The 71,469-nt window shown below is 49.5% G+C and overlaps 3 protein-coding genes across 3 annotated transcripts in view; 1 reads left to right on the top strand and 2 right to left on the bottom strand.

Moving 5' to 3' along the window:
• Positions 1–7,999, bottom strand: part of LOC119400196 (chaoptin) — a 15,142-nt gene extending 7,143 nt beyond the window's left edge. Inside the window, exons 1-3 of the mRNA XM_037667198.2 lie at positions 7,218–7,999; positions 2,534–5,548; positions 1,586–1,739 (exon numbers count right to left, since the gene is read on the bottom strand). Of these exons, the coding sequence (XP_037523126.1) occupies positions 1,586–1,739; positions 2,534–5,548; positions 7,218–7,261 (3,213 nt within the window). The 5' untranslated portion in view covers positions 7,262–7,999. The remainder of the gene's footprint in view (positions 1–1,585; positions 1,740–2,533; positions 5,549–7,217) is intronic.
• A 5,631-nt stretch (positions 8,000–13,630) lies between these two features.
• Positions 13,631–63,418, bottom strand: LOC119399121 (uncharacterized). The gene is made up of 5 exons (XM_037665936.2): positions 63,247–63,418; positions 59,850–59,984; positions 58,157–58,276; positions 57,023–57,039; positions 13,631–13,858 (listed from the first exon to the last, which is right to left on the bottom strand). The coding sequence occupies exons 1-5, from the start codon at positions 63,416–63,418 to the stop codon at positions 13,679–13,681; spliced, it is 624 nt and encodes a 207-aa protein (XP_037521864.2). The 3' UTR covers positions 13,631–13,678.
• LOC119400199 (uncharacterized) lies at positions 31,970–33,330 on the top strand. The gene is made up of 2 exons (XM_037667202.2): positions 31,970–32,724; positions 33,074–33,330. Exon 1 carries the CDS (start codon positions 32,112–32,114, stop codon positions 32,664–32,666), a length of 555 nt encoding a protein of 184 aa, XP_037523130.1. The 5' UTR covers positions 31,970–32,111; the 3' UTR covers positions 32,667–32,724; positions 33,074–33,330.
• Positions 63,419–71,469: the final 8,051 nt, after the last annotated feature.

Genomic DNA, 71,469 nt, shown 5'->3' with positions numbered 1-71,469 from the left:
TCTTATGCATTTTCAGCGCAGCTTAAGAAACTAGGGTCCTTAAAATTACGTGTGTATGCATTTTCTATTAAATGAACACGCCACCTAATAATTACCTAGTGATGTTGCACCTCAGATATGCATGATATTTACTTTTTGATCGACAACGTTCACAAGTATGAACAGCCGTACCAGTTCAAGACGGCTGGCCCTTGGGCAAGTGGTTCAACTTTGGCCGAGTGGCTGAATCGAGGGACGTGCCGACAAACAGAAAGACAGAAAGACAGACCAAAATTTCTGCGTTTAAGTTCCCCAAGAAAGACTATCGTCTTTAAAAGACTATCGTTTTTAGAAAACTCCGCCGGCGCTCTTGGGCGGAGCCTCGCTCCTCTGCGCTCCCTCCGTCGACTCGCTGCCTAGCTTTCCGCGCGCTCGTGGCGTTGAGTTGAGGGAGAAAGCTGCGGAACGTGATCTCTATAATTTGGTAACACCACTTAGACTTGACTGATTCGAAAAATTTTTGCGGCATATGACTCGTGAAGAGTCATACGTCAATAATGAGACAATTCCAATACCGGTATAACTAAGAAGGGTGTTGCAGGGCCCCTTTAAGCGCCCCAACATGCGACAACACACAGCAGCGACCTGCTTCCACACTCATATACAGGCTGCAAAAAAAGCGATAAATGAATATTACTTGATGGTTAACGACGTATAAGCTGCACAAGCATTTTGGTCGGGTAACCAAAATATCTATCTATCTATCTATCTATCTATCTATCTATCTATCTATCTATCTATCTATCTATCTATCTATCTATCTATCTATCTATCTATCTATCTATCTATCTATCTATCTATCTATCTATCTATCTATCTATCTATCTATCTATCTATCTATCTATCTATCTATCTATCTATCTATCTATCTATCTATCTATCTATCTATCTATCTATCTATCTATCATGTTTGTTTAACGACACTATGTCTATCCTTCACGAAGGGCGGAACTGACTTTACATTGCTATCGTACCAGTTTTGGCACGAGAGCAATGCAAAGGTAGGCGGCGAGTCAGAATGCCATATGAAGAGCTACACAAAACAACGGTCGCAGTTTAACAGCTCTATATAAGCTGTTTAGGTTAGTTTAGGTTAGGTCCCACGTAAATCGGTTCCAGAAACTCTTCCAGCTTCCGCTCTGTACGTTTGCATGGTAGCCTTGGTCGCCGCTGCAAAGCGCGACCAAGGTAGCTCGCACAGCGACGAGCGACGAAAGTGACGTATGCTGCTCGTCCTATTTCCGCCTGAATCCACGGCTTGCGGCGGAGCAAGTGAAAGCGATCCGGCACGGAGCATTAAGTTGCTCTGAAACGACCAGTCGAACGCGCGAACCCGCTCCAGATCGACCAACGAAAAACGCCATTCGACTCTATGCGGACCAGCACACCGATGACGACAAAGCTTTGCTTGGAGTGTCACTAGACTAATTTTGCAATGAAACGAACACACAAAAACTCATGGCGAGTTTGTTCATATGAGGCAGAGCCTCGTTGCATGCAGCGGCCATTCGGAACCTTGTGTAACAAGCAGGATGCATCATCTCACCTTCTTGCTGAAGGCCCACTGGATTTGGTAGGAGAGGGTCGCCTCGTCCACGTGCACAGCGAGCACTTGTAGAGCCTTTGCCTGAAACAGCATCTCTTGGAGGCGAAAAGCCCTCGCGCTGGAGTACGTGTTTGTCCTGACACTGCGTAGGCACCTGTAGCGTTTAGATCGAGGTTGATGAAAAATCTGAGGAAAAATTGGCTGAGATTTAACTCTTGTAAACCTAGTTCTAACGAGCGAAATGTATGTTTAGCTTGGCTTTGCAAAGGCTATAATGAACGCACTCTTTTATTAAAACTTCGCCTGGTCACGTGGTACCGCAGCGGCGAGGCTCCGAACGAGCGCAGATGCGACGCCTCTCCGCAGCGGATCACGTGGCATGACGTCACGGCTACAACACTTGCGTTCCAGCGGTTCAAGGTCATTGCGACGCGATGATTGACCTTGGGAGGCATAACGTAGTCTTCGCCCTAAAACTTCGCAGATATCTGCAAAACACCCAAATATGTGATAGATGTAGTGTATAAGTTGGTTAGATAAAGCAAACTATCGGAGTGCTTGTTCCCACTCCATTTTAAAGGGTTATGGTAGTAACGATCAACGTCGTTCAGTTTGCACCGCGAGCGACGTACAGCCGTCAGTACGGTTAACTCGAACGCTCCGCCTCGTGGCCTCGACAGGCCTCGACTGACGCCAGCGCCGCCAAATGTTTGACACGTAATGTTTGCAGCAACTAGCGATAGATGGAGCGCGGGTCGATGTCAGTGGTAAATTGCTTTCTCTTCTGCTTTACCGGCGGTTCGAATACACTCACTTGGCAGGTCTGTTTCCCCCATGTTTTGATCGTGGCTGCGTTCTAACGCGCGCCCATGAAATTCGTTTACACGAGCACACGGGAGACGCCAGCAGAGAAGGATATGGGGGTGAAAGTCCTGCGGCAGACCTTACCTGAGAGGTTCCAGCGTGCGAGCATCCAGAAAGGCCAGCTTCAGGTCCGTGATGTCCAGGTGATGGAGAGCGCTGAGCAGCTTGAAGCTCCCACTTCCGAGCTCTCTGACGGGATTTTTGGAAACGTCCAGCCTACGCAAGTCACTCACGTGCACCCATAGCCCGGGGTCTATGTACCGCACGCGGTTCGAAGACAGATTGAGCTTCCTGAGCCTGCCCAGATTAGCGAACGCAGCCGCCGATACGTTTACGATTGCGTTTGAGCCGAGCGACAGTTCAATGATGTTCGGCGCGTTCACGTCCGGCACGGAGGTGAGGTTGCAGTCGTCTAGGGCCAGTGCTGTTACGGGCAGGTCCAGAGACCCGGGTTCCACACGAAGTAGTGGATTTCGAGACACGTCCAAGACCACTAGGCGGCTGAGGTTCGCGAAGACCTGGCCCGGTAGGATCAGTATCTCGTTGGACGAAAGGTTCAGGTGCTCGAGGTTCGAAAGGTGATCGAACTCGGTCGCTGCGATCAGCTTAATCCGGTTGTGCGACAGGTCCAAGTGCGTCAGGGTGGCTCGAGCAGGCGCGGACGCCTTGGTGAAGGGCCTCGGTAGCGAGTTGTGCGACAGGGAGACCTGGATGAGGGGCGTCTCTTCGAAGGCGTCGTCCGGGAGCGCCGCGATGCGGTTGTCGTCGAGGGCCAAGACCTGAAGGCGAGCCATCCTCGAGAAGGCCTCTTCGGGGAGAGAGGATAGCCGGTTGTGACTCAGCAGTAGCACGTGGATCTGGGAGGACGCCTGAAAGGACCTGGGCGAGAGTTGAGCGATGCGGTTGTGGCTCAGGTCGAGAACCCTGACACGTGGTAGCTCCGACGCCACTTCGACCGACACGGTTGACAGGAAGTTGTGGGACAGGTTGAGAGACGTCAGGCTGTGTCGCGTCGTCCAGAAGAAGTGGCGCGCTACGCTCTCGATGATGTTGTGGCTGAGGTCCAGGGAAGTGACGTTGAGGATGACGTCTGCAGCTCCGTCGCGCAGCTTGAGGTGGCTTATTTGGTTGTGCGAAAGGTTTAGTCGGAGCGGATTGTGCGTTTCACGGTTGACGATAAACTGCACGTTAAACTCGGACAGCTTGTTGAAACTAAGGTCGATGTCCCTGAGTTGAGGGAGGTCGGTTAACGCGCCCGAGTCGATCACCGAAATCTTGTTGCGACACAAGTGCAACTTCGTGAGGTTAGGCAAGTTATTAAACGTCTTTGTTTCCAGGCGAGCGACTTCGTTCGCGGACAAGTCGATGGCTTGCAGGCGCGTTAAATCACTGAACGTGCGTGGCTCTATCTCCTTGATGCGGTTTTGGTTAATCTTAATTGTAGTCAACTTTTGTTGAACGGTGCCGTTCAGGGAATCCTTTGAAATATAACGCCAATCATTGTGCATCAAATTGAGCGCGATAAGCTCACTCATTTGGTTCAGTGCTGTCAGTTCCAAATTAGGTAGCCCAGCGTAAGTTGCGTCGAGGCTGTTAATTCTTTGGCACGATTGAAGGAAGCTGTTTACCGTGTCTGGTTCAAGCCGTGTTCCGGATACATCGATGGCTTTTAGGTTCAGGCATCCCTTGGGGAACCAATTAGAGTTTATCTTTGTTATAGGATTGTACAAGAGGCGCAGGTTTGCCAAATTCGAAAGCGTGGCGAAGGCGTTTTGCTCGATGTGCGATATCCTGTTCCCGCTGAGATCTAACGACAGAAGCCCGTCTAGACCGTGCTTGAAGTCTTGCGTTTCCACGGACGTTAAGACGTTGTCAGCCATGTTCAACGACTTCAGCCGCGACAGGAATTTGAGCGCGACGTGAGGGACCGCGTCGAAATCGTTGCTCGAAATGTCCAGCACGCGTAAGCTGACCCTGCACGTAAAGAGATCGTACTCGCCCAACTCTGACACCCGGTTGTCGCGCAGGTTCAGCGTCTGCAGCCTTCGGAGCTTCGCGATAGCGCGGGGAAATTTGCGGACTTTGTTGTGCGCCAGGTCCAAGTGAACAACGACGTCATCTAGTCCCTGAAACAGTGCTTCGGGCAGGGACTCGAGATGGTTTACCGAGAAGGAAACATGCCTTGGCGCCAACGTCCTGAACAGGTTTGGCGGTAGATAGCGGAGGTAGTTGTCGGCCAGTACAAAATGGCGGACCGTGACTCTCTTCTTGCTCTGGAACATTCTCGAGGATAGCTGGGAGACGACGTTTCGCGCGAGGTTCAACGTGTCCAGGTGATCCGTTGGGAGGGTCCAGTTGGGATCCAGGCGCTGAATCGCGTTATCATCCAGAAACAAGTAGGAAAGGTTTCTGAGTTGGTCTAGTGCAACTCCCGGAACCTGTTCCAAGAGGTTCCCTGTCAGGTTGAGCCTCACTAACGACGGCGGGAACGGGCTGCCCTCGATCTTGAGGATGTCGTTGTTGTCCAGGTCTAGTATGGTCAGGTTGCCGAAAGCCAAGAACGTGACGTCACGGACTGAGGTTATGGCGTTGCCGGAAAGATGAAGGCTCCTCAGGCTGACGAGGTTGCGTGCCAGTTGCGTCAGTTCCGCCGCGTCCAGTTCGCCGATGCTGTTGAACCTCAGGTCCAGTCGCTGGAGACGAGTCAGCGTGAGCAGCGCCCCTGCCGGAAATTGCGTCAATCGGTTTCTGCTCAGATCCAGGTTCGTCAAGTTCGGCACGCCTGCAAATGCCCCGCGTTCGATTCGGTTCAGCTGGTTGTCGTTTAGTTGGAGTGAAATGACGTCACTGGGACGCAGAGAGGAAGCGTTCTTGAGTACACTCAGTGACGTGCAACCCTGGATGGCCACGTGAGAGTACCCCCTCGTTTCCGGAAGCGCCGTCAAGGGGACTCCCCGGCAGTACGCTTTCGAGCGGTCGCAGGTACACAGGGCATGGAAGTCGCACGGTTCGGCGCTGCCTCCGAGATCTGCAGACGCGTCACCTTGCTGCCAAGCTGCGGCATTCGCGGGGAGGACGTATACCAGTAGCGGAAAAACTCTGTAACGAAAGGACAGGCCAACAAACGAGTTAGTTAGAACAATATTTTAAGAACAATAATTGTCGGGGTTTAACGTCCCAACACCGCGATATGATTATGAGGGACGCCGTAGTGGAGGGCTCCGGAAATTTCGACCACCTGGGGTTCTTAAACGTGCATCTAAATCGAAGTACATGGGCCTCAAGCGTTTTCGTCACCATCGAAAATGCGGCAGCCGCGGCGGGGATTTGATCCCGTGACCTTCGGGTCAGCAGTCCAGCGCCATAACCACTAGACCACCGTGGCGGGTCAGAACGATGACGTAATCACATGACGTCATCGCTTGGTCATACGTGGGCCGTGAGGCACGTGCCACCGATCACGGAGACAGTGCGAAACCACGCTGGGGGCGCAAAGCTTTCGGGGCCGGGGGGGGGGGTTCAATACCTAGCACCTCCACCACAACGATGTTGCGTAGAATGAAGTGTATTTACACTGCTTTGCACAACATCGATCAAGATGGAGGACAGTACGCACACCTGACAGGCCAGTCCTCCTTGTCGTCTTCTGTAGGCAGAATGTCTGACCCTTAATGTGTTAGCTGCGTAGCAATATAGTCGACTGAGAAAAAGAAGAGATTGCTTTCGCCTTCGAGTAATCCTCATAAGGGTTCGTCATTTTATAAGTATGGGCTGTTCAACAGGGATTTGTAGTTTTGCTCGCAAGCGAAGAAAGGACACAACAGCCGGCACAACAGTGCACGGACGAAGTCCGCATTATTTCACCCGACGTCGTTTGGAGCAGGGGCGTAGCCAGAAATTTTTTTCGGGGGGGGGGGGGGGTTCAACCGTACTTTATGTATGTTTGTGCGTGCGTTTGTATGTGTGCGTGTTTATATACGTGAGCAAAACTGAAAAATCTCGGGGGGGTTTGAACCCCACCCCCCCTTGGCTACGCCCCTGGTTTGGAGTGACCATTAGCAGATTCGCGCGAACAATCTGCTTTAGAGAAGTAAACTTCTCAACGGTTGGCTCTAGTCCATTGCTTTTATGGGTCATCGACTCCACTGCTCTGAATTTGTGAGCTGTGGAAATATGACTAACAATTCTGACGATAAATTTGTTTGAAATAGTCAAATGGGCTACTTACATAATGTGTCCTTTATATAAAGCTTCCTTTATATAAAGGAAGCTCGAGGTAGTACGAACAGAACCCGCGCAGTTTTTTTAGCATAGAGCAAATAAGATGTCGCAGTCTTTGAATTACCGGCTGAACTCTTAAACATTTATTCTGTTTATTACAATGAACTTTTTTTTCGTGCCCTTGGACATGAAATAACAAGAAAGCTCCAAAATATATGTCTACGTGTGCTACTAACCTTATGAGCTTGATCTATAAGACATATTACATGTTTCATTCGATATTAGAACCACTTTACTTTCCGTTCTTATCTATTCAATTCTATACATACATATATATATATACATATACATATATATATATATATATATATATATATATATATATATATATATATATATATATATATATATATATATATATATATATATATGGTGTGTGTGAGTGTGTATGCATGTATACATATAAACGCCACTGGAAACGTAGCTCGACAATGTGGTGGTGCTTTTCACACTACCGCTACAGCCGTCACCAACTAGAAACACTCACCTGAGCAGTAGACGACCTCGCCAGGAAAGCGCGTGGCCGTGCATCCTCACAGCGGTTGAACAAAGGAGCCACGAACACGCGAAATCCTACATGAAATCCTCACAATCTTCACGCGCAGCGGCCCAACACACACATCTCGGGAACCCGAGGCCTCCTTCGCACACACACACCGCACACAGACGACCACGGTGCACTTCCATTCCTCTCGCAGACATACAAGACAGCAACACGTTTCTTAACCAAGGTGGGTGCATTCTGCTCTTTCATCCTGCCGAAGGCTGCCGTGAGGTGCGCAGGACAGCCAAATAAACCACAGTCTTCACCTCCAGCTGCGCAGCTCCCGAATCAAAACCTGAAGTCGTCTTGCACTCTAGAGCTTTCCAGCGATGCTCCACTGTTCTTTGCTTCACGTGGTGTTCTGCGCAGTTCTTAGTACACCGCGGGACCGGCTGATGCCGTGGACTCCGTAGAACACGTCGCATCTCGAATCCGCGAACATGGTTACAATGAAACGCTGTTGCCTGGAGTCGTCATCTGTATCGTCATCCACGCGTTAGGAGTCGTCGCAACGGCACGATGAAAAGTTAAAAAAAAAAAACAACGAAAACGTAACGAAGAAAGGAAGGCGGAGACGGGCCGTTTTATTTCGGGTAACGCCACGGGATCCAGCTCAGTCGGAGAGCTTGCCTGTTTTGCTTTGAAAGTAAACTAGGATGATGTTCGCCAAGGTAGAAGCGGAGGGGGATAGGCGAGAGAGGGAGGTGAGACCACGTGCTTCGCTGCGATGCGCTCCGTCGCTGTCTCGACTCTTGATACTATTCTTGAACGCGCGCGTAATAAAACAGTGGGAAAGACCCCCACAAGTGTCCCATTCTTCGTCTTTTGCCACTTCATTAGAGATATACCGTAGAAGAACTGAAAGCAGGGCCGGTTGGTGACAGACAGTTCTTGAACATAATGAAACACAGCGCAACCATAATAATAATATCTGGTGTTTAACGTCCCAAAACCACGATATGATTATGAGAGACGCCGTAGCGGAGGGCTCCGGAAATTTTGACCACCTGGGGTTCTTTAACGTGCACCTAAATCTAAGTACACGGGCCTCAAGTATTTTCGCCTCCATCGAAAATGCAGCCGCCGCGGCCGGGATTCGATACCGCGACCTTCGGGTCAGCAGTCGAGCGCCATAACCACTAGACCACCGCGCACAGCGCAACCACGACGCGGACCAAGAGAAAAAGATGGACAAGCCACAGTGCTGAGCAACTGAATGTTTATTGAAAACATATGACAGAAAAGATTACTACTACCCTCACACGCATGTGACCCATGGTCCGCGTCGTGGTTGCGCTGTGTTTTATTACGTTTATTAGAAATGCAGCATAACGCTGCAGCGTGTGTGTGTGTGTGTGTGTGTGTGTGTGTGTGTGTGTGTGTGTGTGTGTGTGTGTGTGTGTGTGTGTGTGTGTGTGTGTGTGTGTGTGTGTGTGTGTGTGTGTGTGTGTGTGTGTGTGTGTGTGTTACGTCGGACTCTATATATACGCCAAATGTGACACTGTTAGGCAGTGCAGTTGCAACTCGATTTAACGAGGTGATGACCACGCTCGAATTATTTCGCTAAATCGGGAAGTTCGCGAAATGGGGAAAAGTATATTTCTGTTCTTAGATATCCAAAACTGTAGCGTAATGACACCCAAAAGCTAGATAAGCTGCACATCTTTAAGTCGACAGCGTTACAGCGCACGCTTGAAGAAAAACCTGTTTCTGTCAAAGTTCGAAAGTGATCGCCGCATTTCTGTTTAATTATTTTAGGAAAAACTTCGTTAAACCGGGTTTGTAGCCAAGTTAGTTTCGTTAATTCGGGGAGCTGGCAACATTGAACCCTACTGGTACCTGTCGGTGAATGGAAATTTCTTCTCTAGATCAGGAACTTCGTAAAATCTGTTTTCGTCAGATCGAGCTTTAACTGTATAAAGAATTTCCACGGAAAATGATAACTCGAATTTCTTATCGGGCCGTATTGCATGATAACAAATACCCCGTCGGTATTCTGTAGCACCGGAATACCGACGGGGTAGTTTCTGCTAGTGACGCAAGACCCTGAAGACAAGCTACGGTATGACAACATCTAAAACGGCAGTATGATCAACAGCAGTGCCCTATTTACCGAGAAATTAAGCTAAATGGATGGATGGATGGATGGATGCTATGAGCGTCCCCTTTATAACGGGGCGGTGACATGTCTGCCACCAGGCTCGAAGGATAAAAAAAGAAAAAAAAAGAAAAAAAAAACTTCCTTGTTTCATGTTGTCCTAATGCCTTATCTACATTGATTAAATCTATGTTATTATAACAAAAAATATAAATTCACAGTCCATCTCTCTGCCTCTTAAGGCAGAATAACCTTTTTTCCCCCAATTATTTATTTTTGTACTTTATCTCTACTTTTCTGCCACCAATACTCTAACCGTCTCTTACTTATTTCTATCGCGGGCGTGTTCAGCTTTCCATTGTTGTCCCTAAAACCCAAGGCTTCATGTAGACTCGTGCCCACACGTATACCTGGGTGAATATCGCCACATTCAATCAGTACATGTTCCATCGTTTCCTTAGTTCCCCCGGAGCATGTACATAGTTCTTCTTCGTTACTGAATCTCGCTTTATAACTACGCGTTCTCAGGCAGCCCGACCTTGCTTCAAACAGTAAAGCGCTTCCCCTTGAATTATCATAAAACCTTTCCCTCCTTATTTCGTTTTTTTCCTTTTCGGTAGTTACTCAGAGCCGGCTTCTTTTCCATCGCTGTCATCCAATAAGTCTTCTCCGCCTCTCTGACCTTCCGCTTAATGCTCCTTGTTGCCATATCGCCCGCACTGCCAGCCGTATATTTACTGGTGAGCCTCCTAGTTCTTTTTCTCCACTGCGTGTCAACGCTTTTTCTATACAAATACCTGAAAACGTTCTCTGCCCATCTACTCTTCTTCATTTTCCTCAGCCTCTCTTCGAATCTCATTTTGCTCTGCGCTTCCCTCACTTCAAAGCCTGTCCATCCCATATCACCCTTCACCGCCTCATTTGTCGTCTTCCCGTGAGCGCCCAAGGCGAGGCGGCCCACCGTCCTTTGATTTACATCCATTCCTGATTGCACCTCTGACTTCATGCACACCACTGAGTTCCCAAATGTATCGCACGATGAGCGCCACGAGTGGGACATTTTAGAAGTGATCCCGATGACGTGGGAGAGTCTGAATACAATTAATCACTAGTAATCAAACTACCTGCAATAAAAAAGGAATCTTCCGTGCATCAAGACACGTAATAAAATGCTGCTTGTTCGTTTCTATTTGATTCATGCAAAAACTTATTTTGCGTTGCCATGGAGATCGACTCGCGTGTTCCAAAATTTCCGTTTTCGCCGAACTGCGCTTCGCCCGGCGCCCTGCTTCGCTCACGCGGTCGAGTCTCAGTGGTAGTTTCGGTATCGCGTACTGCCGCGTGTGTTTTGCACGCCCGTGAAAGTCGCTCTTACAGAAAGTTCGACAAAATACCGCATGCATGTGATGTTGCCGGATGCCCGAATGGTGCACGCCGCCAGCGCACCCCGTCGTGCAGTAAAGGCGGGCAACGTTGGGCACGGCAACAGTGACGTGGGAAAGACCGCTTTCAGGCGGGTGATTTGAAGTGCGCTAACGCGATGCGGACCACTAAAGCGTGATTTTATTTCAAAATAAGCACTTCCTTGGCACAGAAGTAGCACCACGAGGTTTCTGGACCGTTATTTCAACAATCAACGTCGACCAGGCACGTAGCCAGGATTTTTTTTTCGGGGGGGGGGGGGGGCCCGAGGCCTAATTGTTCGAAAGAAAGTCTTTCCATGGCAAAAAGAAGAAAAAGTGGCCCGGAAATATAGAAGGTTAGACGAATTTCGGGGGGGGGGGCGCCCCCCCCCCCCTTGCCTACGTGCCTGACGTCGACTTAATATTTGCCTTTAGTGTCCCTTTAAGTCGAAGCAGCCTGGTCGATAAGTTTATTTCTCTCTCTCTCTCTCTCTTCCGAGGATGCAATTCTTGCCCACACATAACGTGTGGTAACAAAGACACCCTGTTCCTGAGCTCATAGAGGCGCAAAAAAAGAGAGAGAAACTTGGGCTGCGCTTTATACTCTAACGCTTGAAGATGAGAGCCCGCAGCACACGGCAATGCATTAAGTTATATACCGCAGCCGCTCGATCAAAAAAAAAAAAAATTTTTTTATCGAGGTGGCCTAGGTTATATAATCTGGGACCAGATTTCCGGCAAGGCATGACGAGCCGCAGCGTGCGCATTAATGTTTTTTTTTAACGCGATAGCGTTAAAGAGCTCGTGTCGCAGAAATTCCGGTGTCGGTGATGGTGACGGCGTCGCTACCGACGCTTGTGAGCGAAAAATCGCCCGTGACCGAAAAATCGAGAAAGATGCAAATAAAATAAACAAAAAAAATCTTCGGTCCCATTGAGGATCGAACCCGGGCCGTTTTTTTTTTTTTTTTTTGACGTTCTCAGTAGATTGCCTTTAGATTCGCAGAACTACTCGTATTTGGGCGAGTTACATGTGGTTAAGCATGTTGAGTGATTTCAGCGCGAAACGAACGAGGACAGAGGTGAAAAAAAGGACACAAACCGCTGTGCGCGTGTCCCTAGCTTCTTTGCCGCGGTCCTCGTTCGTTTCGCGCTGAAAGCACTCAACATGTTTGCCTTCAGATTGCCGATTCCAGGTCGATCACGTGACTGATCATGATGGCGGGTTATAGCTGAGACCTTTGTAACGGGTGGGTCACTTTAAATTAACCACTCATTAATTTAAGGGGCGCGACGCCTGGTGTGATTCGACGCTTCTGCCGCACAATATTATTTTGAAAATTTGGTTGGAGCGCACCGAAAAACACAGAACTAGAAGAAGCATATACTGGACAGCGCTTACACTCCCCACTGGAGCTTTATTAATCAGAAAAAGTATATAAAGCAGGTATGTGAATTTTCAAAATCATCGTAAACCAACTGGCCCAACTTGCCATCTTGCTGCACAATATTACATCTGTTAAAGTGACTTCTCGCCCGACATGACGCCTGTACAGTTGTTTTCAAAAGATGTTTTAAGCATAGGCGTGCGCAGGGTTCCCCATTAGGGGGGGCAAAGGGTAGTAGTAGCGCCCCCCCCCCACCATTCTAAGTCAATGTATGGGGCAGATTTTGCCCCCCCCCCCCTCTTAAGTGATTAGAAGGGTCAATGTACGGGGCAGATTTTGCGCCCCCCTCTTAGGTGATTAGGGGGGGCGGCCGCCCCTCCCCCTGCCCCCCCTGTGCGCACGCCTATGGTTTCAAGCACTGGCTTGATTCAGCTGCCACACACAATGCCCGATCTCCGTTGCGGCTCGGACCGCGTTATTATTTTTCATTGTGCGCGATAGTTGCGATGGACACCGGCGGCGGCGGACATCGCCGCCAAAATCGACTGTTGTGAGCTCATAACGGCTTACGCGCTAAAAAAAAAAATATATATATATATATATATATATATATATATATATATATATATATATATACTGTCCTTCCGCTAAAGCGTTGCTTCTGTTGTGTATGCATACCGTGCAAGTACATGTGGATGGTGTCAGAGTGCGTGGCCCGAAGTAGATCCCGGAACAGAATATGGTTTATTTGCCGTTTGTAACATTTGCTCAAATCGCGAGTGTGAACAAAGTAGCCAGGTGTCGCGTAAGCATAAAATAATGCACAAAAGTGAAGCAATCAAGGAAAACGCACGGCATGACAAACGAGACTGCGAGCAGAACAGCTCGGCACGTCGCCCGTCGCCCGTTTAATATGCGCACGTTTTTTTTTTTTTTTTTTTATAACCCATTAATATAAAATACGGGCAGCGCCATCTTCCCACACGGCTCAATGGAGAATAATACACACCGTAATCGAAGATTATGAACAAATCAAACGTGCTTTGCGAAGAGTGCCTACAAAAAGTTCTCACAACCAGCACCAGAGGGCGCGACACTCATAGAAAGGCACACACTGCGCGCAACACTTCTACTGCGACTAATCCGCCGGAAGTGGTCGGGAACGCGTTCATCCTCACTTGCTCGTTCATGGCTTTGTTCTTTCTGCGTTGTTTTGGGCGAATCTCATATATTGTATAGAACGTACAAGCACGCAAAATAGTTAAGAGGAAAAAGAAAAAGAAGACAGAAAACTGGGATGAATATCAAAAGAACAAGGACGCTAGGCTCTGCCTAGCGAACGTCAGCGAAATTCACGAAAATGTTCTCGTCCAAGGTTGAGTTCGAGCCGGCGCGTTTCTGGTGACGTCACGACTCACTGTGTCCGAAAGGCCCCGGGAAACGTTATGCAAGACCCAGAAAAACAAAAAATAAATAAAAAATAAGCAGGAGCAAAGGTGCACTGAGGACGTCGACGTCACGAGCTGTCCTTGATGGAGAAGTCGTCGCTGACGTCGAACATCTGCGCAATGGCCTCCTGCTCGTTCTCGGCCCGCTGTGCCAGCAGGTAGAGGCAGCAGCCGAAGGACAGGAACACCACGATAAGCACCATCATCAAGGCCGACAGCCACAGGAACAGGGCAAAGTTCGTCCGCACCTTGGGCAGCCTGATCGCTGCGCGTTACAACCAGATAGTATAGTATACTATGGTATATTAGAGTGTAGCAAGTGGGAAAGGAAGTGAGGGTGAGAAGGAGCGATGTGAGGGTGAGGGAGAAAGAAAGGAGGAGGGGAGAGAGTAAAGCATAGCATAGTCTTGTATATTATAGTTTAGCAGGGTGATGGAAAGGGAAGTGTGGGTGAGGATGGACTGATGCTACAGTGAGGAAGAGGGAAATGAGGAGGTGAGAGGGTAAAGCATCGCATAACCATGTACAGCATAGCAAAGCAAGATGTGGGAAAGAGAAGCGAAGGTGAGGAGTGATGTGAGGGTTAGGAGGGTGGGAAAGGAGGAGAGAAGGCAATGTAGAAAGAGATAAAGGAAGAAAGATGAAAGACATGTGTGGAAAAAGATAAAGAAAAATAACCATGAAATAAATAAACAAAAAAAAACGAAGAAAGAACTCAATCTGCATGCGTTCGCCAGGTGGTGAGGTTGGTGCTAGCTTGCCAGCTCTACTGTCTACTCGGATTGCGCAGGCGTGGAAGTGGCCTTAATTTTTCACGTTCAAATTAAACCTCCGTAACTCCTAGCAATCGATGTAGTCACATCACCGTCACCGTCCGAAAAAAAATATCTTAGATCTTTTCGCCTTAGCTAGTTGATTCACGTGATATGGTTTCCTTTGTGTTTGATTATGGCTGCTTTCTATTCACACGGTCTAAACTTTTGACAGGAGGTGTTATGAACAGTCTGTTGACTAAGGACCCCTTTGTGCTTTTGTACTATAATGCGCGTTTGCAAGCTTCTAATGAGCAATGAACTGAATAAACTGAGAACGTAAGATACTGGCTGGGACACACAGGAGTTGGTCGATGTCTATGCTGATGGCCGTTCGAAGACGTTGTGTACTCAAACGCCTCGTTCGCCCGCTAGGCCCGAAGACTGCAATCGTCTCGGCATGATAGCAACTATACGTCAAGTAGAGCGTAGCCACTGCGGGCGACTTAGCGGGAACTTACCGGCGCACTGCAAGTTCTGCAGCTCCGTGCCCTTGGGACACTTGCACAGGTTGTCGTCGCAGATCTCCCCGGTGTAACACTGGGTCTCGTCCATGCAGACGCGGTCCACGACTTCCGTATCTACGCATATTAGGATAACAAAACAAAACAAGAACGTGGGTCAGGTATAACAATGCCGACGTCACTTACGGTGAACGTAGTTGAATTTCGCTGGACCAGTACACACAAATATCAGGCGATCCGGGTTGTAGATCCCACTGTCGCAAGTATTATATGGACACATACGCTGGTCCTTACTTCAGAAACTCCGCACTGCATACTAGCTCTAGCTGCCAACTCGCCCATGGTTTGCCTTGGAAAAGAGTCAATGGAGTCCAGCCCACAGTGCGTGGGATCTGCCGAATTTTTTTAACTCGTAAGCAGCAAAGAATTGAGCGTGGAGGAAAAACAATATACATACTCTAATTTTGAGCGCTGATAAAGGTGTGAAATAAAGCGTCTGACTATATACGTACACTCGCGCTCAATATGACTTGCAACACGGGAACGCGTGGCCTCATGAGTTCAAAGATCGCGCATGGCTTCAACTTGTTCTCATTTCCCCAAATAAATATTTTGTTATTTGGGATCATCGCCAAGTGAGAGAACGCCTGTATCGTAGGAGTGCATATGTAGTGTTTATTGCTTTGTTACAAAATTAGATAGCCAGCACCACAACCACAACTGACGTTGCACCGACATTACGCCTCATAGGGTGTTTTTCCATGGCAGTTTCTAGACCTGGCGTGGCTCTGTGGTAGAATACCCGACTGCCACACAGAATGCTAGGGTTCGATTCCTGCTGAAATCCTGATTTTCATTCTTTGCACTCGTCGGGTCAACGCTGCCGATGTCGGTTTTTCTTAACGTGCCCTCGCATTTAAATTACTAATGTCTGTTCTTGCAGTTCCTGGGTAGATAGAAACTGTCAATTACCTTTGGCGCATAACCGTACACCGCGGCCCGTGGTAAACGGGTATGTGCCACACGTGTCTGGAGGAAAGGATTTGACGACAGGATTTTCACGTTATTCATGTCATGACCAGACAGTCGTATTCGTCAAAGCCTCTTACCCTCCCGTGCCAATTTTGGTCTTTAAGGAAGCGATCACGAGAGCACCCAGACGTAGGCAGGCAGATAGATAGATAGATAGATAGATAGATAGATAGATAGATGGATGGATAGATGGATTGATAGATAGATTGATAGATAGATAGATAGATAGAAGTGCTTTAGGTTTGCTGCGAAATGTTTCGCATTTGAAAACTTGGAGGACGCTTGAGCTTCGCCTTCAAGAGTACAACGCGATAGCGTAATCGGGCCCCGTGCGCATCGCCTTCTCAACTGATAGCCTGGCTTCAGTTCTAGGTGCATGCCTCAACCGTGCCGCAAGGAAACGAACGTCTGTGCGAGTAACACTGGCCGTTTCGAACTGTCCTACAATGCCTACTGCAAGTACAGTTGCGCAGTGCCCGCCATGCCATAGTTCTTCCTTTTGCGAATCAGCGCCCACTGTGAGTCCGTTAGGCAACACGGTAAACCTACGCAGCTGCTCACTTTGTTGATTAACAAGCGAACAAGCGGGCGGCGGACACCGGTTAGGGGCCGAACGTTGCAGCTTCCCTTGTTAACCAACTGACCCGCCACGGTGGTCAAGTGGTTATGGCGCTCGGCTGCTCACACGAGGGTCGCGGGATCGGATCCCGACAGCGGCGGCTGCATTTTCGATGGAGGCGAAAATGTTTGAGGCCCGTGTACTTAGATTTAGGCGCACGTTAAGGAACACCAGGTGGTCGAAATTTCCGGAGCCATACACTACGGCGTCTCTCATAATCATGTCGTGGTTTTGGGACGTTAAACCTCAGATATCATTATTATCTTGTTAACCATCTTTACCGAGTGCTTGGGCCGTGACTGAGAGTGCGCTAGTCCGTGATGATGACCATTTTGTATCTACGACACACGGTAGACCTCGACCATAACAGCTCTGCTGTGATATAGAAACGTTGCCGTCACCTTTCTTCTCGCAGACCCACCCGGTAGAGTAGATTCGCAGTTCGTATCCTTTCTTGCATTGGCATGTGGCGGTGGATGGGTCGCACTCGGAGTATTCCGTGTTGCAGCGGCCGTACGGACAGGGACCCAGGTCGGCTGGGTTGGCGCGAGAAATGATAGGTATAAATAACAATAGACAAGTAATAATAGTTCTTTCTCGGGGTACGCCTTAATTAACGAGTTAATTAACCAGTTTTGTTAATCAGTGACTTCAATGTCACTTTAGCCACGGCAAAGTAGTTCCGCCTCCACGTAAAGTTCGTGTGCGAGCCTGACTCCCTTTTTTACAGCTTAGCTGTCAGTCTACCATGCGCCGTCGTCATCATCGTAGTAGTAGTAGTATAGTATTAGCAGTAGCAGTAGTAGCAGCAGAAGCAGTAGTAGTAGTAGTAGTAGTAGTGGTAGTATTAGTAGTAGTATCAGTAGCAGTAGTGGTGGTAACAGTAGTGGTAACAGTAGTAGTAGTGGTGGTGGTAGCAGTAGTAGTAGCAGCAGCAGTAGCAGCACTAGTAGTAGTAGTAGTAGTAGTAGTAGTAGTAGTAGTAGTAGTAGTAGTAGTAGTAGTAGTAGTAGTGGTAAGACTAGTGGTAACAGTAGTAGTAGTGGTGGTGGTAGCAGTAGCAGCAGCAGTAGCACTAGTAGTAGTAGTAGTAGTAGTAGTAGTAGCTGTAGTAGTAGTAGTAGTAGTAGTAGTAGTAGTAGTGGTAAGACTAGTGGTAACAGTAGTAGTAGTGGTGGTGGTAGCAGTAGCAGCAGCAGTAGCACTAGTAGTAGTAGTAGTAGTAGTAGTAGTAGTAGTAGTAGTAGTAGTAGTAGTAGTAGTAGTAGTAGTAGTGGTAAGACTAGTGGTAACAGTAGTAGTAGTGGTGGTGGTAGCAGTAGCAGCAGCAGTAGCACTAGTAGTAGTAGTAGTAGTAGTAGTAGTAGTAGTAGTAGTAGTAGTAGTCGTCACGTGCGTCACCTCACTGGAGAGTAATATCATAGTAGTAGTAAACAACTTTACTCTTGTGACCGGGGAGAAGTGAATAAAGATTATGATCAAGATGCTAAATGATGATAACGATGATGATGATGCTCTAAATTATCGCTGTGTATTGCGTCATGTGAAACGGCATCACAGAATCGTTAATGCACGGCCTCTAAGATTGGCGTGCCGAGAACGGATCTCTGAAGGCTGCGTTTACCGCATCGAAGCGCATTCCGTTTCTCTCGTCTGTGTCGAGTGTAGTGGAAGCTCCGTCGCGTCAAAATGATATTGCGAAAGAAGAACCGGAAACACGGGGACGTCGTCAAGCTCCGGCCAATCAGCGGTGGCCGAAATGGACAGTTCGAGAATAGCTCCCCAGGGGGAGTTTCCAATTCATTCTCACTTGTTGGATTGCAGGAGCCCTGTAGCAGAGCCGTGCTGTTGGCGCACCGGCAGAACTTGTCGGTGGTTCCAGGGCGCAAGCGCGCACAAGCCACGTGAAGCCAAAGACCGCAGTCCGAGTCGTTGTTGCACGCTGCGACAGTGTGGATAGAAGGATGGGCTTACTGTTCAAGGGATTTTACTGTGACTCGATCCCAATAACGAACAGCGATGAACACAATACAAAATACAATCATCCGCGAATAATCGAATCCTGGGGCAATCGACTAAGCCATTCCCATAGATTGTAAACAGCGGACCCAGAACACTTCTCTGGGGACCACCAGAGCCGACAGAGATCACAGTAGGCTCAGATATTTTTATCGCGACGAACTCTACACGATTAACAGAGGTAAGCAGTTATCCACTGGTCAATAAACCTTGGTAGCCCTATTTGCTGTAGTTTGTACAACAACTTTCCAGGAGTCACTCTATCGAGAGGCTTGCAGAAGTCCGAAAAAAGTACGTCAACCTCTCCTGCCCCCCCCAAAAAAAAGCCTCAGAATCATGTACAACTGTGATAAGTTGAGCGATTGTAGACAATCCTTTACGAAAACCATGTTGATGGCATGTCAGAACTTTTCTATGTGATCAAAAATTGATTATATATCTAGCGACCACATGTTCAAGCCGTTTGCAGCAGGAACCGGTAATAGAAATTGTCCCATAGTTCGAAACCAGTAACCTATCTAATTTTTTTAGAACCCTATAACTTTAATCCAATCAGCGGGAACTTCACCGGAATAAATAGACTGGCGAAATAGGTTAGCTAACGGCTGCGGTACCTCTACAGCGTGTAACGTCTAAGAAATGCATCGGAAATTTCATCTGGCCCTACAGACTTTTTTATCGCTCAAGTTAAGAAGCACGGTCATGACGCCCTCACGCGTTACTGTTAAACCACACTCTGACTCAGAAAAGCGTCCAGTAGGCACATACTTATCGGGATTAGCGAAAAACGACTGAAAATAATAATTAAAGGTACCACAGATGGAACTGGGTTCTGTTATAAGATTATCATCGACTTTTATTTTGTCTATCTCTTCATTTTTCGTTTCACTTAAATTACGCCAGAACTCCTTCGGTTCAGATTTAATGAATTCAGCGAGTTGATTATTAGAAAACGTTTTGCCTGGTTGTATTCAACTTTGTTGAGAGGTTCTCTTGAAGTTCAGCGAACTCGGGTAAATGAGTTTTGTGCTTTTTCCTAGACCTCTTAATACTAAGCTTCAAATGGATTATCTCACGTTTAGTCTACGGGTTTGCACGCTCCCTGGGAATTTTTTGTAGCGGATTGTAAACTTTATGAGTATGTTTTTCGTCGTGTGCACCCGAGCCATATTGACGTTGCTAAGGAAAGTCACACGGCGCCTTACGATTTCGCCTGAGATGACTCAAAGGCGAAATCCATCCTTTTCTTTTTAGTCTGATCATTTGTACAGATCCTACACCCCAACCCCTGTCGAAAGCTCTCTGCACCTAACGTGATTTCGCACTGCCTCCCGGATGTGAGGCATTGTAATCTTTCTACACCACACAATGTTTTGATCTGCCTCCCGAAACGGCCCTCCTTTGACCAAGCGACGATGTCGCGTGGTGACGTCATCATGTGACGTCATAATATGACGTCGTTATATGACTTCATGATGAATGGCCGATTGGACGAGTAGGTGATTCATGATAATGGAAATACGAGCGCGTACCTACACACAGACACCGTGTCTTCTCGCGTCCTTTCGTAGTTACGCGCTCGTATTTCAAGTTTCATGATGAGGCACCAAATCTGACGATTTGTGACGTCGTGATGACGTCATGTTACATTGAGACCACGTGACTTTCGGTAAACCAACGGCACACACGCACACATTCGCTTGAGTATCACGTGACTTTTGACGGACATTTATTAGTGTTTGTTTTTGCATCATTCGTGTTGACGCCGCCGACAAGATCTCTCGATGTACCATCAGGCCTTGCGAAGTATCATAAGGACTCGTGATAGCTCGCAAACAACTTGACTCGCGAGAAATATAAGGTGTTAGCCGTAGTTTTTTTACGCGCATTCGGCTATAGCCTATAAGCATGACCATAATAGCACCAACGCTTCCGTGATACAAATGGGCTCACCTATAGCTCTAGCCTGGCTTGCTAGTGTGTACAAGGCATACATTTTTCGTTTCGAACATTCTGGGAAAGTTATGTTCAGAGCACGTTCCGCGGCACTGCGCCTTGTTAGACTACTGGCGTTTTTCGCTGGTCGATCCGGAGCAGGATTCCTTGTTCCGCGGCGACGAATCCGTTATTCACTGGTCGATCTGCAGCGGGTCCGCGCGTTCGACTGGTCGTTTCAGAGCCACTCGCTCCGGGCCGGATTGCTCTCACTTGCTCCGCCGCCAAGTCGCAGATCCAGGCGGAAATAGGACGAGTGGCACACGTCACTTCCGTCATTCTGCGAACAACATTGTTCGCGCCATGGGTCGCACTTTTAAGCGGCGACCACGGTTGTCCCGGAAACATACAGAGCGGAAGCAGCAGTTCCCGGAACCGGTTCACGTGATGCGTGCAAAAGAACTTCCGGTGTGATTCCCAGCGGATACGCATTCCCATGTCCCCACTGTCAGATTTGGCTTGGTGCAATCCTAGGGCCCGCTCCAGGATTTCGGCGGCCGCTCCAGATATCCCAGAGAAAAGCGCCGTAAGAGTGGGTCATTCGCCATCACGTCTGCAGCGCTGCTTTGTTTGATCCTTAAAGGACCCTTGAAAATCGGCTAATTAGGTCTGCAGGAAAGAATGATAGAGCGATACGCTTTTGTCATTAGGCAATGCCACGTAGTGAACTACGAGAAATCTGATTTGTTAGGAGCAGTATGACTCGAGAGATGAAAAATTCTTGAACGAAGATCTAGAGGTGGGAGGGTGGGGGGGGGAAGGGTGTTCGCGTCGAGAGGGTCGAAGGGGAGGTAGGCATTTCGCTGAATCATGGCATGATTCAGCGTAATACCCCCTCCCCCCCTCGTCCACGTCCCCTCACTTGTTTTTTTTTTCTTTTTTTTTGTTTATTAACTGCTTGCTGTTCTTTTGACTCAACCAATTAGGCACATCGGCCCCTCCTTCTCCCCCATTCGCTATCCTGTTTGCGTACTCTCCCTTTCCTCCTCTTTTGCTTAAGATGAGGGAGAGGATACGAAGCATTTACACACACGCGCTAAAGTAGGCATTTGCTGCCTTGAAGAAGATAAGACCGCTTGTCGAGACGTCGGCTCCATCGACATCCAGTGTTCAGGAGTGTTTCGTCTCTTAAAGTTTCCATCTTCCCCTGAGCTTTTGCCTAATATAACTCGAGAGAGTGTGATCACAAACAGAAGGGTGCGGTTTATTCTGTTTCACGAATTGTCGACTTAGACGGAACGTGGGCAAACCGCGCTGCATCTACTTACGTAAGGGGCTGCATAAACCATTGACTTCCACCGTCCCTGTCGGGCACAAACACTTGTAGTTCTCGCAGAAGAGGTCACGTGGGCAAGCACCCCCAACGCAGCCTGCAAATAATAAAGACGCTGATACAGTACACCGAGGTATACTGTAGAGAAGTCGGTAACATCACGACCGTATTGTACGTAGAAAAACGGGCGCCATTTGTGTTTATGATATGGACGGAACGTACCTAGCTTTCTAGTGCACTGCGCGGCACGAGACGACTCCGCACAGAATGAATGAATGAATACCAGAGGGCGTGAACGCCTTCATTGCGATTCCGACTCGAGCGGCGGCTCCTGGCGCTTTCGGACGTCACGTGGCACCAAATTGAACGGTCTGCATTTCGCGCAGTCCGCGCTGGGCCTACTGGCCTGCACCAGGAGCTGTTTCGCGGCTTGTCGACATTTTTGAGCATAGTTAGAAAGAGCTGCCGATCGGTAGTCGAGGCTCCTGAGAACATGTGAGCCAAACATTATAGTGGAACACGCGGCCTGCAATTTACAATCAATTTTCAAAGTCAGCAAGAAATCGCTGGCTCTTCTTTCGACAATTGATGCCATAATCCAAGATGACCGCGTCATAAACTCACGGGCATTGGCTTATGGAGCATTGCGAGCTGCTTAGTTATCGCGCCCGCCGCGACGTGCCCGCGCTGTAGAATTATACACATTACAGGGAAACCAAGCTCAAGTTTGGGCGCGACGCTCGCGCGGCTGAGCTATGCGTCACTGGGGGCAGACGCTGCCCGCGAAGGCGGTTTGTCGCCGGATTTGCCAGCGGCGGCGGCAAGGACACGTGCGCGCATGCGCTCCTCATTTGGCCCAGAGCACTGCTAGTCAGCAATAGTTACATTGTGACGCAACACAGATGCAATCCGAGAGCTTTGCGCGTGCGTGGAAGCGGGGGCGGCAGTGTTGTGGCCGTGGATGCCCCTAGTTGCGATAAGAGCAGTGGCGCCTCTCGACGCTAGGTGCCGACTCTGACGAGCACAGTCGGCACCTAGCGGCGAGCGGACGAAACCTCGTGGTGTGGATGGCTCCTTGCGTCGTCTGCTAGCCACACCGAGTTCGCATGTGTAGGTGCGTCATGCACGTCCTCGGAGGACAGCTTCTTCCGTTGTGCTGGCACAGTATCGAATGCTTGTACGTATGCATACACGATATACATAAGCATTTCGCCTTCCGAGACTGTATGTACTCTAATAAGTGAGTGGATGCACGTGTCGGTATGGTGCTATAGGTCTAACCATCGTACCGTCCATTCGCCAAAATCATTTCAACGTGGTTGCCACTTTGTCGTTCAAGCATATCACATAGTACATTTGGCGCCGTCCTAAACGAAAGAAGTACTAAATGTCGAGGTGTGAATGTAGAATTTTAGCGACACCATCTCGTGATTTGTCGGCGATTTGGAAATCCTTGTGATACCGCAAAGTATGAACTAGCATCTGCAAAGGCCGGTTAGCGGTATTGAAAACCCCAAGCCACGTATTTCTATAGCGGTACACGTATTCATGCAAACAGAAAAGTCGAGTGCACAAAGTTGTACTTCATCTAATTCCGCAGAAATACAGGCTCTTTTTTTTGTAGCCGCTAGAGCAAGAAGTAAATACTTAATTGGCTCAGCCGCGCAAGACTATTTGTATTGTGGTATAGGCAGTACACAAGTTAAACACGTAGAAATAAAGCAAGAAAAGACATCAAGCAGACTGCAAAACACGACTGTGACCGAAGGCCAGTACCCCATTGATTGTCAAATTGCGCTTCTCTCACACGTAATGGGAACGTTAGTCCGGCTTCGTGCATTAATGTTGCAATGGAGGGCGTATATATATCACCATTAGGCTGCAGTCAACGTGTTTTATTCGCCGACAATCGACTGAAACCGCCTCCGACCACCTATCCACACTAACGCGGCGATGGTGCTGCCACCTATACATAGGCGTGCGCAGGGTTACCCATCAGGGGGGGCAAAGGTTCATCGCAGTCCCCCCCCCCCCCCTACTAAGTCAATGTATGGCGCAGATTTTGCGCCCTCCCTTCTTATGAGACTAGGGGGGGCGCCCCCCCCCCCCCTTTGCGCTAGCCTATGCACCTATATCCCGATCTCTCGGCGAATAGGCAACCCAAGCTGAAGTTTAGAACGCGACGACAGCGCCGCGCAGCGGCTCTGGAGAGAAGCTCTGGTGAAACTGGGGCAGCCGCTCAGCCTGCTTGTCGGCAGCGGGAACACGCGGGCGCGCGCGTTTCTCAGTCGGTGCGGGGAACTGGGGCGCCGTGCCGACAGCTTGGCACGCTGAACCGCGAGGCCTGCTGTGCGAAGCTGCATTCCGCGCTGGCAGGTGCGACCGCGCGGAAGCGGAAACGAGGTCCGAAAATATTGCTGTGTCGTGGGCTGCCACAACAGTGCGGACGACACCAAGGCACGCGATTCACATGTGAAACTATTGGTTCGCGGGCATGTCGCGCGAGAAATAAAGGCGACAAGCGTGGATCACCGCAGTAAGGAGAATCAAGTATGTCCAAGTTGACAGCGCTGTCTCGCCTTCTGTTTTGGCTGTCTCAGTTCATCGCTTTCGTTTGTTTCGACTGCCTGAATCAGTACGTAACGCGGCGCGTGCACGCCACGACTACAGTAATGATTACTCGCTGTCTTCTCGCATTGTGAAAGACCAGTTGCGGTTGTAGGTGGAACGACTGTGTTTTAATTCCCCGTGTTCGTGAGACCTACCCGTCGTTGTGGAACGTTCACACTCGCGTTATACCGCGGTTAGCGTTGCACGGTTGGTTGAATTCATTGACTGAACTCGGCACATTGTCAAAATTGATTTTTAAGGCGTAAAGGAGGACATACACAAGATATATATAGGACACAGGACGGACTTGCCCAACAAAAAGTTCTCCTAAACATTGTCAAAAGTTCGGCGCCTGCAATGTACGCGCGCGTCGGGAAGGCTGCTTGATCACGCCGGAACGGTCGTTTGTGCATTTTCAGCAAACTTTGACATCGTTCTGATGGTTTGCTTTGTTTTTGTCACTTTATTAGGGTGATATATAAAGCCGCTAAATATAACTGGCACTTAAACATGCTTTCCAATTGCAACCTTGAAGTAACTACCTTCTGACTTTGTGCGATTTTCTAGCCGCGTTCGCGCAGCAGGTTTTATACGCCTGTCAAGTCTATATCCTCATGAATAACCAAGCCTTTATCTGGGATGAAGAAAAGAACGACAAGGTTCGCATCCAAAAAAAAGGACGAGGCACCATCAAGGCCGCAAACTCGCCAAGCTCGTCTACACGCAAAACCGAAGCCCTGACTATATTGAATGTTAACGCAAGAAGTGTTCTAAACAAAATAGATGCTCTCGAAGACCTTCTACTGTAATACAGCCCTGACATAGTAGGTGTCACAGAAACATGGCTTTCTTCCGAGATATTCGATAGTGAAGTTGTTCCTCCAAATTATTCCGTTATCCGAAAGGATAGACCTTATTCTCGTGGCGGGGGCGTCGCTCTACTCATAAAGACATGTCATTCATATGTGTCGCTTCCAGCTGTAACAGATGCTGAAGCAATTTTCTGCCGGATTCTTTGCGATAGCACTCCTATATTCGTTGGATGCGTTTATCGAAGCCCGTCATCCGGACACGAATGCATAACTGCAGTTCATGACTTCATGCAGTGTCATGTGCGCAACTCTCGTATCCTGCTTATGGGAGATTTTAATCTCCCAGACATTGACTGGACTACGCTAAACCACACATCATCTACCTCAGATGCCCTTATAAACCTAATGTTGAACTTTAGCCTTCAGCAAATCGTGTTATCTCCAACCCGCTTGCACAACACTGCCGAGAACATATTAGATCTGATACCGATTAGTCAGCATTTCCCGGAAGACCGTGTTCGAACTGATGTAGTTGACGGCATATCAGACCATCACATAGTCATATGCTTGCTGCCGCTTGGTTCTAGTATTGCATGTGAGCAGCGTGGATCAACTGTGATTGATTTCAAAAGAGCTGACGATAACAGCGTATTAACCTATCTCGCGCATGAGTTCGAAAACTTTTTGCAGCTAGCTTTTGACACATCCAGTGATACTAATCGACTTTGGCTAAGTTTCAAATCTACTGTTATGTACTGTGTCACTAACTTCATACCAAAGAAACACAAGAAAGCGCCAAGGAATAATCCTTGGATAACACGTGAGGTTATCCAGGCAAAGCGTAGATTAAAAAGGTTGCGTGTGGCTGCGAAAAATCGTAAGTGTAAAGCATCGATTCAGCAGAAGCTGCAATGCGCAAAATCAGCGTTTAAGCAAAAAACGAAAAGTGCCAGACAATATTACTTTAGTGTTACCCTTCCAAGCTTTATTAAAAGCAATCCAAACAAATTTTGGAGATACCTTCGCAGCAGCAATAATACACAGTCGCACACGGCTCCAGAGGAAAGAACGGAAAAGGCTAACGAATACAACAATTTTTTCCAATCAGTGTTCACGACTGATAATGGTATCATTCCTCCAGTATTATCCCTCGATTCGCCAATCATCGATCACCTCGAAGTCACAGATGAAGGAATACTGAACTTGCTTCTTAACTTAGATCCTAAAAAATCGAGTGGTCCAGACAATATTCCTAACGAGTTTCTTAAAAGGTACGCGGAATGGTGTAGCAAGTTTCTTGGGCTAATCTTTCGAAAATCGCTTACCACATCCCAGCTTCCAGATGACTGGAAGATTGCAAAAATAATACCTATTCATAAATCAGGGGAACAGTCATTGGTGTCAAATTACCGGCCGATATCCCTCACTAGCATTTCATGTAAGCTACTAGAGCATATCATCCTGAAACACATAACTGTTTTTCTCGAGAAAATAAAATTTTTGTCTCCTAACCAACACGGGTTTCGTAATGGCCTGTCCACTGTTACGCAGCTAACGGAGGTTGTTCATGATCTAGCTTTCACCATAAATAATCGCGGCCAAACAGACATGATATTACTTGATTTATCTAAAGCTTTCGATTGCGTATGTCACAGCAAATTACTAATAAAATTGAAAAGTGCCATAGGAGAGGGGTTATTGTTCTCTTGGATAGAAAGCTTTCTTACAAATCGCTCACAGTTCGTGCTGTATGAAGGTCACATATCAAACATAGTCCCCGTAACTTCTGGGGTCCCTCAAGGTTCCGCCTTGGGACCACTATTATTTTTAATTTTCATAAACGAACTCGCGTCAGACATTGACTGTAATATCAAGCTGTTTGCAGACGACTGCATTGTTTATAAGGAAGTAACCAGCTTCACAGACCACATTAACCTCAATGAGTGCCTGACTAAGCTAGCGGATTGGTGCGCTAAGTGGCAAATGTCCATTAATGTGAAAAAATCCGCAGCTATGATGGTAACACGTAAGCAGAATCCATCACAATTCATTTACACCATTCATGGTGCACCACTGACTAATGTTGTGCAGCATAAGTACTTAGGCATTACATTAACATCTGACCTGAGATGGGATACACACATAGCTAACGTCACTGCGGCCGCACTTCGTAAACTTTTCTACCTAAAAAGAAGACTTAGAACTGCACCAGCGCCCGCAAAACTCTTGGCTTACACCATGTTCGTAAGACCAGTATTAGAATACGCCAACGTAGTTTGGTTTCCTTATTCACTAAGTAGTATTAGTAAATTAGAGGCAGTACAACGCAAAGCCATACGGTTCGTACACAACAAGTTCAAACGTACAGATTCTCCCACTAACCTTCTGGCTTCATCTGGCATTGATAAACTAGCTACTAGGGCAAAAGAGGCGCGCCTGAGGTTCTTGTACCAGTTGTTACATGGCCACTACAAGGTAGATGTCTCTAAGTACGTCACATTTTCACAGTCGCGCCCTACCCGTCATAAGCACAAATACAGTCTGAAAGAATATTCCTCAAAGAGCGACGTTTTTGGAAAATCGTTTTTGCCACTAACAATACGCGAATGGAATAAACTGAAGACAAACGCTACTAATGCCGACACACTATCCGAATTCAACGCAGTGTTAGAAACCATGCGTAACCTACAATAGTGTGTCAATGCTTCGCATACTTTGTTATTTTCCTCTTTCCTTTTCTTTCTTTCTTTTTGTTTTTGCACAGTGCATTGTGGCAGGCCAGACAGTACTTGGCCAGGCTTAACTTTTCGCCTCCGTCTGGTAAAATGAAGGGATAAAAGAAAAAAAAAATTTTTTAATACATTCAATCCATCGCTCAAATACCTGGCTTCGTATGCGCAAGTCAGCAGTTTCCTGAGTTTGCTGCTAGAAAACTGCGCATATTGTTGATTCTGTCACCGCCATTTGTCCTGCTCTCTGATATGCATACCGAAAAATTTGGCGCGTTTCAAATTGATGCCTCTCGTTTCAGTCTCTTCTTTTTTCCTTGCGCAAATAAAATGCGGAATGGTTTGCCGGACACACTTGTAGATAGTGATGGTTGTGCCGATATTAAAGATGCGCTACGTACGTATATATTTTTGTAACAGTGTATAGCAAATTTTGGTACGAATGTCGCCTTGTTTTTCAGTGTAGAAAATTCATTGTTCCTTTTATTTCGTTGTTGTTTACCAACAGTGTAAGTGAACCCGTATGTTACTTGGAATGTTATTGTGTGGTCGTTATGAATGAATACAATGTACAATATGCCCTTTGTAATGACTCCATGACTGGGGTCGACAGTATTGAAAATAAATAAAAAAAATAAATAAAAAAGTGAGTGCAAAAGCGAGGCGAGCCGTTCATCTTGCTTCACAGTGGTTAAATCTCATCTAGCTGTCTCGCGTCTTATTCGGCGGGTGATTGTCCAGCGGCACGGAGGACTTAATTGACTCTAACCTTCTCAGGAAACAGTGTCATGGCCGTATAATTTCTTTTTTCGCACGCCGCAAACGTTTGTTCACGAAAGTACACGGCTGCTACTGTAAGTATGCCATATCAAAACAAAAATCTTATGATTCGTAGTCCACGCCGCAGAACATCGATAGCGTATACGGCTTCATTTCGGAGTGCATGTGGACCATTATTCATCGTTAACCTGACAGAATGGGACTTACCTCGAGGTATACGTCCTACACGGTGTAATCGAGACTTGGGAAATGCATTTCGCTTTGAGTCGGGCGTCGTTGTCGTCGATCGTTTGCTCTTCACCATAAACGTGGTTGACGAGCCTTTCTCCTTTTATCAATTTCGCTTTACGGAAGTGCCAGTGAAGCTTGAAGATCCTTTTGAAGCCGCACTGAAAGAGGCACATTGTGAGGCGCCGCAAGTGCACCGCGAGAGCTCTGCACGTGCACGGAAGCGAGCGGCAGCGCGTTGGAGAGACGGGAAAACGCGCTTTGCTTGCACCCAGTTTGTATTTTTATGCCAGAGACGTATTATTATGCCATGACAACGTTTCGAACTGTAGTCGTCAGGGCTTTCAATATTACAGTCTGCGCACGCGTATAAAGGCCCAGCGAGCGAGGGAGTGACCACTCGAGATACCTATATCAACGATCCACGGCCAAGCCAAGGTCAATCTAAATAGGTCGCGAAAGTCGGAACGAAAAGTGGTCGGACACCTATTGCGACAAACATGAACACCCGCGTGACGATTAAAGCGCTACTAGGTGAGGGGGGGCAAACAATGAAAACAAGAAAATAATTAAACGTTTATTTTCATTCGTATTAATTTTATTTCTCACGCATTAAATTAGTAGATTATTTTAATCAAACTTTAGTCTTGGGTATGTGGTTGAGTGGCCAATTTTTTTCGTGTATTTTCAGAAACAGCGGGCACATGCAGGCAGTCTGGTAACACGGGCCAACGGTTTTGCGCATTTTCAGATGCAAATGGCGTCGCTCGTTTTTGCGCAGTATGTTTGTGCCTGTCGTCCGTAGGTGATTTCCTCGCATAGGCGTTGTTGTCTAGTCGTGATACTTGGCAGAAGGTAATATAGCCCATCGCAGCCATCGGGAACCGTTTCAGTGACTGTGTTTTGCCAGCGCACGGCCGGCGTGCTGTCGCCCTTCGGGACGATGAGTCCGCCACGCAACGCGAAGAAACGCTGCGCTGTCTAGGGATGCAAGAGCAACACGTGTGCAAGGTTTGTGTGCACGTGGAATTGTTATGCTACTTCTGATTTCTGTGTTATATATTTTGGGGTAATATGCTGTTCAACTGCAATATTTCGCCAATAAAATACACCTTATTTATCAAATCTGTGTTTTTCGTCTTCCCGTTATCTTGCAGGCTTCCATTATGGAGCCGGCATAGCGATAAGAAAAAGAACGTGCAGCTATAAAAAAAAAGTAAGAAGCGGCGCCCTGTCAAAAAATGTCATAATTTCGCGCCCATCGCATTAAAACGTGACGTCATTTCCGCTTCTGGTTGTGACGTCATCTTTTCTTTTTTTTAAATTCTGTTTGTCCCCTCCTCACATAGACGGCGACTGTTGCAACAACTAGCCACCGGCTTGACACGTGGGCTTCTACGGAAGTTACGCTACCAGTTTACATATACCTTGGCCAAGCCATCAGTTCTCAAGCGGCTACTATGGCGGGAGCATCGGAAGACCTGCCCAGCTCTTCGTTTTCCACTGGCGACTATGGCGCTTGCCTCGAGGTCATCCTTTCCTCGTGCACGCAGGGCCACACGCGTGTCTGCCACCTGCTGAGCTACCTGACAGATTTCAACGCTGCCCTGTGGAACATTGGCCTGCAGCTCAGGGAAGTCGACGCCGGCAAGCAGCCCGGGTACTTGGTCGTCGTGACAGTGCCTGGCACCTGCGACGAGTTTCCGCTTTGCGACGTATGCGCCCACAACGAAGAACTCGCCGTCTCCTATTTACGCCGCCTGCTTCGAGTGCACCGGTGCATCGTCTCCGCAGAGATGAATTGCGGCGTGGCCAATGCGGCCATGGTGATCGAAGCCCTCGCATCTTCGTCGAGTCTCCGACGGCTAACCGTCCGAGGTATCGAGCTTCTGGGCGAATGGGAGGCGCGTGCCCGTGGGCCACCGCCGGCGTCGGTCGGGTGCCTGGCCTCCGGTTACGTCTACCTGAACGACAGTTTGGCCACGCCCGTAATTCCGCTCTTGTTACAAAGAAACAGTGACACTGCATTAACGTCGCTGGACGTCACTGAGCTTTCAATGACCCCGTCAGGTGTCAATATGCTGATCACAACCCTTATGGAGAACGAGTCGCTGACCGAACTGGCCCTCGGGTACGACGTTTTTGCTGGCTATCCCGGAGACGAATCGTATGTGTTCCCGTTTGAGCGCTATCTTAAGATGAAACATGCCACGCTTAAAAAGCTCACTCTGAAAACGTTCATCCCCTTTACCCGTGTCGGTCGCTTGAGGGCTTTGGCCCGAGCAATATCTTCGATGACGACGCTGAAAGAACTGCACGCGGAGTGGCCGTCGAGACAAGAACTGTGTGCGATATTCGCGAGCGCGGTGTTCCAAAGCAGGTCCCTTCGCAGTGTGAGATTGCTACTTCGTGACGTCGACGACGGAACGGTCGTCCTCAGCCCATTCGAAGAAGGCGAGCTGCCCAGACGAATTCCATCGTGGCCTTCCGCGCTGCGGAAAAACCGGGTACTACGCAACTTGGACCTGGACGTGTCCTGGTGTCGCACCAAACACTGCCTCCGCCTTCTCAACGTGCTGGCGCGAAACCGCGGCAGCCTTCGAACCCTGTCTTTGCGACACCTCTTGGACGAGGGTTGCCTGAAGGCCGTTTGCGACACCATCCGCAAGAAGGGCCTCGCTCAGTGGGTCTGCATCAAGGAACACAAGGTCGAGGTCGGAGACGCCCCGATACTTCCTCTCTACCCCGAACTGACATCCGTCACGGTCTGTTCGCAGTTTCTCTTAGGAAATGTGAGCGTTCTCCAAAACGTCTTCGGCGCCCTGGCTACTTGCCACCACGTGACGTCACTCCGATTACTACTTCGTACCTGTAACTCGCCCACTTTCGATTCGTTGGCCACTTATATAGAAGGTGCCTCTGCGCTCAAGGAAATCAAGCTGAGAATCCAGACTGGTTCCACGTATGACTCTGACGACGAAGAATCCGAACCCGAAGTTGACGTTGATGACGTCGACGCGTCCGTGACCCAAGCTTTACAGCTGTTGTACAACGCGCTGTGTTCGAATCTCTACATAACCAAGCTCCATTTGTTCTCGAGGATAACGTTATCCGAAGACTACTGCCGAATGTTCGCCGAGTACGCAACTCTGAGCTACGGACGCCTTTACGAACTGTCCCTTAAGCACGTCAATTCTCCGGGACACTTCGCGCGGCGACTTGTGCCTCCGTTCAGGAGGAACTACAGCCTACTCCTCCTAGAAGTTCCAGGCTGCCTGAAGCCCGACCCCGACATGTACGGCACGCAGGACGTCATCCGTCGCAACTGTGGCATCGTCGAAAGGGCGACCAGGTTCGTGATGGGCGCTCACGACCGCTACGGCGCCTCCGCCCTGGAGTTCGTTTCGGAGCACCCCAAGCTGGTCGAGAACATCCGACGCGAGGCGGCGCTGCCCGGAGATTTCGAAGCCAGGAACAAGATCGCAGGCGTCTTGCGGCTCTTGCGTGGCATCCACATTCACGAGTTCATGAGGATGACCGGCGTCGTTGAGCGAAAGGTCGTGTGCGACTACCGAGAGCAAGACGACGGCACGCAGTTGGACAAACTCAACTTCGCCTGCTGGACGCACATTCGTCAGTACCTCAAGTTGACGGACGTGGTGTTAGACTGGGATCTCGTTTGACCGGCTGTCGCGCTACGCAGAACCACGGTGCCGAATACCACGCCGTGCCCCATTACAGGTATACCCGGTCGTCAGATACCCACTTATTATTACTTACTATAAGAAACATTATTTGACTTAGTTTTGGTTTTCGCTTTTGTGCATACCGGAGGGCCCTGTTGCCGACAGTGACCAGCACAATAGCGCAATTTCGCTATCGGGTGTCATGGATCGGGCTGCGTAAGTGCACTGAACACGGACGGCGGTCAGTGAATGCGAAAATGGGCTTCCGTGAAATTTCACTGATTTTGCGGATGTGGCGTCCAAATGGGAACGCTCTTTTTGTGAACTATTCTGTAGATTTGTTCTGCCTCCACTTTCATTACGCTCAATTAATGTCACGCAATGCCCTCTTTTCTGGTGTGCAGGCCACGACATGACGCGAGGGGCCATCCTCTAAACTTTTACGGAAGAAATTGATTTTGCCCGTCGGTCCATCTTCGCAAGTGGCTTGTCTTTCCGCATGGAAGGAGCGCAAGCTTATCTATCCAACGGTTTTTATCTTCATCGCCATGTTTCACCCCTGCATGCTTCAGCGGCTTCATCGACAAAGCTTCGAATAAGCTGCAACTCATGCCTCAACGAACAGGTCGCAATTTAGAAATTTTAATAAAATATCCGTTTTCACTATCAATGATATAAAGCGTCTTCTTGAATGTATTTATGCACGGCTGTCGCCATGTTCCAGCTGCAAAAGCGGAGCTGTCGTAACACAACGTCGGTTCAACCGCCCACAACCACAGCAATTTCCTGCCGTATCATACAGGAAACCACGCATATCCACCAGGCAACAGAAACTAAGTTGGCCACATTGCTTTGGCGGCATAGTCGTGCGCAGGGTGCCCCATCAGGGGGGGGGGGCAAAGGTTCATCGCAGCGCCCCCCCCCTCCCACCCTACTAAGTCAATGTACGTCCCCCTCTCAGGTGATTAGGGGGGCGGCCCCCCCCCCCCCCTGCTCTCCCTGTGCGCATGCGTATGTTTCGCGAAATAGGTGCTTGGCGATCAAATGTTTGAACAGCGCGACCGAACGCCCACGCAAAAGAACACGAACGCGCGCACAGCGCTGACATTCAACTGGATATGTTTATTTCCATGGGAACGTGACTTATCGTATAGGCTCCCCAAACATCGCTTAGTGGCGCTGCTGCTCTTGACAGGCAGCGCCATCTCTGGCATAAAAATACAAACTGGGTGCAAGCAACGCGCGTTTTCCCTTCTCTCTAACGCGCTGCCGCTCGTTTCCGTGCACGTGCAGAGCTCTCGCGGTACACTTGCGGCGCCTCACAATGTACCGCTTTCAGTGCGGCTTCAAAAGGATCTTCAAGCTTGGCTGGCACTTCCGTAAAGCGAACTTGATAAAAGGAGAAAGGCTCGTCAACCACGTTTACGGTGAAGAGCAGACGATCGACGACAACCACGCCCGACTCAAAGCGAAATGCATTTCCGAAGTAGCGATTACACCGTGTATAGGACGTATACCTCGAGGTAAGTCTCATTCTGCCATGTTAAAGATGAATAGTGGTCCGCATGCACTCCGAAATGAAGCCGTACACGCTATCGATGTTCTCCGTTGTGGACTATGGAACACATGATTGTTGTTTTGACATGGCATGCTTACAGTAGCAGCCGTGTACTTTCGTGAACAAACGTTTGCGGCGTGCGAAAAAAGAAATTATACGGCCATGACACTGTTTCCTGAGAAGGTTAGAGTCAATTAAGTCCTCCGTGCCGCTGGACAATCACCCGCCGAATAAGACACGAGACAGCTAGATGAGCTTTAACCACTGTGAAGCAAGATGAGCTGCTCGCCTCGTTTTTGCACTCTCTTTTCATGAGGATATCGACTTGACAGGCGTATAAAACCTGCTGCGCGAACGCGGCTAGAAAATCGCACCAAGTCAGAAGGTGGTTACCTCAAGGTTGCAATTGCAAAGCATGTATTAAGTGCCAGTTATATTTAGCGGCTTAAATATATATCACCCTAATAAAGTGACAAAAACAAAGCAAACCAGCAGAAGGATGTCAAAGCTTGCTGAAAATGCACAGACGTCCGTTCCCGGCGTGATAAAGCAGCCTTCCCGACGCGTGAATTGCAGGCGCCGAACTTCTGACAATGTGCCGAGTTCAGTTGAATTCAACCAACCGCGCAACACTAACGGTATAACGCGAGTGTGAACGTTCAACAGCGACGGGTAGGTCTCACGAACACGGGGAATCAAAACACAATGTTGTTTCACCTACAACCGTAACTGCATGGACTTTCACAATGCGAGAAGACAGCGAGTAATTATTACTGTAGTCGCTGCGTGCATGCGCCGCGTTACGTACCGATTCAGGTAGTCGAAATGAACGGAAGCGATGAACTCAGACCAGGGGCGTAGCCACGTTAGGGCACACCCGGGCCCGTGCCCCCCCCCCCTCCCCGAAAATTTTTTTTTTTTGCCATAGCATACAGAGCAGAAAATGACACTCGACCACATCTGCCTGCTCGTCCCCACTACAGATCAGGGAGGTGCCCCCCCCCCCCCGAAAAAAATTTCTGCCTACGCCCCTGACTCAGACAGAAAAATAGAAGGCGAAACAGCGCTGTCAGCTATCCACGCTTCCTGCCTTTATTTCTCGTGCGACACGCCAGGGAACCGATGCAGTTTCACACGTGAATCGCGTGCCTTGGTGTTGTCTGCACTGTTGTGGCAGGCCACGATACAGCAATACTTCGCTTGCGCTTCCGCGGGGTCGCTTCTGCCGACGCGGAAATGCAGCTTTGCACAGCAAGCCTCTCGGTTCAGCGTACCGAGCTGCCGGCACTGCGCCCCAGTTCCCCGCACCGACTGAGCAGCGCGCGCGCGCGCGTGTTCTCGCTGCCGACAAACAGGTTGAGTCGGCCGCGCTTGCACCCAGTTGCGCCAGAGCTTCTCTCAAGAGCCGCAGCGCGGCGCTGTCGTCGCGCCGCAAATAGAGTCACTGTATATGCTACCTTTAGGTAGCAGAGTTGCGCATAGGTCCGGCTAGCAACCACAGCTATGCGGTGAAGTCGCACTCCGTTTTTGCAGGCGACATGCCTACTGTGTCGCCGATTAATCTGTCTTTCGTGTCGAAGACCGACGATAAACATTGCCTGTCGATGGCTAGTGTTAAGTCAGCTCGCTGAAGCGGCGGCGTCGAGAAATAAAAAAATTGGCCCAAGAGTCAGCTTCTCCGCAATGCATGGTTGCTAGCGGCGTTGGAAGACAGATGCGCAACTCTGCTACCTAAAGGTAGCATATACAGTAACTCTAGCCGCAAACTAGCAACGTCGAGCGGCGCCACTGCTCTTATCGCAACTGGGGGCATCCACGGCCATAACATGCCGCCCCCGCTTCCGCGCACGCGCAGAGCTCTCGGATTGCATCTGTGGTGCGTCACGATTAAGTATTGCTGACCAGCAGTAGTTTGGGCTGAATGAGGAGCGCATGCGCGCACGTGTTCTTGCCGCCGCCACTGTCAAATCCGGCGACAAACCGCGTTCGCGCGTCAGCGTCCGCCCCCAGAAACGCACAGCTCAGCCGCGCGAGCGTCGCGCCCAAACTTGAGCTTGGGTTCCCTATAGACATGCAGACCTGCTTTGCACGAGTGACAACGTTGAAAAGTGCGCTTGTTTAACCGAAGATGCACGCTCCCTCAAGGCGCTTTCGGCACCTCGATTCCAAAAGATGACGCGTTGCGACTGATAACACGCGCCTCGATAACAAGTTACGACTGAGTCAGGCGCGCGTTATCAATCGCAACGCGTCATGTTTTGGAATCGTGGTGCCCAAAGCGCCCTGAGGGAGCGTGTTTTATATAAAAGCATCATGTGAATTTCAGTTGAAAGTTTGCTCTTTAGTTCGGTATGGTTCAGTCTTCTAAGCGGTGCACAACAACGTGAGGCACGCCAAGCTTTGTCAGACCCCATTGGGAAGGGCTCCCGAATTTCCTCACTTACCCTGAGGATATATGCAGCGGTCGGCAATGATGTAAGCCCCGGGTGAGCAACTGCACTTGTACAGGAAGCACGTGCTGACCCTCTCACCGAGGTAGCTTACGCAGTCTTCGTTCTTGGTGCACTCTGCAGTGAAAAAGCACGATGGACGCGGGCAATTGTCAGTTCATCTGCGGTATATGCCGCATCGTTTGGCTGATCCACAAAAATGACAACAAATAACGCAGCTTCAATTCGATTCAACCAAGTGATGACCACGCTCGAATTATGTCGTTAATGGTGAAATACGGTAGGCTTGCAAACACGTATCACAAGAGGGTTCAGGGCAACACAAACTCGACTAACGACTGAAAAGGCGCACAGTGACGGAAAAGAAAGCAGGCACGAATACTTAGCTGCACATGCCCAGGCAAGAGGCGACGCCTTGTTACTTGAGCTACCGTTTGTGTTGTCCTGAATTCTCTGTTGTGTCCGTGTTTGCAGGCCTATAGTGCCTTTTAATCATGAATCCCGACCAACTAGCTCACGTTCACCGCGGTGGAGCAGTGGTTATGGTGCTCGGTTGCTGACCGGAAGGTTGCGGGTTCGATACCGACTGTGGTGGTCGCATTTCGATGGAGCTAGGCGAAATGCCAGAGGCCCGTGTACTGTGCTATGTCAGTGCACGTTAAAGAACACCAGATGGTCAAAATTTCCGGAGCCCTCCACTATGGCGTCTCTCATAATCATATCGCGGTTTCGGGACGCAAAACCCCAGATATTATTAACTAGCTCAGATTTATGTCATTCTAAGGTTTATTAAGGAGAAAGCCCTAAATGCCTTATCACACGCGAGAATTGACCTTCAGCGGCGTCGGTGTCAACACGGGTGGTGCAGAAAATCGTGATGACGTCACCATATGGTGTCTCATCATGACGTAATCAGATCGACAAAACTTGTAACGTCAATATGACGCTACAGAATGCCAAAACTTGAGGCCATCATGACGTCACATAACGTGCCGTCGCTGAGGCGCCGAACGTCGCTTGATCAGCGCAAAACCAGCTGAGGCACCGAACGCTTGCAATGCCTCCGATCCTGGAGGCAATGGAGAACCGCGTTAGGTGCAGAAAGCTATCGTAGGATGGCAGGGAAGAATCAAGTTTATCGACTGAGAAGAGAAAGAATATGGCTTTCACCTTCGAGTCGTCTGAGGCGAACACGTAAGGGACCATGTGAGGTTTACTGCGATAGCAATTACATGGACACTCTCGACGTGTTTTTGTCGTCGCCGCCGTCGCCTTCATGTTGCGTATAAAGTCCAAATCGACAACGTCGCCCCAAGCGTCGTATGTTCTACTCGCGGGTAAAAGCATGCGAGTGGGGACGACGAAGGCGGCTGAAAGAGATGAAACGAGTCGGCCATTTTCGAGCACGGAGGGCGCACGCGATAACACCACCTTGCGTGCGAGGACTGCCGTCGATTGCTCCTGAAGCAGAGAGGAAACTCCCGCCCGTCTTTCCTCGGGCGAAGGAGCATCGACACCGGATAACGGGGGAGGGGGGGGGGGGGGGCTGCGGCGCTCCAGCAGCAAAGTGGGAACATTGATCATAAGGGTGCGGTCTCGAGTGCTGGCGCGAGCGCTATCTCGACAGACATCGCTCAACGGCTCGTATACCCTTCCACGTGCTGTGCTCTCGCCGCATCGCGTTGAGACAACAGAGTGCACGAAAGCAGCTTCTCTCCCTGGAGTGGCCGTATTCCCTTAGCTAGCTAGCTAGCTAGCTAGCGGAGCTGTAAAACGCTGGTCAAATAGGCGAAGTATCAGCCAGCTAAAGTAGGCGAAGTATCAGCCAGCAGGCAAGATTAAACTGCGCGAAAAAGGCAAGAAACAAGCCTGCACACATAGGCGTGCGCAGGGTTCCCCATCAGGCGCGGCAAAGGTTCATCGCAGCGCCCCCCCCCCCCCCCCACCGTACTAAGTCAATGTACGGGGCATATTTTGCCCCCCCCCCCCCTCCTTAAGTAATTAAGGGGGCGGGCGACCGCCCCCCCCCCCCCCCTTCTGTGCGCACGCCTATGCCTACACAAGAAGCGCAGAAGCATATGGTATGTTGTTGGGTTTGTTGGTTCATACATTCAGCGGACAAGTTTCAACTCGCGCACACACGGAGCGCCGCGTTGTTTGGCTAGTTGGCTCCTAGATCTTCGTCCATTCACTTGTCCTGAGTCATATTTTTGCGTTGTGTAAACAGTAATGCGAAATTGGCTTAACAAGATAAGGTCGGCGGAGGCATCCGTCAAGATAGTATGAGAATAGTGATGATGGTGAATATGAATGCTACCTATGAATGTGGGTGACTCACTCATACTGCAGTAGGCTCTGTGCTGATCGTAAGTGCTTCCCCTGGGGCACCTGCACCGGCCGACCGGGGCGTTGAGGCACCTGGTCTTGGACTTGCGGCAGTCCCAATCGGAGGCGCACGGTGTGTCGGCCTTTTCTGGGGAGTGAGATCCGTATCAGGCTCAATTGGTCAGGAAGGGCGCGGTCGAATTTTATTGCGGCGAAAGCCCTAGAGTCTCATCAAACACGAAAAGTGACCATCGGCGTCAACACGAGGGCTTCCACAATCGTGTGATGACGTCCCAATACGAAAATTTGTGGCGTCATAGTGACGTCACTTTGACGTCCCCTAACGTCAGCTTACATGACGTTGTCGATTGGTCGAATAAAAAGTTTGTCTGCTAGCAGGTACACGCGTTCCCTGCACTTCCTGGTCGTGTTGTTGGGCGCACGGCGAGGAGAGACCAGGCGACGAACAGCGCGTAGCGAATGAAAGAGCCAAACGAGCGGGGCCGCGTTTCGATTATCAAACGCTTATAACTCCGCTATTGTCGCACCGTCTCGAAAAATCCTCGCGGCTACGTGTTCGTTGCAGACTGCAACATCACAACTAAATTTCTACCTCTAGGTGGTTGAGGAACTCTTCATGCCGCAATCACTGAAACACTAAACAGAAAAGAGTAATTACAATAAGCAGTAATGATATTATAGAAAATAATCGCAACTATCTGTATTTCTACGGCAGGAACACTAGTCCATTCGGGAAAATAACTTGCCGATGATTATAGTTTGTCGACAGGTCGCAAGATGTCGCTGCTAACACAAGCGCAACCTGGCACTGTGCAAGCTTCCTAGCGGGCACTCAAAACTGTTGCGCACTGTTACGTTGATGTCCCTGCAGGTTGTGGGGCGGTCGCTAGTCAATGGAGTATCGCTAATCACCGGTGCATGGTGTCAGTATCGCTACTTACCGGAGTATGGTGTCAGTTTCGCCACTCACCGGAGAACTCTGTGCTATCGCTACTCGATAGTGTATGGCGTCAGTATCGATACTCACCGGAGTATGGTGCCAGTTTCGCTGCTCACCAGTTTCGCGGCGCACGAGCCACCCCCACACAGAAACGGCTGCTGCGCCGCACGGATGTGACGTCATGCACTTTTCCGGTTCGGCGCTTCGTTTGAATAATAGTATATGGTTTGAATTAGAGGTGTGCACGGGCTCCGGGTAGCCCGAAAGCCCGAGCCCGACCCGGCCCGCGGGCCGGGCTCGGGCGGGCCGACGTATATTCACCTCGGGCCCGGGTCGGGCTCGGGCTACTTGGAGTTTTATCGGGCCGGGCTCGGGCCCGGCGCAAAGCCCGACTCAAGCCCGAAATATAGAGAATGAGCGGGAATTGTTTTCCAGCACGCATACAGCGCCTTTCCCGCGACCGCCCATTACCGCTTTTCCTTTCCATTCGCCACTTTAAATAAAAGGGGAGCAGGTAAAGCACTGCCTCTGTTGCACTCCTACGAACAGAGAAATAACACCACCTGAGCTAGTGACGGCGTCACCCGACTGTTCGCGTTTGATTTAAGGCCAAATCCGATATGAGTGAAAATGCACGCGACAGCGACGAGTGACCCGATGTAGATCGCCTTCGTGCAAGCTGACGCTTGCATGGGCATACACCATACACGTGACGGCTTTGGCGAGCGAACTCCATTGTAGCTGGCATGAGGCCGTCTACTTGTATAGCAAAAGTGCCGCGTTGTCGCAGGTATGCAATGCAAATAAAATATTTGTTGCATGTTGGTACGTAAAACGTTTACCGTTGTCTCGCAGTATTTTTATATGCACGTGCATAATTATTACGTTACTTGTTGGTGTACAGCTGATGTGCTTAGTACGTCGCTGATGTACATCCGGTTCGGGTGTTTTGTGACTTCCGGGTTATGAGCGATGGTTTCCAAATGTAAAAAAACCAAGCGATCGCGCGATTTCGACCACGCGATACATCGCGCGAACGGCCCGTTTCGTCGCTCGTCGCTGTCGCGTGCATTTTGGCGCATATGGTGTTTGGCCTTTACTCGTAACTACTCTACGCGAGCTCTGGCAGTACGCAAGAAGAGTGGATGTGACTCGCCGGCTGTCTCGCGTTCCGTTTTTCCTCTGCCAGCCAAGCCCGGTAAAAAGGACAATAAAAAAATTGCCTCCATTCTGTGAAAAAATCGCTCGATATAGAAATGCATTACCTCCTCGTTCAAATGTCGTTTAAAAAGCCGGGCCGGGCCCGGGATTGTGTTTTCGTACGTCGGGCCGGGCCGGGCGGGCTCGCAGCCCTTTGCCATCGGGCTCGGGTGGGCCTCCGAAAAAGTCAGCGGGCCCGGCCCGGGCCGGGCTCGGGCTCGGAAATACGGCCCGTGCACAGCTCTAGTTTGAATAGTCGGGAGGGTCTAGCGTTACGTCTAGACGTAACAATAGAAGCTGTGAAAGTTACGTCCAGACGTAAAAATGAAAAATGTTAGTTACGTCCAGCGTGACCACAATACAGAACCGGCTCGTTAAACCCTCCGAACTGATCGGCAGCTGTGGCGTAGTTAGCTAGCGCAGCACATAAAGGACGGTAAAGGTCGCTGGTTCGAGCCCCTTCGCAGTTTGTTTTATTTACTTTTTTTGGTCGCGCTACCATTGTTTTACATTTGCGCCTCCTCATCGGCCTCCAGTCAGCCTGACTTGCTGCTGATGGTCCTGTCCACAGGCCCTTTGATGATGATCCTCGCAGAATTGGCTATATTTATTATGATAAAGTGTTTTGCGAATTAATGCTCTTAATCGGCGAGACGCAGGAGGACACGAAAAGTTCAAATGCAGCTGGCTGCATCAGTTTCTCCGGCACACGCGTCAGGAATGTTGAAAGGCGGACTGCAACGTAGCCACGCCGAATATGCAACAGGAAACTTTTTATGTCGCTCAACATACCGTCACCACCTGACGAGGTAACCGGCAGGCCGCTTCAAAATAATTACGTGCCAAAGTAATGCTATAGGCGATTAGCACTTGATAAACGATACCCAAGGGCAAGTGCCAACTGCATTAGCCCATCTACCTACAAAACAGCTTGTCTGCCTTGCTGAATAGCACGCACGGCCTGTGACAGCACGGGAGCATTTCCGTAGCAACGGATGAGAACGGCCGTACGTTTTCTCACTTAGCAAAACAGCCTGCAATGCAGTAGCTTTGGCCTTCGGAGATCACAGGCTTCGTAAGTACACTTCGCAGACGCAGTGGGGTTTCATGCATGTGGGTCCGGACATTCACACGCGAACTGTGCAAAAGCATTTATTTCATCGTCGACCTTGCCCTTTGCGACAAGCAAAACTCGGCGGCAAGGACACTTTCACCTTCCACAACAACACGCTTGGCATTGCGATCTAGAAAATGCAGTACGTCCAACAACAATAATCCACACTTCACACTGAGAAACTTTATGGTGCACACACTCGGATGAAGCTGCGGCGCGGTGGACGGCCGCGCTAGCTCGAACCTCCAGGATCAACTGGGCATCCAGCAATCCCTTCAGGCAACGACGACACAGGATCTTCGGTCCTCCTTGGGGGCGGCCTAGGCCCAGGCCACGAATTTGCCGGAGTTTTCAATAAGGCTGTTACCACGACCACACATCGCAGCTACCATCTCTGCCACTACCTTTCGCAGCCGCAGCGCCCATGGCACCCCCTGTATTTAAAATGCTTGTGATATGTGCTTAATTAACAAATACAGGCTAATTGACTCGTGAAACACCTGTTTAGTAATATTTTTGTAAATTTAACGTATTATACAATAATAGTTTATACATTCAAATAGCTTTAACTAATAATTTTTAAAGTGACGTCACTTCCGTGCGGCGCAGGAGCCACTTCTGTGTGGGGCTGACTGCTGCGCCGCGCGGCGCAGGAGACGCTGCCCGAATCCATTGTGTATTATCACTGCCCAACGGAATAGTGTGCCAGTGTCGCTACTCGACGGAGTATGGCGTCACTATCGCTACTCGACGGTGCATGACGTCGCTATCGCTACTCGACGGTGCATGACGTCACTGTCGCTACTCGACGGAATATGGTGTCAGGATCACTACTCGACAGAATATAGTGTCAGTACCAATACTCACCAGAGTACGGTGTCAGCATCAGCGTTCCGTTGGCCCCCACAGTGCCATTGGGGAACGTGTATGTCACACGCAGGGGGATGCCACCTGAGCCGAGATCCATTCGTGAGCTGGAGAGCGAGAACAGCGTATTCCTGGGTGCAGAATGTGGAGAAACCAATGACCATCCATCTACTTCATTATATTGTCACGTGGTCGTGACGTCGACGAAGAAAGCAGTCGGCGTTTGCAGAATGAAACTGTTTATTTGGCCGAACTTGTGGCCGGGAAAATGAGAACTAGAACTACAGCAATACACGCTGTACAATGATAGCGGCGAACAGGGCGTCGTCCGTCGATCAACTGACAAGCGGTGAAGCGCGTCGGCATTTAAACATGTGCCGTCGAATATTCCAGCATTATCGCTGGCAGTCGTGCAAATTCTAGAATAGGCTCGGGTGTGCGCGTCCTGCGCGCAATCTTAACAAAACGATCTACAATGATCGCGAAGCCTCTCGAACAATGAGGCGCGGTTTGCGCTGAGCGTTGCTGACACTCTTTGTGGGCGAGAAACGAATAAACCAAAAGTGATAATAAGAAACGCCCGTGGCAATGCCCCCCTCTGAAAAAGCATCGTCCCGATGCTTAAAACAGAACAGTCCAATGCATGCAACAATAAATAACAAGAATAAAGCAACAAAGTACAATAAACAATAAGCACAAGCAAGAAAGTACAATAATAAAGCAAAATGACAGTCCTCAGATTCGCTAACGCGTGTAATATGGTTTGAGGCGCACGACATGGACGACTTCAGGTCGTGCACGGCGCCGCTGAGAGTTCGTAATGCCGTCAGGGACAACCTCGTAGTCGAGTGCGCCGAGGCGGCGAAGTACCCTGTACGGTCCGAAGTATCGTCGGAGAAGCTTCTCACTAAGTCCCCGTCGGCGTATTGGCGTCCATACCCAGACACGGTCGCCGGGCTGGTACTCCACGAAGCGTCGTCGAAGATTGTAGCGACGACTGTCGGTGCGCTGCTGGGTCTTGATGCGCAGGCGGGCCAGCTGTCGAGCTTCTTCGGCACGTTGTAAGTAAGCGGCGGCGTCGACATTTTCTTCGTCGGTGACGTTGGGTAGCATGGCGTCCAGCGTCGTCGCCGGGCTCCTTCCGTAGACCAACTTGTACGGCGTCATCTGCGTCGTTTCTTGGACGGCCGTGTTGTAAGCGAAGGTGACGTACGGAAGGACGGCGTCCCACGTCTTGTGCTCAACGTCGACGTACATGGCCAGCATGTCGGCGATGGTCTTATTTAGACGTTCGGTGAGGCCATTGGTCTGCGGGTGGTAGGCGGTGGTGCGGCGGTGGCTCGTCTCGCTGTATTTGAAGATCGCCTGAGTTAAGTCCGCAGTAAAGGCGGTACCTCTGTCTGTGATGAGGACCTCTGGGGCGCCATGACGCAAGACGATGTTCTCCACGAAGAACTTGGCTACCTCGGCGGCACTGCCTTTGGGCAAGGCCTTTGTCTCGGCGTAGCGGGTGAGGTAGTCAGTTGCTACGACGATCCACTTGTTGCCGGAAGTCGACGTGGGGAACGGCCCCAGTAGATCCATCCCGATTTGCTGGAACGGCCGGTGAGGTGGTTCGATTGGCTGCAGAAGTCCCGCTGGCCTAGTCGGCGGTGTCTTCCGTCGCTGGCAATCTCGGCAAGTCTTAACGTAGTGGGCTACGTCGGCAGCAAGGCGTGGCCAGTAGTATTTTTCCTGTATTCTGGCGAGCGTGCGGGAAACACCGAGGTGTCCAGCCGTCGGGTCGTCGTGTAGGGCCTGGAAGACTTCTGGTCGCAATGATGAGGGCACGACGAGAAGGTAGTCAGTTCGAAGTGGCGAGAAGTTCTTCTTCAGGAGAACGCCGTTCCGTAAGATAAACGACGGCAGTCCTCGCTTGAATACCTTCGGAACAACGGCGGTCTTGCACTCGAGGTACTCAATAAGGCCCCCCAGTTCCGCGTCGGCCCGTTGCCTTTCGGCGAAGTCGTCGGCACTTATGGTTCCGAGGAAGCAGTCATCGTCGTCGTCTTGCGGCGGTGCGTCGACGGGGGCACGAGACAAGCAGTCGGCGTCAGAGTGTTTTCGTCCGGACTTGTACACGACGGTAATATCGAATTCTTGAAGCCTCAGACTCCATCGTGCGAGACGACCTGAAGGGTCCTTCAAGTTAGCTAGCCAGCATAAGGCGTGATGGTCACTGACAACTTTGAAGGGCCTGCCATAGAGGTAGGGGCGAAACTTTGACGTAGCCCAGAGGATGGCAAGGCATTCCTTTTCTGTTGTGGAATAGTTTGCTTCCGCCTTGGATAGTGACCGGCTAGCATAACTGATAACCCTTTCAAGCCCGTCAGTCTTTTGCACAAGGACGGCACCGAGTCCTACGCTGCTTGCGTCGGTGTGTATTTCCGTATCGGCGCAATCGTCGAAATGCGCGAGTATGGGTGGCGTCTGCAGGCGTCGTTTAAGTTCTTGAAAGGCTTGCACCTGCGCCGTTTCCCACCTGAATTCCACGTTATTCTTCGTGAGAAGCGTCAGTGGTTCGGCGATCCGTGAAAAGTTTTTGACGAAGCGTCTGTAATAGGCGCATAAGCCGAGAAATCGGCGCACGGCCTTCTTGTCAGTGGGTGGCGCGAAGTCGGCGATGGCAGCTGTTTTCCGCGGGTCTGGGCGCACTCCAGACTTGCTGATCACATGACCCAGAAACAAGAGCTCGTCGTACGCAAATCGGCACTTTTCTGGCTTCAGGGTCAGTCCAGAGGCCTTGATTGCTTGAAGTACTGCCTCAAGCCGCCGGAGATGCTCGTCGAAGGTTGAGGAAAACACGACGACGTCGTCCAAATACACAAGGCACGTCTGCCACTTCAATCCGGCCAGTACGGTGTCCATGACACGCTGGAACGTCGCAGGTGCCGAGCAAAGACCGAAAGGCATGACCTTGAACTCAAAGAGGCCGTCGGGTGTTATAAAGGCAGTCTTTTCTCGGTCTCTCTCGTCGACTTCGATTTGCCAGTAGCCGGTCTTGAGGTCCATCGACGAAAAGTACGTCGCGTTGTGAAGTCGATCCAGGGTGTCGTCTATTCGTGGGAGGGGGTACACGTCCTTCTTCGTGATTTTGTTCAGGCGCCGATAATCAACGCAGAAACGCAGTGTCCCGTCCTTCTTCTTCACTAACACCACGGGTGACGCCCACGGACTCTTGGACGGCTGGATGATGTTGTCGCGTAGCATTTCGTCGACTTGTTTCTTTATCGCGTCGCGCTCTCGAGTAGAAACTCTGTAGGGGCTCTGACGGAGTGGTCGAGAATGTTCTTCTGTTATAATGCGGTGCTTCGCAAGGGGCGTTTGTCGGACCCGCGATGACGACGAGAAACAGTCCCTGTATTGCAGGAGCAGGGTTTTCAGCTGGTCTTGCTTGGCCTTAGGAAGGCTCGGATTGACGTCAAAATCCGGTTCGGGACCTCTGTTCGTCGAAGCAGGTTCGGCAGCATCGAAGAGGGCGAAAGCATCGCTGGCGGCTACACATTCGTCGATGTAGGCAACCGTCGTACCCATGTTGAGGTGCCTATATTCGTGGCTGAAGTTTGTCAGCAGTACCTTTGCTTTACCGTCATGCAGCTCGGCGATACCTCTTGCGACGCAAATTTGACGATTCAGGAGTAGGTGCTGATCACCCTCGATGACGCCTTCAAGGTTCGCAGGTTTTTCGGTGCCGACGGAAATAATGACGCTGGAGCGCGGCGGAATGGTCACCTGCTCTTCTATCACATTCAATGCATGGTTGCCTGGCATCGCGTGGGGCGGGAGCGCTTTGTCTGAGGTCAGTGTTATCGACTCAGACCTCAGGTCGATGACGGCACCGTGGTCACTTAAGAAGTCCATTCCAAGTATCATATCCCTGGAGCAGTTTTGTAGGATTACAAAACTCGCAGGATAAGTCCGGTTATTGATGGTGACTCTCGCCGTGCAGACACCAATCGGTGTTATCAGGTGGCCTCCAGCTGTCCGGATTTCGGGTCCACTCCAAGCAGTCTTTACTTTCTTCAGCTTGGTGGCGAATGGCCCACTGACGACGGAATAGTCGGCTCCGGTGTCGACGAGAGCTGTGATGCTGTGGCCGTCGATAAGGACATCGAGGTCACTAGTTCGTCGTCTTGCGTTGCGGTTAGGTCGTGGCGTCGGATCACGGCTTCGTCGATTTGTCCCGCTGCCTCTACGTTGCGTCGTCAGGTTTTCTTCGGGCCGCGACGTTTCGTCGTGAGGGCTCCGTCCGGTTGGCGTCGTGTTCTGAAGGTCTCGTCGCGTTGTCGTCGTCGGCGGCCGCGGAGGATCTTCGGCATTTCGTCGTACAGCAACCGCACCTCCATCGGTTGCTGCCCTTAGTTTCCCGGATACGGGCTAGGCGACCGGCCCCGGTTCGGGCCAGTGTACTGCCGGCGGTGCGGTGACATGTAGCGGCCGGGCGACGGCGAGCGGGAAGCTCGTCGTTCTTCCCACTGTGTTCCGGTGAGGTAGTCATCGATGTCGCGAGGCCGTTCGCCTGGCTGCGGGCGCGGCGCGTTAACGGCGAATCCGCGTAGCCCCATCTGTCGATACTGGCATCGGCGGTATGTGTGGCCGGCTTCCCCGCAGTGATAGCAGAGCGGCCGGTTGTCAGGGGCACGCCAAACGTCGGTCTTTCGGGGGGCGCAGCGTTGTCCTGTCGGCGGGCGGTATGGCGTCGGTGGTGGTGGCGGCGGTGCCTGGCGGCGGAACTGCTGCGGCGACGCGGCGTCTTGACGTGGGCGAGGGGGTGGGGCGTTGCGTCGGGCTGCAGCAGCATAGCTCATTGCTTCCGGCTGAGCCTGCGGTGCTTCGGGAATTCCAAGCGATTGCCGGACTTCCTCGCGGACAACGTCGGCGATTGAACGCACTTGATGCTGCGGCGAAGGTAACAGTTTGCGCAGCTCTTCCCGCACAATCGCTCTGATGGTGTCACGCAGGTCATCAGACTGCAGCGCCTGAACCTCCCCGTAGGTCGTCGTAGGAATGCGGCGGTTGTACTGCCTAGTGCGGATTTCTAGTGCCTTTTCGATTGTGGTGGCCTCTGAAAGGAATTCCGAGACCGTCTTCGGCGGGTTGCGCACAAGTCCGGCGAAGAGTTCTTCCTTCACTCCCCGCATCAGGAAGCGAACTTTCTTTTCTTCGGACATGGCTGGATCGGCATGGCGGAATAGTCGAGTCATTTCTTCGGTGTACAGTCCGACGTTTTCATTGGGGAGCTGTACACGGGTCTCGAGAAGGGTTTCAGCCCTTTCTTTCCGGATGACGCTTGTGAAGGTGTTGAGAAATCCGGTGCGGAAGAGGTCCCATGATGTTAGCGTGGACTCTCGATTCTCGAACCAGGTCCTTGCGCCATCTTGAAGGGCGAAGTAGACATGGCGTAGCTTCTCGTCGCAGTCCCAGTTGTTGAACGTGGAGACTCGGTCGTATGCCTCCAGCCAGCTTTCTGGATCCTCGCATGGTGATCCGCGGAATGTCGGCGGCTCCCTCGGTTGATGCATGACGACCGTTGTAGGCGCCACAGCGGTTGTCATTGTGGCTGTTGTCTTCTTCGTTGTGATCCTGGTCTTGTCCGGTAGGGGTCCGTATTGTGGGGGTAGTCCTTCCAGTCTGCGGCTGGCTCGACTGCCGCTGATGGTGTCGGTGTCTTCTTCGCGACGTGGGCTGGGTTCAAGGCTTGTCGGGGGCGTCCGGAACATGAACGAGCAGCACCTCCACCAGATGTCACGTGGTCGTGACGTCGACGAAGAAAGCAGTCGGCGTTTGCAGAATGAAACTGTTTATTTGGCCGAACTTGTGGCCGGGAAAATGAGAACTAGAACTACAGCAATACACGCTGTACAATGATAGCGGCGAACAGGGCGTCGTCCGTCGATCAACTGACAAGCGGTGAAGCGCGTCGGCATTTAAACATGTGCCGTCGAATATTCCAGCATTATCGCTGGCAGTCGTGCAAATTCTAGAATAGGCTCGGGTGTGCGCGTCCTGCGCGCAATCTTAACAAAACGATCTACAATGATCGCGAAGCCTCTCGAACAATGAGGCGCGGTTTGCGCTGAGCGTTGCTGACACTCTTTGTGGGCGAGAAACGAATAAACCAAAAGTGATAATAAGAAACGCCCGTGGCAATATCACACTCCGAGCGTCGAAGGCTCGGCAGAGCGCTTTGCGACCTAGGTGTGGTTAAAAGAAAAAGCTCGCAGGATCCTTTATGCATTCGCTTAGGACGACTCGAATGCGAAAGCCACATTTTTCTTCTCAGTCAATGTGTTCATCCTCCCCACCTCCCTCCGAAAGCTTTCTGCACTAACATTGTTTTGCACTGCCTCCAGGATCGTAGGCATCGAAAGCTTTGTGCACCAGACCTGGTTTTGCAGCGCCTCTGTGACCGGTGAACCTTTGACCAAGCGACAATATCATCATTTGACGACGTCATCATGTGAAATGTTATGTGACGTCATTATTACGTCCTAAATTCTGACGATTTGTGACGTTATGACGACGTCATTTGGTGACCTCATCACGTGGTGGTTTTTTGCATCACTCCTATTGAAGTGAACGCTACGGGACGCCGCCGACCCCGACGGTCAATTTTCAAGTTTGATGAGGCATCTAAGGCTTTCGCCTTAATAGAGAGTTTATATTTGTCCGCAAACTTCGGGGCGTTAGCGGAATACCGGGCTATGGGGCAGCAAAAGGGAGCGGCCGAAGTTGTGACGCCGTGTAGCGACGCAGAGGTCAAACTGACTAAACCAGGTATTGTTGCAATATCAAAGCAGGCGCTACGTTCTCGTGTAAATTTACGCCAGTAGAGTATTCATGAACATGAAGGCTTTCTAAGCCTGGTTTCGAAGAGACTTCTCGTGCGCACACGCACACGTATATGTCAGACGTGCAATACTGGTCATACGAAGCTTTATACATGCTGCAACATCTATATACATCTATAGTTTTAGAATGAATCAAGGAACTCAGAAGTAATACTTATGTCATGTCAAAAGACAAGGCATTGCATCTCTGAGAAAATAATGACAGCAATATGTACTTACGATAAACTGAAAAAGACGTTGAAGGGAAATTAAGGTAATGTATATGAGAGCGAAAGTGCAATAATGCTAATATTAAGAATACCTCTAATATATTGGGATACGTTTTAAAATGCTGATCTTGAAGCAATGTTAATGATACCACTTAATGTAAATGCGAAAGTGTGAGATTGCTCTTGCCAACAATTTGCTCTTCCCAACAAGATGAAAAGAAGCCGCGTCTTACTGTCGACTTGACTGCATCATTTGCATGCACTGTCCTTGGTATTATTGAGCAATATCAACTGAAAAAAAAGTTACTAGATAATTCCTTCTATTTGCCAAAGTTTCGAATGGGTACTTGTAGCCGTAACATTGACTTGTGCAGTGAGCCTCAGGCTGAAATGAACAAGACAGTTTCCTCAAGTGATCTGGGGTACTTGAGAACTGGTATTAAGAGGAGGTCCTAGCGTGTGCAAAAAAATGCAGTGGTTGCTGGCGGTTGTATGAAGCACACCATGTGTCTCTAGAGATGAAAGATGTAACGCGGGGTGTCACTGGAGCCAACTTTCAGACAAGTGGTCTTGTCTTCTTGAAGACAAGACCGCTCTACAAACTATCATCTTTCCTTGAACTTCTCCCTGATTTGGATTACCCTATAATTCTAATAATACGCCTGTATGAGTACACTCAATGTTACGTTGATTTCTCTTAACGGAGAGAAATCGCGTATTCCACAACTCAGAGATGCGCAATGACCAGCGAAGTTTTTTTAGTTCTACATATGACTCACTCACTTCCTGAGCACGAGTGGCGGAATGCGCGCTCCCCTGATGCTGTCCATGTAGTCGAATCGGATCTCGCCGCCAAGCTCTTCCCTGCTCAAGGTGATGTTTACGGTGAAGCGGCTCTCGTCGGACAAGACCATGCGGACGGTCGCGTTTTGCACAGTCGCGTTGATGATGTCGAACCCGTCGAAATCGTGGAGCACGAAGCCTTCCAAGCCTGCGGTCGGAGCAGCGATTACGTCTCGTAATCTGCCTTGTCTATGTGCAGACATGGACATTAGAGGGCAGGAGGGGGGGTGGGCACCCTACCTATTCGCCTGATGGGGGAGGGAGAGCAAAGTCTGCCCCATACCATTACTCAGTCCTACCTGACCGGTAGTTCTTAAGAGCATGGTGATGGTATTGTATGAATAAATTTATTTAGGTCCTGAGGATTTGCTCCAGGACTGATGCGGGCCGCTCCCACGCCAGAACAGAGGGGCCAAGCCCTTCTGCCGCCACACGGGCCCCCTGGACAGCCCTGAGTTCAGGGTCCGCCAGCACGTCACTGTGCAGCATCCGCTGCCACCATTGTTCACCTTGAGAACCATCACCAGCCAACGCCGAGCAGCTTACGGTCACGCAAGTTTTTGGTGACAATGGCGGCCGAACGCCCATCATGTTGCATTCCAAGAACCCTTTACTTCCCATATTTACTCCTTCCGGAAAGCCAGGGACCAAAGGCAGGCCATTGGGAGAAGCACGTAATCAGTTCATTCTAATTTTTTCATCCATTGTGAAGAATGTGTCTTGGACTCGATCAACGAGGAAGGGGGAGGATGATGAATCTTTACTCCCCCCAGGGAAAATCCTGTGCACGCCTGTCTGTATGGGAGGTTAGCTCGCTTTAGATCCGCTGAAACATTCGGGCAAGCTAGAAGAACTTGTTCCTAGGCGAGATGGTTGTTGTTTGCTAAATTTGTTACTCCTGGCGCGGTGCTTGAAACACGAAGAAAGGTGAAAGAAGAGACGGAGGAGTGTCTGCTGCCGACTGTTTATTGAAGGTGAAAGCTAGAAAACGAAGTAAACTTCCAAGCATGCGCAGTGGCGTGAAAGCGTGACGTCACACATGTCATCATGGAAGCTGTCCATTAAAAAAAAGCATTTTTCAGACCTGCATGGCACAACAGATGTGTCACTGACACAAGCTGACACTTTGTTCGTGTTTCAAGCATTGGGCAAGGAATGACATGTTTAGCAAACATTCGGACAAGCAACATTTACGTTTACGTATAAATCGGTTAGACGGCATACGCGCATACCTTTCTGCGTTACGCCGAAAAACTGTTAAGGATATCGGCCTTGACAAAAACCTCTTATGTCCATGCCGTAGCATTCCAAAAGGGCACTAAGTGATGAGGTCACATTCAAGAAGCTCTCCAGTATTTTACCGAACTGCTTTTTTTACTAAGCGGTACTTTAGTACCTTGAGACGTGAACAGTGCAACGAGTAGTAAGCGTCCGACTAGACGCTCCAGATGGCGCTGGACGGTGTCCGCCTCGGTGGCTTCGTTGCCGGTGGCAGAACCTGTGATGGAGTACAACGATATAACAGTTATTTATGTTGTATGAGCTGTGCGAAACACGTACATATCATGACTATGTACGTGTAATTAATGCATGAGATTACGATACGTATATCGGAGGCACGACAATAAGAGGCGTCACATAAGAGAATTCATGAACTAAAGCGCGACAACATGAGCATGCATACGTGGCAGTAAAATGGTGTCGATGACAAGAGGCAAAAAAATTCAGGGGCACTTCCCCTATCGGGACAACGGGACAAGCGAAGGTTGGCGTGTGCGTGCCCGATCTACTATTTCTTGCACTACTATCTGCTATCTACTATTTCTTGCATGTAACAAAGCCAAATGTATAACGAGAACCTGAGGGCTTCGTTATTAAGGGTAAAGCCTTAGATGCCTAATCAAACGCCGAAATCGACTGTTCGGCGTTAACACGACTGAAGAACAAATCATCAACACGTGATGACGCCACCATATGACGTCGTGAAGTCACGGATCACCAAAATTTGTGCCGCCATCATGACGTCACTATGACATTACACCACGCTACGTCACACGTTGGCGTCATCACATGAGGCCGTCGCTTGGTCAGAGGTTGGCCTATCACGGAGGCAGTGCAAGACCAGGGGAGGCGCAGAGAGCTTGCAATGTCTCCGATCCTGGCGGCAGTGGAAAATTACATTAAGTGCAGAAAGCCTTCGTAGAGAGGCGGGGAAGGATCAGTAGGTCGACTGAAGCAAAAGAACTCGGCTTTCACCTTCGAGTCGTCTTACGGTGGGGTGAGACTTTGAAAAATCAGTTTCAAAATGCGGCTGTACGGAAGTGGTAATAAAATCTACAGCGAAAAGATGCACACGTTGCTTGAAGATACAGCATGAAGATACACAGGTTACTTGAAGGTACAGCTTGATACACACTTTGCATTAGAACCCAACATTAGTTTTAAATTGTATTTAGTGATTTTATTTTTACTTTGTTAATTTATTTACATATGTACTTCTTTCTTAAGAACTATTAAAATTGCAATTATGTACAAAGGTAGAAACTAACGTTTTACCTAAGTTGAACTGAAATGATGAACGTGCAACAAACACTACATTTGTTATGTTTTTTTTTTACTTTTGTCGATGTGTGCAAATTGCCGCTTATGAATAGTTTTTTTATATTGAAAAAATACAAATGCGCCTAGGCTTTTGATTCTAGTTCCATTTACGTAAATGCCAATAGTTACCACATGTGAGCATTTTCGTCTGCTTATGCCCTCTAGTTTTGAGAAAAACGCAGAAGACCACTTCGAGGTACACCCACATTTCCTGCCGTGTCGAAGAAAAAGGACCAAAAGTAATTTTTGTAACCGCCAGTACCCAAACGGGATTTCTGAGAGAAATGCTCTAAATTATTGCAATATCTCAAAATCGAATTTTTGACCAAACGAAGTCTCACCCCACCTTAAGCGATTGCATAAGAGATCCTGTGATTCTTTTTGATACATGCCGTGAAAGAGTTTCGGCTTCGAATGACATTGCGACGTTCTGCGGATATCATCGGTGAGCGAGCCGTACCGAAAACTGAAGTGTTTTAGACGACCACACGTAGGCTGGGGCATGTAGATGCGCCTGAGCCTTCGCGCATGTATCGCGTACCTACCTGTCATTGCGACAGGCCTTGAACAACGCAGCTTTTGGAGGAAAATGCTTCAGGGCAGTGGACGACAGCGGCTGCAGACCTCCAAGAGCGCTTTTCTTCTTCTTCTGGCGCGCGCATGCCAATTCCACGTGTTACCGTTCACTGGTAATGAAGACGACGACGATCATTCCGCATTCCGGGTCGTATATTAGCATAAATAAAGTGTATATAGTGCGAGTACATACAACAGAAAGCACAGACATGGAATAACGTGGACGGGGAGACGACTGCCGCCGTAGCTCAGTTGGTAGAGCATCGGGCACGTTATCCGAAGGTTGTAGGTTCGGTCCCTGCGGGCGGCAAGTTGTTGTTGCTGTTGCTGTTCGCCTAATAATTGTCCCTCACACCCACTGTGGTGGATTGGCCAAGAAGTGAGTGGTTGTATAAAGTGTTATAAAACTCAAGAACAGGGCAGTTTATAAAATAGAAACGTTACAAAAGTGCATAGGAAATTTTGATGCTCGACGAAACGTCTTATTGTCCAATCGCTCAGTAAGTAAGAGGAGGTTACGTGGCGAAAATTACAGACGGTTTTTTCCCCAAAACCCCGTACTGTACAGCAAGTGGCATCCATGAAGTATTCAGGTCCAAGTGCAAATTTTATAAGGCAGCAAATTTGGTCTACATGGTGGGGACATGTCCGACTCAGCACGATAGCTCGCATACTCGAGAATCCTGGGAGGTCCTGGCTCCGCAGCCCAGACCCTAACGTCCAGCAGGACATCATCAGTGAAGCCCTGCTGCCATATCTCAAGTGATTCCGGCCGACGGCTAGGGGCGACGAGGAAGGTAGACTTTCTCCTGACGTGCACTGACATTTTCTAATACGGTTTTTCTCTCTAACTCCACTTTTAATTTTTTCGCACGTATACCATAATTAGTACACTGCAGTTAAACATACAAATAATGTCCCCTATCTCTGCCCTGGCTCCATTGTCTGTTGGTTTCGTTAGGTTGCGAAAAACAAAGAAAACGAGCCCTCGATACATTCTTCTTTTCTGTGGCAGCCAATGGAGCCCTACCGGGGTGCACCACCCAAGATTGAGCCACGCAGACTTTTTTAAATAAAAATAAAGTTTCTTTTTCTTCTCTTCTTTCAAGTAGAATAAATGCATTTTGAAAAGTATATAATATTTCTTATAATTATGCGCTTTGCACAAACTCTTTATACTCTATACCTAACTCCTAGATTTGGCATTGAATTTACACTATCGCATTTCTAAATTGCCCTATTCATTCTTATTTAAAACCATTCATACTATACGCTTCCGCCCCGGTGGTACAGTGGTTACGGTGCTCGGCTGCTGACTCGAAGGTCGCGGTTTCGATCCCCGCCGGGCTTGCTGAATTTTGGTTGAAGCAGAATAGGCACGTGTACTGTGAGACGTCATTGCACGTTAAATAACACCAGATGCTCCAGACTTCCGGAGCCCTGCACTACGGCGTGCCTAATGCTCACATTGTGGTTTTGGCACGTCGTTGTTGTTTAAGGTTGCACTAACATATTAAGGCGAGAGCCTTAGACGCCTCATTAAGCTCGAAAACTGACCGTCGGTATCACGCGTCGGCGGCGTTAACACGAGTCATGCAAAAAAAAAAATCACGTGATGACGGCTATTACGACGTCACAGATCACAAAAATTTTTGTCGTCATCATGACGTGACGTCGCACGATGCCGTCATCACATGACATTCTCGCTTGGTCAAAGGTGGGCCGATCACGGAGGCAGTGCAAAAACCAGGTAGTGTGCAGAAAGCTTTCGTATGGTGGCGGGGGAGGATTAATACATCGACTGTGAAGAAAAAGAAGATGGCGGTCGCCTTCGAGTCTTCTTAGACGAATGCATGAGGGACTCCAAGGGTTTTAAGTTTATGGTTGGTACACTTCACTATCTGTGTCGTTCGGGCCAGATTTCGTAGTAAGCTGAAATAAGACGCAATGAAAAATTCTGTGCACGCTCGTATTTAACGACGTTGGGCACAATCGACACCATAGTATTAAACCAGGCCCGTAGCCAGAGGAGGGGGGGGGGCACCCCCCCCCCGAAATTTTGCTGAAATAGGTGTTTTAACCAAAAATAAATAATAAACATAAGTGTCTTTCTCAAAAAGTCAGGGTTTTTGGCAAGTGCCCCCCCCCCCCCCCGAAAAAAATTCCTGGCTGCGAGCCTGTCTTAAACACATGTCTAATGCTAGGAAGACGGGCAGTGGCGCAAGATGTTGCTCTGAATGTGGTCGCTAACCGCCGCCTTTCAGTTTCATCTGGGTCCAGTAAAAAAAGGGCTTCGAATGTATTGGAATAAAAAAGGAACGTTGACAACCACCCGTTTGCAGCATGACGCCACAAGGAAAACCATACGCAATCCGCGTGGTTTTCATTGTGGCCTCACGCTACGAACGAGTGGTTCTCAATTTTCCTCTCTCAACCCTTGCGCCACCTGGCGGGATTCCGAAGAACCGATTCGCAGTATTCAATGTAATGCAATGATTGAAAACGCGATTTAATTGGAACTAATTATGCAGAATTGGCGGGCATTTGCCCCGTATGAAACGTCCGCGCGAGTTCGCTGTACAGGGTTGCTAGGTGGTCGGGTCTCCCGACGGTGGGTCGAACATCTTCGCTATTTCCATCTGCTCGTTCTCCGCACGCTGGGCTAGCAGGTAGAGGCATCCACCGAACGTTATGAAGACCACGATCAGCACCAGCATGGCGGCTGACAGCCAGAGGAACAGGCGCAGGTTGTTGGACACCTTGGGCAGCTTGATCTCTGCGTAATAATGATACACCTTCGGTGGATAAAAGGGACCCTAAAGTGTCATTAAATGGGAGGATGCAGTTTAGTGTTAAACTGACCGAAAGGCTTTAAAGTGACAGGAACCGTGAGAGAGAGAAAGAGAGAATACAATGAGAGAAAGGCAGGGAAGTGAGGCTGTACTGCAGCATCCGGTTTGCTACCCTACACTAAGGGAAGGGGAAGGGAAAAATAGAAAGGAAAGCGGAGAGAAGAGCAAGCGTAAAGGAACAGTGAAATACAAAATCGACTAAAGGGCACTAAAGCACTGTTCAAAAAACAGTGCTTTAGTGCAAAAAACAGTGCTCGAGCACCAACTGCGAACTTTGATCAAACGGGCGTGGTCGCGAGAGCTGGCGCGCGCGCTATTTCGACAGACATTACAGTACGCGGCCCAGTATACCCTTGTACGTGCTGTTCACTCACTGCTTACTTCGCATGCAGACGACAGACAGCACGACCGTTTCGCTCACTGGAGCGCTAGTAATTCCTTTACACCAGCATTTTGTAGAGTTGCGTCCGCCGCGGTGGTGTAGCGGACGGTGCTCGGCTGCTGACCCGAAGGTCGCGGGTTCAATCCCGCCTGCGGCGGTCGCATTTCGATGGAGGCGAAATGCTAGAGGCCCGTGTACTGTGCGATGTCAGTGCCCGTTAAAGAACACCGGATGGTCGAAATTGCCGGAGGCGTGCCTCATAATCATATCGTGGTTTTGGCACGTAAAACCCCAGATATTATCACGCGAGAATGGATCTAAAAGAGTTGACTGCAAGCCTTACTTCGTATTACATTGCCACTTGTTACTGTCGCATATACATTGCTTCGCCCTTGCGGCGAAACTAACTTTTTTTTTTACAAAGGTATCGCAGTTTGACGAAACCTCATAAGTTGCCGCTACTAATTCTGCCACCTTAGAGTTGCTGTATATCCTACCATTTTGGTAGCATATTCAGTAACACTACGCCACCGCCGTCAACGACTCCGGTAGGCCGTAAAAACAACGCAAACGATGGGAAAGTCTACGGACTACGGACGAACTAATTATTCTATAAATAGCGGGCAGCTGCTGTTCAGAAGGCCGCCGCGGTCGCTTACCCACGCACCGAAGATCCTTGAGCTCCTTTCCCTTCGGACATTTACAGTAGCCGTCATCGCAGATCTCCCCGGTGTAGCACTGGCTGCTGTCCATACATGCCCGGTCCACCGTCTCGGTGTCTGCACGTGCGTAACACGGGCCTGTGTGACTCCATAGCGTTTCCAGTATTCGTAGCAGCTCGTGATCGACGAAACGGCGCTGGTGTAAATAGAACTATAGATATCCTACGCTAAAGACGAGCTATCCTATGCACTTATAGATGAAGATAAAATAAGGAGGCCCCCGCTTTATCGCGAAAATGGGGGCAAGCGAAGCTTGTGTGCGTGCCTGACCTAAAACTTCTATTTCTTTTTTTTTTCTTTTAGATGCAAGGAATCTTATGGCGGAGTTCAAACCGGTGGTGTGTGGGGTGACCACCCTTACTGCGCATGCGCAAGCCCTCCCCACGAACCTCCTCTCCGCTCTCCGATTCCCCTCTCCCCTCCCCCTATCCTCTCCCCCTCTGACACGCGGGCTCGACATGCCGAAACGCTGCTTCGCATCGCCTCATGGTCCCCTTTAGCGGGAGATGGCCTGACTTTCTTTCTTTCTTTCTTTCTTTCTTTCTTTCTTTCTTTCTTTCTTTCTTTCTTTCTTTCTTTCTTTCTTTCTTTCTTTCTTTCTTTCGCCTTGCACAATGCTCCCTCCTAGCATGCGCAAACCCTCTCTGCACACCTCCTCTCCACTCTCCCTCTCCCCCTTTACACTTCACCTCTACCTCAGGTGCTACGTGTTTTAACTAATAGAGCGTACAATGCCGCTTCGTGCAGCCGCTTCATGTTCAGCGATTAAAACGCGATATTCGGAGCGCGTGGCTGCAGGTGGCGAGGGTGACGGCGAGGGCGACAACATCCGATATAAGCAGTCGTTCAGTGTGTGGTTTTCGGTGGCCCCGGTGCTGAGTTGAAATCCTTCGCAACGCACGCTCGCCAGCTCCATAGTGTTTCTTTTTACTGGTACACTAGAGGGAAACTCTGGCGCTAGTGTCTATGGGAGCTACAACGCGTGAAATTCAGCCAGCATGGAAATGATGGGTATTACATAGATTTGCCTAAGCTTCGTTCTTTCGGCTCCGTGTGGACAAAGCGGCCTGCAGCCGCTTTGTCGTAAGACGAAGTTCAGCAGTCCCACTTCACCACTTTGACCCTTTTAGGCTGAACAATTCCAATGAGCTCGCAGTGTTCACAACGAGCCATCATTTTATCGAAACGAAAATGAAAGCGAAAAGCCATAACACAACAATGAACAAAGCCACAAGTGCGTTCGAAGACGCTAGCACGTAGACTAAGCAAATCCATGTACTGCCCATCATTCTCATGGTGACTGAACGACCGCAGCGTCACAGCTCCGTCAAGTAAATTGTGGAAAGCTCTATGGACAGCTCCAGCCGCTTCGGGCGGCGTGGCACGGGAGTGCAGTGTCTAGAAGCCATGGCCAGCAGCGCTCCGCCGGCGCCACCAAGAACCACAGAATGAACATCTACCAGATTCAGTCACCATGCATCACGAACGCTCCCGCCTTCGCCGTTACCCTCACCGCCAGCAAACTCGAGCTCTGAGTATCGCGTTTCAATATGCGAAGCACTGTACACAAGCACACGCAACGCAGCACAACGTGCAATGTACGCCCGTATATATATATATGGCCGGTGACCTTTCTTCTCGCAAATCCACGTTCCGGGGTAGATTCGCAGCTCGTAGCCCTTCTGGCACTGGCAGAGCGATGTGGACGTGTCGCACTCGGAGTACTCAATGGTGCAGCGACCGTACGGACACGGACCCAGGTTTTCTGCGAAAGACGGTGACATGGAGTTACATAGCTGTTTTAAAGGGCCCCTAAATCAATCCGAGTTCAAAACCACGGAGTAATTTCTTTCTTGCTTTCACAATACCCTTCCTACAGGCGCTCCTCTCCACTTATTTCATCATAAAAGACGTGGACAATGTCAGCACTAAGCAGTGAGCCTATCAGGATTTCGCGCTTTTCGGCTACACGTTGTTCTCTACACTTGCGCAGTCGAAGACGCACAAAACGAAGTGAAATCTGTCGATCGCACACGATATCATGCGACAGAATGCAGAACGGGCGTGCGACCGTGCACGGCGAAGCAGGGTACGATTGCCAGCTCCATAGCGTTTTTTTTTTCTGGTGGTTTTTACAATTCACAGCTGATATTCCTCGTATATAGACCAATCTAGAGCTTATGTCCTCACGACGTCACGTGAACGGACTTCTGGCGTGCGCAGGGTTCCCCTTCAGGGTGAGCGAAGGTTCATCGCGGCGCCTCCCTGTTAAGTCAGTGTATGGGGCACACTTTGCGCCCCCCTCTTCTTAGGTGACTGGGGGAAAGGCGGCCGCCCCCCTGCCCCCCTCTGCGCACGCCTATCGCGAATTGTGCCAAAAAGACGGGAAGCGCCAGGAGAGAATAGCGAGCTCGTTGTTTGTATTTTCAGAGGTTGTTTAGTGACCCTTTTGCATGCGTCAGCTAGGGACCATTCGCATATTAGCGAAGGATACAAAGTACAGGACTTAGTACTACAAGAACTGAAAAGGCTACGGACGAAGGCTTGTAGAATTTCACGTGCGCCCTCACTTCGTCTATGCCTTTAAAGAGAACCCTTGCAGAGGAAGGTTATTCTGAAAAGCCATCAACGACACCAGAAATGTAGGTCGGTTATTGGTTGGCAGGCGGCAGGCTAAACAATGATGTAAACGCAGCAATGAAATTAGTGATAAAATCGCTTTACGTTGTAATCAGCGATTTATTGAATTACTTTTGCGGGCTGGTAATTTAGTAATGTAGTTATAATGTCTTCAGGCGAGTTATTTGAAAAAACGTTACTCTATTTTCCCAATAACTGTTGTTTGAAGCATAGCGTGGCCGCTTTTCATACGGCTTATAAAATTGACCAAAAGGAAAAAAAAACAGGAAAAGAAAAGTTTATTCGAGTGCCAAACCTCAAGCGTGGGAACGAGTCAGCTGCTTGTGCGGTGCAACAGAGATCTTTGAGATTTCAATGTATACGTGACGTAAGTAAAGCGTACGTGAGCTAGTGCATGATTGAGAAGTTTTCGTGGAAGAGGTTTAAACTTAATTCATTACTTTAGGCCAGCTGTATTAAGTAATGTAACTTATACGCGTTTAAGAAATCCTAGAAAGGAAATTAATATAATTTACTTTTTAGGAGTAATATTACCATCTCCTCTTGTGGGCTTGTCATGGACGTTATAATTACCACACCGCATTTAAAAACAATCAATGCCCCCTATACTTTTCTTGGCGTAATTGTCTGTTGGGTTAATTTGCTTCTAACGGATAGTCGTACATGTAACACCGTGATGGCGACATAAGCTGAATATTGTTTAACAGCGTAGCTCTTCATCGTCGACCCTTCACCGCCGCCTGCGGTGTAACGCTGCATGGTCGCGTGGCCTTGCGGTGGGGTGAAAGTGAGGTTCGGTAGGAAGGGGCAGGGCTGCACCGTGCCGAGAGAGGCCTGGCGGAAAGGGGGTAAGGCAGTGCCTTGTCGAGAGGAGGCGAGAGTGAAGCTAAGTGGAAAGGGCGAACCAATGAGAGGTGCGCCAAGAGCGGCGAGGTTGAGACTCGGCGGAAAGGGCCAACCAATGAGAGGTGCACCAAGAGAGGAAAGGGTGAGGCTTGGTGGAAAGGACTAACCAATGAGAGGTGCACCAAGAGAGGAAAGGATGAGGCTCGGCGGAAAGGGCTAACCAATGAGAGGTGCACCAAGAGAGGAAATGGTGAGGCTCGACGGAAAGGGCTAACCAATGAGAGGTGCACCAAGAGCGGCGAGGGTGAGACTCGGCGGAAAGGGATTAGAGCTGTGCACGGGCCGTATTTCCGAGCCCGAGCCCGGCCCGGACCCGCTGACTTTGTCGAGGGCCCGCCCGAGCCCGACGGCAAAGGGCTGCGAGCCCGCCCGGCCCGGCCCGACGTACAAAAGCACAATCCCGGGCCCGGCCCGGCCCGCCTTTTTGAAGCTTCGCTGCGAAAACAAAACATCGTTTTCCGGTAATTTGGCGTTTTACTGAGCATAGCAAATGTGATCAAACGACACACGACGAACAGTCTCTATTACACAGATTACAAATTGTCGTGCAAAAGCAGCAAGCAAGTAGACGGCCTCATGCCAGCAACAACAGAGTTCGCTCGCCAAAGCCGTCACGTGTATGGGGTATGCCCATGCAAGCGTAAGCTTGCACGAAGGCGATCTACATCGGGTAGCTCGCTGTCGCGTACATTTTCACTCATATGGGATTTGGCTTTAAATCTAACGCGAACAGTCGCGTGGCGCCGTCACTAGCTCAGGTGGTGTTACTTCTCTGTTTGTCGGAGTAGAGTGCAACAGAGGCAGTGCTTTACCTGCTCCCCTTTTGTTTAAAGTAGGCAATGGAAAGGAAAAGCGGTAAAGGGCGATCGCGAAAAAGGCGCTGTATGCGTGCTGGAAAACAATTCCCGCTCATTCTCTATATTTCGGGCTTGAGTCGGGCTTTGCACCGGGCCCGAGCCCGGCCCGATAAAACTCCAAGTAGCCCGAGCCCGGCCCGGACCCGAGGTGAAAATACGTCGGCCCGCCCGAGCCCGGCCCGCGGGCCGGGTCGGGCTCGGGCTTTCGGTCTACCCGGAGCCCGTGCACACCTCTAAAAGGGATAACCAATGAGAGGTGCACCGAGAGAGGAAAGGGTGAGGCTCGGCGGAAAGCGCGTCAGAACCCAACTGTTCGCGAGAAGGAGGTTAGTGAGGGTCTCCATGGAGTATAAAGGAGGGTGTCGGTTCTTCGGGAGTTCGCTCTTCGAGAATGGCCAAGACTACTCGTAATCCCGAGGAAAAAGCCGCCCGACACACAGAGATAGTTAGAAAAGAGCTGCAAAACATAGAAAGGCAACAGCCTGGCGAAGGGGGGCATCAGCTTAGCTGTTTGGACGGCTTTTACGGAGTGGATGTGGCTGGATCTTTTTTTTCCCCGGTATAACCTCGGTTACGCCAAGCACGATGCGCTTCATCTTTCCTGTAACACCCATAGCTTCGTACCGGTCGGGTTGCAGGATCCCAGGAGCAAGGCCGTGTTCTTGTCGCACACACAGCCCTTGACTGGAGAGCCGGGTAGCACGCGCGCGCACTGTGCGTACGTCCAGAACTGGCAGTCCGTGTCATTGTTGCAGTCTGCGGAGGACAGGTGTGATTTACGCAGTGCCCATGACATGTGTGCTGAACATATGAAAGCTTTCAGAAGTGGTCCTGAGCGACATGTGCTTAACAAATGAACATTTCGGTAGCTTGACTTTCTGCGTGACATCTGCTCAACGTCTGAGGATTTTACTAGCTTGACATGCGCAGCATTTGCGCTACATATGAACACTGAGATAGCCTGACCTTGTGTGCGACAGCTGCTCAACATTGGGATATTTTAACTGCGTGACGTATCCAACATTTGCTCAACATTTCAACATGTCGATAGCGTCACCTTCTGTGCGACAGCTGATGTACATCTGGATATTTTAATAGTTTGACATATGCAGCATTTCCTGAACATATGCAACATATGCTCAACATGTCGATAGCGTCACCTTCTGTGCGACAACTGCTGTACACCTGGATATTTTAATAGCTTGACATATGCAACATTCGCTCAACATTTGAACATTTCGATAGCTTTACCTTCTGTGCGACAGCTGCTCAACATTATGATAGTTTAATAGCTTGACGTGTGCCAAACTTCCTCAACATATGAACACTGAGGTACCCTGGACTTCTGTACACCTGTTCAATATCTGGACATTGCTCCCAGATAGCGCGTCGGTTTGCTGGCCTCCGTTCACTTGTCCATAGGCTAGTCTAGGTGTCTGGGGGTGCTATTTTGAGCACTGTCGAATTCCGCCATCATGTGAAATTTCGTAATGGTGGCATTTTAAGCCAATCAAGGAGGCGGTAGCAGAGTCCTCTGAGCCAATCAGTCTACTAATGGCGGAATTTGACAAGGCGAAATTCGACAGCGCCCAGAATAGCGTCCCAGGTCTTGGAAGGGAGTTTCGTGTAACTTACCATTGAATAACTGCTTGGATCGTTCTCCGATTGCTTCCCGTGCGAGTGTACCACTTGCGTATTGCTCTACTCTAGTTCCTTCACTGCATCCATCCTTCACAGGTTCTACTTGCGGTCTCAGCGACGTCTCATTGTACGCTCGCAGGCAGTTACGCGAGCCTATAGATATGTCATTACCCTGGCGCTCGCATCCGCTCTTGCCTCCCATGCGTAGCGTGCCTGAGGAGCAGACGCATCTTGTGCTCTCACAGATGGCGCCACCGGTGCAGATGGAGTCGTCGATACAGCCTGCGGTCAGTGGAAAATCGAACATAGAATACGCACTAAAGGCGCGTTCACACTTGGCTTGGAAGGGGGCGAAAGCGGCAAAACTCACCGGAAATTCACTCGCTTCGCCGCCTAAGCGGCCGGAAAACCAGGCGGCGAGCCCGACGCGAGAAAATCAATCCGAGACAGATTTTTCCGCCACGCGAAAGTGGATCGCCTTTCCGCTTCACGGGAAGCTGTACTTGGGCTGCACTAGCCCAAAACACGTGGCGTAAGCAACGGCCGGTTGCAAATTCAACATGGCGGCCAGGGCGTGGGCGGTGGCTCGCATCGGCACAATTGCAAACTACCCGTGCAGCACGACAAAACTCACAGCGTCGACAAGGACGCGTTCCTCGAGAGCCTGGTTTAGACTAAGATTGCAGAGAAAACTGGAATTTGCGGAAGGTTAAGCAGCAGCGAGTCGGCGTGCCCCGACGTATCTCGCTTTTGCACAGCCGAGTGAATCCGCCGCCGCCGCTGCTGGCATGTCCTCTTGTGTAGCTTCTGCTGGTGTATCTCCCGAAACAACGGTTTGAAACGGTGAAAGCTATTTCTTTTCCGTGTTCTGAATGCATTACTTGAATTCGGTAAGAAATGAAATGCTCCGGAAACGGGCAAAATAGAATGAATTCTAAAAGTTGCGAAGGCGGCGACGGCATGCAGGAGGGGCCGAACGAATGTGAACATTTTCGCGAACATGGTTTTCCGGCCGCTGTGGCGTTTTCTCTTTCTGTTCGCTTCTCAATTGTGAATGCGCCATAAGAGAAACTTGGATGAAGGACAAACCAGGAGCGAGTATTTGGCAACAAGTTGAAGCTAAGCAATGTGTCGGTTCGACACGCGACCGCCACCTCAGAAACAGATTTCTTTAGGCCCACCGTGCCACCCCCTATTGGCTCCGCTTTTATAACAGTCGAATAAACATTACATATAAACATTACATTGCTGAGTCCTATGACTCAGCAAGCAATATTGAAGCGTTTCTCCTCGACCCCGGAGCAATACACTAACGAATGCTACGTAGGATATTCGCAGCATCGCACGCGAAATCTGAATAGCACCTTAGCGTGCGCTTCGTTTAAGTAAAACTGACGTCTGTGCTCTGACGTCAGTTGTTGACGTTGCGTCAGGCCATACGTACCCTTTAAACCCCAATTTAGTCGGCGTGGCAGGTAAGCGCACGATGTGCACACTAATACTCCATTTACAAAAACACGACCACCTGGTAACGCTTTACTCAAAGCCTCCCCTACCCCCCCCCCCCCCCCCCCCAGAAAAAAAATGCGGCATAGACAGCTTTTTCGCTGACTGCTCGCATGAAACCGATTCCCCGCAGGGCGTGGGATCCGCCGAATTTTTTTCTCGTTTTCTTAGCAAAAAAAAAAGAGAAATCTAGGACTTTACTAGTTGTGTACAAAAGGATCGTGTACGACGTTTAGACGCCTTCCAATAGGTGACGTTGAGAACATGGCGGCTATGACGTCATTGTCACCCGCGCGCTCTGCAAAAGCGCCACCTTCGAGATTCGTTCCTGTTAATGCGGTGAAGCGGTGGCCTCGGAGACTGGGTACACGCGACTTCATCCTTTGCCCGGTAATTCGTGCGTTCGAAATCGCTTTGACAGACGATATCGATCCGTTCGTTACTGTGCTTATTTACCTGATGGGAAGGTGCACGTGCCGGCTACCAGCACTGTGCCTTCCTTGCAGGCGCACTTTCCCAGACTGCAATGCGAATTCCGGGATCCGAGAGCCGCGCACTCTTGATCTGCCTGGCAGACTGTTAGAAAAGAAGAGGAGGAAGAATATTGTGAAGGACAATACGAAACTGTTTGAATGTCGAAAGGCGTGAAACCAGAATATTCGATCACTACAAGAGAGAGAGAGTGAGTTCTATTTTTGTCCGCAAACCTCTTTTCGTTAGCGTGATAACGGATACGGTAGGCATAAATGTGAGAGACCGGATAGGTGGTGCCACTGGCGGGGCAGAGATGAACTAGGCAATCCTGTTACATATCTGCTGCGCCTGGTTCAGGCCTAGTGCATTTACTTCTCTGGTGCTGTGAATTCTCGGCAGCGGCCCTACACCAAATGAGTTGCTTATTTAAACTTTTCTCCTCAAGGACAATCGGTGAGAGCAAACAAACGTGTCTATAATTGTGCTTAGCAGAGTTGGTAGTCAGCACTCGTCCTGTGGTTTTTGTGTCTTCAGTCCCGTCCTTCGTGCTATTATATTTTCCTATAATTGTGGTTGCACGAAGCGGTATTACGTAAACCACTTTGCGTATACCGGAATACCGGACAAGCTGAAAGCCTCCATCGGTTGAGCGATGTAGCAGTAGCTGTTCGGGGCAAACCATGGCGTGGCTCTTAATGCACCAAGAAAGAAGACTCCACATGAAGGAAATAGTTGAAGGAGCAAGAATATACATACATAATTTATTTATATATTTGTTTGTTTATAACACTGCTGTGCCGATTTAGGTCCAAGATATTACAACGTACAGGAAGAGAAGATATGCCGATACAGTGGCAAATTAGCAGATACAGTCAACAGTAAAACTATTCAGCACGGAAATGTAAAAGACATGGAAAATAAACACATGAAACTTGAGAGGCACAAGAAACATTGTAAATACGCAACGCACGCAAATACCCAAGGACCACGCAACGGTATTGTACGAGCTCATTACGTATCACGACTAAGGTACACGCAAAAGAGAACACATTTATAAACCAAGTAGTTCACCAAGGCTGAACATATGTGCCCGAGAAAAGCGAAGGCTAGCATCGCAGCCAGATTCTAATTTGTATTCGGCGCTTCTGAGCTTAAATTAAACGGGCAAGTACTTAACGAACAATGTGGTTGCTTATTCTGTGTTCGTTGCCGCTTAAGCGCCAGCGTCGACGTTTCCTCATGCAATTTTTTTATTTATAAAGCCTGTCATTTAAAGAAAAACTGTGCATTGACCATATGGCCTACTTACTTTTCGTGCAAAACAGCTCGCGACTCAGGAACGTGTTGCCAGGGCCACACTCGCAGCGGCCCTTGGTGCAGTTGCTCCGGAACCTTCGGCAGTCCCAGTTGTTCGTGCAAAAGGTGTCGCCGGTGTCTGCGTGGAAGACGTACGGGGGCTGTCTGTTTCAGAGTTGCCAGTTCCGCTTACAATAGGCGGATTTGGGCTTCTTTTTTTCGCCGAGTCGCTTGTAGAATTTTCCAGTCGCATGTCGCGTTTCTTTGGGGGGCTTATTTGCATTTTTACAGAATATACTTATTTTAGTGATCATCACGTTCACTAATAGCGCGTTTGTCGATGACTTTGTGTGGTTGAGTGTTGAAGCCAAACGTACGTTGGGGAAACCAACATGTAACGTTACTCATGCACTGGCAAACGTGAATTCAACCGAATAGAGACTACCCTGGAGACAATGTTAAAAACTAAATATGTGCTTTCGTTCATAGCGGCGCATATTTTCGCTGTACGGAATAATAAAAGCGATTTTTTCAACTCCCCTTCATATTTGAGTGACATCTGTTTTTGCTATATTGAAGTATATTTTGAAGAACGGGAAAATTCATTAAATTTACGCTTTGTTTGGTCATATTCGCGAAAGTCGCGCCGCGTTTTTTGGGCTTCTTTTGTGATGATTATTTGCTTGTTAGCTCGGTAGCATCTGGCAATTCTGGTCTGTTCTGAAGACGTTGGGCGGCTTGTCTTAACGCGTTATACAGATAGTAAAGTCAGAGGGACGAAAAAAACTACATCGGTGCCATAATAGCGAAGCCGCTTCAAGGTACATGCAGAGGTGCATGAACGGAAAGAACTGTCGTGGTCGAAATTTTCTGTTGAAGCTACAAGGAAATACCCGCGGATTTACACAAATAAATGCATTGCAGTTGAAAAAACTCCTCCTGGTGCAGGATTAGACGAGTTTTAGATGAGTTGCCATAGGACGGAAAGCTCGACCTGGTCCGGGATTAGAAGAGTTTGAGACGAGTTCCCAGTGGATGCCGTTTTTTTTTTTTTCTGGTCCGGTGTTCGGCGAGTTTAGAACGAGCTCCACAATGGAGCATATATAGTGTACTAGAATATTCTCCTAGTGGCGCGTCCTCGAGGGAGGGACAATAGGCCGGTTGAAGCAAACGCCAGTAGACGCCACTGGTGGCGTTGCTGCGCCTTTTTCTAGTCGCCGAGCCGGTTCGGGCTGGTTGGGCCGGTTCGGACGCGCTTTGCGAATGCTTACTTCGTTCGTCTGTAGTGAGACGCTATACTACAGTGGCCACTGTAGCTATACTTTCAACGTGGTAGCACTTGTGAAAAAAACGGTGGAGGACATGTTTTGTTTTCTTTTTTTCTCAGACGCTTCTATGTACGATGCTAAAAAGAAAAAGAGAGTCTCGTTGTACGCAGTGAAATGGTGTAAGGAAACGCCGGAATAATTTTGTTTAGATGCGGTTCTGTAACCGATAACAAAGTACAAAAATTTTATCACAATCAATGTGTGTCTGTCGAGGCCTTTATTTATTTCTACGCCTTCTGGGCATAGGAACGCAGCGCAGACGTTGCTGTGCACTTTTATGTAGTTTGTGACCAGCACGTGATTTAAATGTGATAGATATAGCGCCATAGAAGAAAAACAGGCCCATACATGCTGGGTTTTTGCAATATATGACAAAAGTTGCGAATACATACTGCTGAGGCGATGTCCCGAACTGCAATGAATCCGCCGGTCTGCAGCCTTTACGCTAGCAGACGACGTTGTCGATACTAGTGTGTTGACGTGGTTTTCAGAAACTTTCTTTACACTATACTACAGTATATACAGTCTTTTTGTGCTGCAATAAAAGAATCCGTTGCATAAAGACGCCTACAAACTCGGACAACGTCAAACGCACCGGGAGACAGCGGCCGGTCTACTAGAAAAAGGCGCAGCGGCGGCACCTGGTGGCGTCTACACAAACGGGCACGCGCGCTCCTTCCCGGACGCGTCACTAGGAAATTGTTCTAGTACACTATAGGAGCATAGCTGCTCCTGGTCCGAGATTAGACGAGTTTAAGACGCTACTAGTTGACGAAATCTCTTCCTGACCCTGGGTTTGACGCGCTCCCGACTAGCTCCCAGATGAAAGAAATCACTTCCTGGTTTGGGCTTACACGAGTTTAAGACGCTCTCAGTTGACGAATGCTCTTCCTGATCCTGGGTTAGACTCGTTTCAGACGAGTTCTCCGTTGACGAAGGACGCCTCGGTTGCTTCTGCCATGTGGAGCCGTTAGAGAAGCCCCCTTCGATCCTGTGCGTTCACGCAGTCATTGGGAACAGCTGTCTACGTTTTAACTCAAAGACCACCAAAGCGGGTCACTGCGTGGAGCCCGTGATCGGGGAGCGCGCGGACAGTAGGCGGCTCTCAATCTCGGAGGCTATGGCCAGCGAAGCACAGAAGTAATACACTTCAGTCAAAAGGGCGCACTAGAAACCATTTTTGAGATTGGCAGACTGCATAGGCTGGAGGCGCTTAGGGTAATAGCGAAGGAATTACGGAACATATTGGTAGCTCTTGGAGTCACTAAAAACGTAGGTTGCAGTTCAATACGTAGAGACTTCAGTAAAGCAATGTACTATATCCGAAAAGAAAAACTCTTGTCTAACTGCAACAGAAGCGATAGATCAGATTAGAACGAACAGTCTGGGTGGTTCTTTGTCTCCGCCTTCGTTTGAAAGACGCCGGAAAGATAATCATGGCCATCATTTAACGGGACGTAAGGAATGTTTCACGTAATGCGTCGATGAAAAGATTGATAAGTGCCCAAGAAGCGATAAATGAAAAATTTATCAGAGAACTCACTAATTAAGACAGAACGAAGGCAATGCTGATTTTTAAGTTTCATCAGTAATACGTTCTGGCAGGCTAGTTGGTTCATTGCGATAAACTTTCTTAAACTGCGCGAGAAGACGAAGACACAATTGAGTAAGGTAAAAAGTACTGCACGTTTTTACCGCTATAGAGGATAGAAAAGTACCTAAGTCTCAACTCCTTCGAGAATACCGCAACATACGTGGTGTACGAAATGCTCATAAATGACAATTTTTTTAGTGGAGATGTAAATTGGCACACCTCCCTGACTTTCTGCGCTCGTGGTGTTCTGAATGCTTCCTTACTTGTGTCTTCTTCTTCTCGCGCAGTTTAAGAAAGTATAAGTTTCACCTTTTTTTTTTTGAAGTTGTCGCGTCGCACCATGAATGAATAGACCGGAGTTGTAAATAAGGAGTGCATTAAGAGCGCATCAGTAGAAACCAGAAGTGGAAATGAACTTAAAGGCGGGAAGTGCGTAACGTTTATATATTTCGCTTTTTAGATGCGAAGTATCTTATGGCGAAGTTCAATCCGGTGGTGGTGGCGGTGTGCGGCGTGACCACCCTTACTGCGCATGCGCACACCCTCTCCACTCCCCTCACCATTCCTCCTCTCCACTTCCCCCTCTCCACTTGCCCTCTTCCCTCCCCTTTCCCCTCTCCCATATCCCTTTCCACACTTCCTCTGAAACGCGGGCTAGACATGCCGAAATTCTCTCCTGCGCAACGCCGCGATGAGCACCTGCGCATGCGCGTCCCCTCCCCCTCTGTCTGCTCTCCTACGCTGCCGCCCTCTCGCGTGCCTGTCGACCACGTTCCCCGCTCGCCCTGTGAGAATTCACGGCCAGGCTAGAAAGACAAGACGCGCGTAGCGTTTCTCTTCGCGTTCCACGACGCGAGGTCGGTAGCATGCCGAACGAACGCCAACGGAACGCGATCGTGCAAGTGCTCCGGCTTCGCATCGCCTCATGGTCCCCTTTAGCGGGAAATGGCGTAAATTTCTTTAGTTGTCTTGCTTTTGTTCTGCTGTTGCAAACATTCCTTTTCCCTT

This window comes from Rhipicephalus sanguineus, chromosome 7 (genome assembly GCF_013339695.2).
Source record: "Rhipicephalus sanguineus isolate Rsan-2018 chromosome 7, BIME_Rsan_1.4, whole genome shotgun sequence".
Taxonomy (NCBI): domain Eukaryota; kingdom Metazoa; phylum Arthropoda; class Arachnida; order Ixodida; family Ixodidae; genus Rhipicephalus; species Rhipicephalus sanguineus.
Note: the sequence above shows the minus strand (reverse complement) of the source record. Positions and strands in the feature narration are given on the sequence as shown.

Coding starts and splice junctions, on each gene's coding strand:
- LOC119400199 (XM_037667202.2), top strand. CDS start 32,112: ATGTTCGCCGAGTACGCAACTCTGAGCTACGGACGCCTTTACGAACTG.
- LOC119399121 (XM_037665936.2), bottom strand. CDS start 63,418: ATGTCATGGGCACTGCGTAAATCACACCTGTCCTCCGCAGACTGCAAC. Junction 59,985..63,246: donor GGGATCCTGCAACCCGACCG/GTACGAAGCTAT, acceptor CGTCTTTCGCAG/AAAACCTGGGTCCGTGTCCG. Junction 58,277..59,849: donor GTGGATTTGCGAGAAGAAAG/GTCACCGGCCAT, acceptor ACGCACGTGCAG/ACACCGAGACGGTGGACCGG.